Below are 70,631 nucleotides of genomic sequence, written 5' to 3' on the forward strand. Positions count from 1 at the left end.
CCGCTCTCGTCCCTGCTGCCCGAGCTCTGGGGGTTGGGGTGGGGTGGGGGAGAGACGGAAGGTTCTGATCGTGAAGCAGAGGTCAGTTCCCCCACCGTGAGCCCTGCGAAGCTGCCCCATCCCGCAGCAGCACAGCACGAATCCGGACTGACCCAACATTGGCCAAGAAGCCAAGGGAACGAACCGTCCCGTTCCTCCTTCGGCTCTCCAGGTGCTTTTTGGATTCGAGAGCAGAACTGTGGGCGAGGGGCTACGAGGGGGCTGCCTCGCCACTAACGGCGCTTTCGAAGCGGCAGGGAGCAAATCAGGAATGAAACATCTTCCCTCCGAGCAGGAGAAAGCCCTGCGAAAGCTCGTCGGACACTCACAGCGCTTCTGGCCAAAGGCACGGGCGGGTTCGCTCCAGCAAGTGCAATGCGAGAGCTCCCCGGCACGGGAGGCATCCGTCTTTTAAATTACAGGGAAAGGAAAAATGCGTTCTGTCTGGAAAAGGGGGAAATGAAGTGCTTTTTTTTTTTTCCTCCTAACGGGAAAAGATGCTTTTACGCTCGTGCTGAATCCGCTGTCATTTGTCACACGAGCAACATTCGTAGCAATCCCGATTCCGGTTTTTAGCAGCGAGGCCGTGGCAGCCCGGCTCAGCGCCGGCGGATAAAAACATAATAAAATGAATTAATATTATTAAAACAAACAAAGCAACGAACAACAAAAACCTCACTGATATTGCCTACAAGCCCCGTCTCCCACCAAAACAAGCCTTCGGTGGTTCCCCTTCACTCCCCCGAAATAGCGCACCAACCCCACTGATGTGAAGTCGGTAAATCTGTATTTGCAGCTTGGAACAGCGATGCGGGGAATCTTCTCTCTGCTGTGTGTGTTAAGAAGAAATCAGTTTCTCTCACATTAAACACACGCAGACACCCCGGAATTTCTTCCCTCGTTTTGAGGGGTGCCGCTTTGAAAGGAAGTACGAATTCAATCTAAAAGCCGCCGTACGCAGCCCGAACAATAGGAGCCATAAACGAGACGGGAATAAAAATGTTGTCGGGAGGCACTAAGAACCACAAACACTTTCCCCCCCCCCCTCAACCGTACAATGTGGAAACTCTTAAGGGGCGCTATCTGTAGACATCTTGCAATCACTGCTCTTCCTTGTCATCTGAAGGAGAAAGGGGAAAATATATTAAGTGAAGACACACTTTAAAATTACTTATACATTTTTAACATGCTGGCAAAGAGAACTGCCTGATAAACTCTTGCCCAGATTTCCTTCTTCTTTTTTTTTTTTTTTTTTTTTCTTTTTCTGGGGTAAATTATTTCAAGTTGTTACACATATATCTCCCCCCTCCTCCATTCTCTCTCCCCCAATTTCTTGTTCAAATTAAAGCGGGCTGGTGGGACAGAGCCGGTCCCGCAAACCTGACCGGCCGCATGAAGCCACCTGAGCTGCCCCCGCTTTTTAGAGAGGGGTTAAAGAGAGTGTGGAGCTTTGATTTGCTCTTTGTGTGGGGGTAAATATCCGATAACTCTCCCCGCCGCGCCTGGCTTTGCAGATGGAATCGGTACCGGCCGTATTCGGGCCGTTTCCCCGAACTCAAAACGCCCCAAACAGAATTATTTCCCTCCTAACGAATTTCCGAGCCCGGACTCCTGTGCCTGGCTGCGAAGGCTTCAGCCAACAGAGCGTTGCTGTCTGTACAGCTGCCAACTCGAAACAATTCCAGCGGCGGAGATTTGGACCGAGAATTAATAGAGCGCAGTTTTCCCACTGTGCAAACGCCTTCTGAGTCTCCAGAAATGGGATTCGCCCGGGAGAGAAGAGCGATGCTAAAGGGAAGGGAGGGTCTGGGTGTTTATTTGCTCTGTTTTTCGTTTATCCTGGATAATCTCGCTCTATTTTTTTCGTTCCTTAACAAAAATCAGGGACAGGTCCGGATTTGGGGTAGAAGGGGACTGGGGTTCGCTCCCGGAGGGGACAGTCCTTTGTGGGGTGGGAAAATCGTTTTGACTCCGGCTCTGAAAAGCCTGGGCAGGATCCGGCCCTCCTCGAGCAGCGGGCTCCCAGCATCTTCAAACGGCGTCCATAGCACAGCCTGGGGGTAGAGGGGGGACTTATCCCCCCTAAGTCTCTTTTAAGCTGAATTTATGTTTGTGTGATGAAATGCCCCTCTGTGTTTAACATTCCCAATGATCATTTGTTTCCTTAGCTCCATTACTCCTTTATGAGAGCGCCTTTTGCCCGGGCATGTTTAATCATAACCGCTTACGCAATATTTTCTTTGGGATAGATTCACTCAGCCTTATTACATATCAATTATTTCCTTACAACTTCGTTCCACACCAGCTGCTTTGTTATCTGGGCCTGCCACCCCCTCCTTCCCCCTCCCCAAGCCGGCCCCCCCACCCCCCCAACTTGTGATGGCAGGGGAGGGAGACGTTTGTTTTTCCTAGGATAAAATACTGCTAATAATAATGCAGACTGAGTGGGGGTGCGGGGTGGGGGACGAAGCCCCGCAGCCGGCCCGAGCTCCGTGAACGGTGTCCCGAGGCTGCTCCGCGCTGCTGGTGGCACTTTTGTGGCCGAGGAAGGGAGCACCGGGCCGCAACCCCCTTCGTAGCTCCCGGACACCCCACCCGAGGTGGGGCACGGGGGGGTCTCCCCCTTCCCCTGCCTTTGTGCAAAGCTCCGAGGAGCTGCGCCGTTCTTTGCGCCCCATTTTGGAGCCGCTCCGCTCTGCCTTGCGCCTCCCAGGCTTCGTGCTGGCGAGGAGGAGACTTTCAGCTTAACAGCTCCCCGGAGTACTTTTATCTATTCTCCTCCGACCGTCCTGCAGCCACGCGCCTGCAAAGGACATTTTGAGTCCATTTGAGCTTCCTTCCCACTCACTTCTTGGGTTTGAAATATTTTCAGTGTAAGTTTTATCGTGATTTTACATCGTAAACACACCGCCAGACTTGGCTTCTCTCTTGCTCCTCTTTCCGCTGCTTCGGAGCTTGTAGGCTTTCCAAGAGCTCAGTCCTGGGACATCCTCCCCCCGGCCCGGCTTCCCCCAGGGATGCACATCGGCTCTGGCCCCGGGGGGTCTTTCCTTCGGAGTGGGAGCACCAGGGAATCAGGGAATATATCCCACACGGGACACGGGCAGCGCTCAGTCCCTCGGCTTCCACCATGATACCCATCCCCGGCAGCTCCCATCCCCTGGTCCTCCTTCTCTGCCCCTAAATTCGAGGGGTAACATTTTGTTTCTCATCTACAGAATCCACAACGCAATTTGGACTTTTTTTCTCTCGTTTATTTTTTCACTACTCTTTTTTCTTTTTTCAATCCCCCTCCACTGCCGAAGAGCCCAAGACTTTTCGGTTAAGCTGTGCTTTTATAGGGGAAATATATATATTCCTTTATGTGAGCCATAAAGCCATGTTCAGGGAAGAACAAAGGTCCTGCGTGTGTCCAGCCACGAGCAAAGTAAGGGATACGGGGGGTTGGGAACACAGCAGGAGCCAGGGCCACGCAGGAAGTGTTGGGGACCTGGGGGGTCAGCACCACGTTTCCTGGCTCTGCAGGATGGTCTCTCCATCATCTTTATGTGCACACACGTATATGTGAACAGATGACTTGGCACTGGTGAAAAACAATTAAAATAATGCCTCTGCCTCTGGCCAGGCCTGTGTAAATATCTCACTCTCCCACATGCCCCCGTAGCTTTTCCTGGTGCTGCGTTACTTGATCACAAATACATAATTTGTGAGAGTGTGTGTATACACAGAGCTGCTTTGATCTCTGCGCAGAAGTGCCCCTCCCTCGCATTTGGGGGACTGCTGCCCCGAGAACAAAAGCAGAGAATAAAAATGGTCAAGTAACACATTTTCAAATGGGAAGCGTGTGTCAGTTTCCTCGAGTGGTTCTGGCACTTGGGGTTGGGGGGGAGAAGGGAAAAAAAAAAAAAAAAAAAAAGACTTTATTGAACATATAAATTTAAAAGTAGTTACTGGTAGAAGTTGCCTTATAAAAGGGGTCCATATAACCCACAGCCATTTTTTTTCCTGCAATCCCCCAGTGTGTTTTCCAGCTCACCCGATCTCTTGGCAGGGCTGGCTGCGAGGAGAGGGATCGGCTGCGGTTGTGCAGGGGGAGATGTTTATTTTTCAGTCATTGTTGGCTCCCTCCCCTGGATTATTTTACTGCTGCAGATTTAAGCCCTCTACTTATTTCTGATTCTCTGGCAACACTTTCCGCAAGCGCTCCCAGCTCTGCGCTTTCTCCCTTTGCTGTGTCTCAGGGTGGTGAAATTACAGGGTATGAGGGAAATGTGTAAATTATAGGGTTTATTAAAATGTAGACGAGCACGGCTCTCTAGGCGAAACAGATGCAGGATGGCTTGAAGTCAGCCGGACTGACAAACTGCAGAGCAGGGGAATCATTAGAGGGGCATTTCCCTCAGGGAGGGAGGAAGCAGCCCCAGGGTGGTGGGAGAGGCTCTTCATAAGGGAGCCAGGTCCCCAAAGAAGGACTGCACCCGGGTTTCTACCAACCAGTAGGATGGGGCCTTTGTGTTTGCATCCATCCTTCATTGCCCCACTGCCAACCCCAGGGGGTCCCAGCAGTGCCTTCCCCCTTCTCTCCCGACTCGGCCTCAAAGGCAATGATTTATTTAGGCTAAAGTGTAATTCTCAGTTTATAGTTTGGCTTCTCCGATATTAACCTCAGCCACTTTTATGTTAGTCTTAGTGATGATGAAGGGACTTTCGTCAGCAGCAAAAAAGCTCTCTGAAAGATCTTGGGGGTTTGGGTGCTGAGGAACCCTCTACTTCTGCAGACTGACAAAGAATAGGGCTGCAGTGAAAATAATAAAATGAAGAGAAAATCAGTCCTGAGTGAGGTGGCTCTTGTGCTGCCCCAGTTGCTCAAAGCCATTGCCATTCTGCAGGAAGGCAGAAAAGCACTGTCATGGCTTGTCCATACTGTCACCTTTGGACCATCCTTGCTCCTGCATTTCTGCAGCCCCACAGTGTAATAGGAATATATCATGGAGGTGACTTCTCAGCCACGAGCACTGCTTCATTCTATCCATGCCCGAGACTACAACGTCCCCATAGAGGTGTTTACTTTCACAGAAAGCCATCAGGGGAGCAGACTGTGCTGTGTTAGCTGCCCACATTACAGTTGGATTGCAGCAAGGATTAAAAGCAGGTAGCAAGCCAGGCTCAGGCTGCTGGGATGTTCTCTGTGGATCCCTAATGGTCCAAGGTAAATAGTTGGAGTGCTGCTAGCTGCATTACGCTGCACTCTCTCCTGGGTTTTACCTGCCCTGCCATGCTGAAGAAGCAGCACGTAGCCTCTGAGCTGCAGAAAATCATACCAAACTGTACATGGAAGAGTCTCGCTACTCTCTTACTCCCACAGTGTCAATCTCTGTTGTAAAAGAACCTGTACTGAGAATTTTGGAGGTGTTGTCTCATACTGATCCAATGTTTAATGTGATCAAATCTTTTCACACCACTCTTTTTTTCAATACATTTCAGGGCTGATGAGGTCTTTATTTGTTCATTTATTTTCTGTTTATTTTGGAGGATGTCAGGTCTTGGCAGAGCAGCAAAAGCAGACAGAAAGGTTAACAAAGGAAAGCATTGTTTCCTAATCCCCTCACACACTCCTGCAGAATCTGAGGCAAATAAAACACTGTAATAAAATGGTAATTAGTAGGAGCCCTCCGATGGCTATTCAGTTTGTGGATTTCAAGCAGCCTGATGTTTGTTTAGCGTGGTATGTCTGTCAGTGGGGTCAGCAAGGAAAGCTGCCTTTCTCTTTCTCAGCCCTTCCTGTTGTACAGCTCCTCCTGCACTGCTCTGAGCCTGTAGCCTCTTCTAAATTCCAGCTGCTCTTCCAACTCTTGCTTGGTTTCCAGGTAGTGTAGTCATATAGGATCACATAGGAAGCAGTCCTTCCCCAGCACTGGGAGTGGAAGAGGAGACAGGTCTGGGTCAGAGAGACTTGGGAGAGCAGCTGGATTTTAAATAGTGAGGGTGTGAAAGGCCTCAGACCAAATAGTGGGCAAGGAAAATGGGGGCCCATCAGTAGAGAGCAGGGCAGAGCCTCCCTACCGAGCCCTGGTCCTTCTCTGGGGAAGTCCTCTCTCCAGACAAATGTAAAAGCCACTGGGAGCTTCCTGCTCCCATTTGGTGAGCTTCCCCAGCTAACACGCCTGTGAAAGACAAGCAGATTTGCAAATGAAGGACTGTCAGAACCAGCCCCTCAGTTCAGATTTCTCTCTTTTTCAGGCTAGGAATGGGAGCCCACAGAGGCCGGTTGGTGAATGGAAATGTGCCTAATGCAATGTGGAGAGTGCTTATGCACTCAACAGTCGTATACTCAGTGCAAATAGGGGTCTTTTTGTGCTGTTTGATATTTCAGCAAAATCTTAAGAGGAAATGAAGCAAACCTGTCTACATTTCCAGGGGGAAATGCTGCAGTGCACATGCTGGAATATCTCCCTCCATATCGTGGCAATTTTTACATTACTTTAGATGGTGGTACTGGCTTTTCTGATTGCTACTTCTGGAGTGCTGTTCTCATTCCTAATAGGAATCACTTTCGATTCTTAATTGTTCTTTTTATTTATTTTAATGATTTTTTTTGAGATAATGAGGGTGCCTCTCCTGCTTCATGGGGAAGATCTTTGTGTAAAAGTCTGTTCTTTGCCTCTGTGCTCATCTCTTGACTGTATGTAATACTCTCAGTGCTCTGATTTCTGATACACAAACAACGTGACAAGCGCAATGCTTGTTGCTTGTTGTGGAGTACCAAGGCAGTGGAGTGGGTTCATGTGTTTGGAAACACGAGGACAGCCAGGCAGGCAGGAGCTATCATGTGTGAGGGTGATGAACAGAGCGGGGAGAACAGCATTACCAGGCTGGGATGATGGAGGAAGGCAGGTGTCAAGTGTTGGCTCTCAGCTGCACACCAAGCTCGTGTTATTCCATGATCTAATACCCAGGCCAGTCAACCCCTAGCACCGGGCATGGATGTTCCCTAACTAATGAACTAAACAAAGCAAAGGTGCGAGGTGAAAAGCTGCTGGTTAAAATTGTCCTGGTAGAGATGTGGCTGCTCTTGGAGGACATGTAGGCAATATTCCTGATTGATGTGACAGTCAAGAGAGGAGTGCACAGGGCTGGTTGTGTGCAGAAGGTGATGATAAGGCAGGCGAGACTTGGTGGGAGGGGATCCTGCCTTGCTACCGGGCTGGTCTGAGCTGCTGCTGTGGCACTCAAGTGGGCTTGGACAGTTGCCTGAGCTCTGCTTTGGCAGGCTGCTCTTCCTGCTGCAGACCCATCTATCAGGCTGTTCCATCCCTGTTCCAGCTTTGCCCATCCGTGTTACGTTCCAGAAGAGGAAGAAGGTCACATACCCATCTGTGTGTTCTCTCTGGTGCTGTCTGCTGTGGAATGCATTGCATTTCAGCTGCCATCCCACCAAGTCCCCTTCGCTGCAGTGCTTTGTGGGTATGAAGTGTCTCAGCAGCAGATCTGCTGCCACAACAGCTTTGTGCTTCTGTGAGATAGAGGCAGCTCTGCCCCCAGCTCACTGGGCTGAGGTGGGCTCTGGGGGTGTGAGGTGTGAGGTTTGCTGTCCCAGTGTAGAGCTGATACATGGACTAAGCATGAATTCTAGATTTACAGTGGTGCATATACAAATCGCTGTATCCTCTTTGCCTAAAAATGCCTCAGACCATTGTTATCAATCCCTTCTGAAACCAGTGAGGCTTATGCTTACTCCTGCGGCTTCAGTTCCTCTTATGGCCACTTGGGGCTTGATATCTATTTTATAGGGAAAGACAGAAAAGCCTGAAGGATTTTATTGTGTGACATTGGGTGGACGGATTGAGATGGGAATCTTGAGAATTCCCAGCCAAGGATTGGAGGAGGCGTAAATGAAGAGAGACCGAAGCAGGTTGTTTCAGTGGGGGAGGGGGGTGGGCACTGCTGCTGGTGGGATAACAGCAAAAGTGGTCCTGGCTTTTCCATTTGAAAGGAAGAGCAAGGATGTGGAAAGGGAAGAGGTATACAAGCCCACTGTGGGAGAGCAGAGGCTGAAAGGAGGCCGCAGCATGATTTCTTCCCTTCCCACTAACTTAGAGCATTTTCTCTATTCTGTACAGAATGTGATACTCTCTTAGGAGTGACCCCCCTGACCTCCCACCTCCTGATAGGATGGAGAGTAAGTGAGTGCAAAATAAATGGCACCAAATAGACCTTTTCAAAGAGAACAGGGGAAATAAATCAGGTTATTCTGGTGCTGCATTGACAGCATGTCAAAACAACTCTCCAAAGCGTGAAACTTGGCTGGGGAATGGTAATTCCACTGCCATGACACTTATATGCCAGATGTATAGTTTATCATCGTGTCTGTCTGTCTGTCTACCTGTCTGCCTACCTGCTGTTACTGCACTATCCATTTTTAGGTGCAAATAAACTGTTTATGATCTTACCTCCAGATCTGGAGCAATAAGTGGGATCTAAATGGATGAGAATTACCCAAGGAGGAAATTCTGCTGGCTTGTAGCAGTTGGTGAATCAGCAGAGCAAACTAACCTGCTGCTTGGTGCTGTGTGGGATCTGTGGCTGAATTTTACTCACAGCAGAACTTCTCTCATTGAGCCACATAGATGTAAGGGCGGGTGGAAGGTAATGCACGAATGGGTGCTGCAAGCCTGAGCTGCTCCAGGCTAATATCACCCAGAGCACCTTCCCACCTTTCTGAAGAGCAGTGACAAACAGATCTAGAGCTTGTCCTGCCAGAAAACACATTGCACTGTATTCTGCTGAGACCCAGCCTGCATAACGCACACCGAAAATCATGGCTCAGTAATTCTGCCAGGAAACGGAGAAATGAAATCCAAACACAGCGAACACCTCCAAAGCCTTCAGCATTGATCTGTGTTGATCAGTAAGAGCTGATGAACGAGGTGCGAGAAATAGAGCTGGGGAGCTCCACGCCCTCTCCTATGTGGTTCTCTGGACATACATGGCTGAACTTGCTCTGTGCAAGAGTCTGTGAGAGCAAATGCATTTGTGGATTTCATGCTTGCAAACTTCATGGTTACCCCAGTGTGTGCAGAATAAAGGAGCCTTAGAAATGCTGATGAAATTAGTTAGTATACTGGAACATTCCTGTCAATTTCTATGAGTTCAGAAAACAAAAACAAAACAAAACCCTGTAAAAAGTTCTATGTCCTAGTAATTTCCAGGGCTAACAGCTGAGCTCACTTCCAGTAGTGCAGCTGCTGTAAATTTAGACTAATTAGCAGTAGTCTGAGTAATTTGGGGAGTAGTAAATGTTTTGGCATTTGTATGCTTGTTTGTTTTTCTCTTTGGAGGATTAGAGGGAATATATCTGCACTGCACATTGGGGCTGGGAGAGGGATGGGGGTTCTGTTGCTTGTTTCAGACCAGATTTCCTGGCTATGCAGCTCATGTCTGAAGGCATGGAGCTGAGAACACGGCCAAGGGCTTGAGTGCACACATTCCCTGGATCCCAAAGGAATCTCAGCAGTTCTGTCCATTGGGTATTTGGTGTTGCTGGAGGTAATTTGAAACTGTCTGGGCACTCTCTTGGAGTGGAGGTCTGAGGAGCATGATGTGCTATCAATGAATAGCAGAAACACCCAGATCAGGCAGGTGTGAGCCTAAAGGTGAAACTTCATACATAAAAATATTCTCTTTTCATGTGAATTATGGAACAGGATTTTTTACCCAGGCTTAAATTTAGTAATTGAACACCAGTTTGCTATGTGGGATGTCTATATGTAACCTTCAGCTCTTGAAAATGAACAGTGCCACAGTAGCACCCATCTTACTACCCGCCTACAGTGTTGCTGCACGGATACCTTAATGACACTACCAAGAATGAACCATGTCCCCAAATACATGTCATGCTGAAGGAAGCATCATGCTGTGCTACTCCGCACTCTGCTTGGTTTCGTAAGTCTTGTGCTTATCGAGGCTGGATGTGCCCTTGTCACCTGTTCTGTAGGAGTCCTGAAGACCTGACCAAGCTCAGAACCATGGCATTGTGCTCATTGTGTGTATTAGCCAGGGTTAACAGAGTGAAAAAATTAGACAGTTTAGCCTGTTTGTCAAGGCTCTGTGTGATGTATGTGGGTAAGTAAGGTATGCAACCCTACTGTTGCAGGAGGTGTCTCTGAACTGAGCAGAACACCTGTTCCAGTCTCTTTGATTTGAGAGGGTTAAGCAATGGTCTAAATGTGTATCCAGCGAGGTGTGAAGGAGGAAGACCTTGCAGTCAGCCAGTAGCAAGGCAGGAGCAGAGCCCAGCTTTTGTAATTTCCCAGTCCCAGGGCGTCCACCTTGTTTATTATTCTAATGCCCCCCATCACCTTGGTTTATAAGCATCCCACTTCAAATAAAAGAAAGAAGGGATGTCACACGTGACCACTCCGTGTGTGACTGCCCTGCAGTTGAATGTCAGAGCCCTGCTACTGGAAGGTGAGGGGGGAGTGACAGCACAGGGAGGGACCACCTGCCTCAGTGAGCAAAGGCACTTGCAATTACAGGTGACCATGCAATAGCTGCTTAATCCAGAGGGGTCCCCAGAATATCCACTGCGTGCACTACAGACCATAAAACACTTCCCAACACCCTATAACAAATTTAAGACTGTTAGTACAAAAGACCAAAAGCCACAAAAACTCTTACATGCAGGAGAGATCAAGGGCACTGCCAGTGTCCCAGATCCCAGCAGTAGCAGGAAAATTGTTAGGTGAAAATGTCCAGATGATCTTAGGAAGTGGACCATGGCCCACCCTACAGAGGAAAGTAAGAAAACCTCCCCAGTCCCTGCCAAATCTGACCCGAGGGGAAATTCTTTCCTGAATGCAGGCCAAAACTCAAAGTAATTGCACATGTACTCTTAAAAAATGAATTTTATTTAGGAGAAACACATTGTCATCATCATCCTGTAAACCTCGCCAAATGTATGCTGGGGACTTCCCATCGAAGTAGAAATTGGAAGGTTATTTTGTTTTATTTTGTTTGCAGCAGTGCTGCCATGAGGAAGGTGCCTGCATCCCACCATGACCTGGCTAGAGGTCCCTCAGCAGGTAGCCCAGCTATCTGGCATCTCCAGCTGCTTTGTTTCTTTGCCAGGGTTCCTGCACAGCTACGATACATTCGATTTATGGCTTATAATCAGTCTCAGTTTTTGAAAGGAAGACAAAGCTTTTTGGAGGGTTTACTTGAGGTCCTGGCCTGAGGAACCCTACTCAGGGTTGGTACATCTGCTGCAGCTTATTTTGCATAATGTAGCTGCTCTCTGCCTATGCTGAAATGCTCTGTGATGCACAGGGTTTAAGAAAGTGCTAAGTACCACTTAAACCCAACTCATGGATACTGAAGGATTTGTTTCCCAGGGCAAATTTGCTTCTGTTTCCTGAAGGCCCAACCCAGTTGGGACCTTCTCTTTGATAAGACTTTCTGCTCTTGGTTATGGCAGTAATTGGAAGGAGAGTAAGCTGGGCTGCAGCTTAATCAGAAGCTGATGTATTTTTGAGCAATTCCTAGAACATCTTACCCAAATTAGATGTTGCCAAGTCTCCAGCACGACTAATGAAGCCAGCTATGTGGTCTGGAGAGAGTCAAGAGTGAGGCTAGGAAGGGATGGTTATATGCTCTCTCAGCCCCTTAGATCATACACCACTATTTTACAAATGGCCCCACAATTCTTCAAAAAAATGGCTTCAAATTGCATAGAACTTGTTCAGTTTTGAAGTTTCCAAGCTCCTAGCCAGCTATTTAGGTACAGTGGCCTCTAGAACATGTGGGAATCAGGGTTAATTCACCCTGTCTGTGCCCAGAGCTCACCAGCAGAGTACTCTGGGACCAAGACTGAGAGCAGGGACATGTGCTGGTCCTGTAATAAGGACACCTATGCAATAGGAAGTGCACAGACACCACCAAAACATCTCAGGAGCAACCCAATGAGGTGAGCCACATCTCAGGGCTATGGGAAGCCAGTGGGGATGTAGGAATCTCCACCCAACCAACATGGAAGTGGACATCTAACCACTGATCCCATCCCATCATGTCATCAGTGATATTCATGGGAGACAAATATCTCTAGTGCTGCAGAACACTCCCTGGTGCAGCCATGGGTCAAGAAGTTGTGGTCCTGGTTGGAGGCTTCCATAGGGTGAGGATGCAGTCCTGCAGCTGCAGTGCTTTCCATCAGTGAGTGCTTGCTCTGTCTGGTGTCCTCCTCTTTGCTTTGGCTTTGTCCTCAGAATGGTGGCTCATGGGCAGTGTTGTCTGCAGTTTGTGACACAGCAGCTGATGCTCCTCCAAAACTTGGTGGCAGAGAACCTGCTGAGAACCGGGAACCTGCAGCCCCTGCTCAGAGCTGGGACAGGGACAGGGACAAGGATGATGACACAATAACCCTCCCAGCCCACATCATCCATCCCTGCTCCCACTGGCTTCCCTCTCACCCAACCACTTGTCAAGGCAAAAGTAAAAATGACAAGATTTAATGACAGTGAACCCATTACAGATGAAGAGCCAAGTGTTGCTGAGAGAGTGTTGACATGAATTTATTTAATAGGACAATTTTATATATATATATGCATTTGGAAAGAACAGGTTAAAAGCAAAAGTCAGTGTTAAGTAAAAATGTGAGTGAAGGAAATAAAAATAGCCCAGATTGGACTAGGAGAGAAGATGAGGGTGCACTATTTCCATTAAATGTGACATTTAAATGGAGGATGAACCTGAAACATTGATAGAACTGTGCGCATCCCCTCAGTCATCTCCTGCAGAGCTATGGCTGTGTAGCTTTGCTCCCCATGATCACTTGCTAATTCACGTGCTCCTCACCAGTGTGGGGAATGTTCAATAGAAAGAGGGATTGTGGGGTATCTTCTGAGATTTTCCAATCTGACTCAGTTCATACAAAGCACTCTGCTGCTGGAGACTTGGTTAAAGGACCTTTTTTGAAGATCCATGAAGGCAGACATGAAGGCTGGACCTGAAGTGCTCTGTGTATGCCCACTTGCTGCATGGCATGGCTGGGCCTTCACCTGTTCCCTTGGGCTTTGGGCATGCCCCTAGTCATAGAGCATCCAAAGGAAACCTGATCTTCTTTGCTCATATCATTTCAGTGAAATCATGCATGCAAAGTCTGGAATGACAAAAGGCATAAGGACATAATTCTCTGCACTTTCTGGAGGGAAAATAAATTATATATATATATAACAATAATAACAAGCAAAACACACTCCGTCCTCCTTCCTGTGATTCTGAGTGGACAGTTTGAATCAATGGGACGTACTCGGACTCCAAGGAGTGGGAGAATCCTGCTGGTGCAGCTGAAGTGAAGCTGGCTGGTCAGCCTCCTTTACTTCCAGCACCCCCACACCTAGAGTGGCTGTAACCCCAATCTGCAGGCTGGGCAGGGCCCTCGGTGGCATTAATAACCCGGGGGAAGTGTTCTGCTGCTCTAGCCAGAACAGGCCTCATCGTGCATTGAGCCCCACGCCAGTCGGAGGGGTCAAGCTAATGCTGACACTGGGCCCTTTGATTGTGCTTGATTCATGTGCGTACAGCACTGGTAGGTCAGATGGGCCGTTAATCCCTCAGTTCCCTGCCCCTCTCCCCAGGAAAGAGAAGGAAAATGAGAAATAAGTTTAGTGGGTAACTTCCCAGCTTGCTTCACGGTTTGTGATGTGAGATGCCTGCGAGGTCTGGGTGGGTAGGAATGAGTGCGTTTCCTCTGTGCTTTGGGGCTTATGTTTTTTGGTGTGGGTTGGGTTTGCTTTTGGGTTTTGTTTTTGTTTCTGTTTGTTTGGTTGGTTTGAATTGGGTTTTTTTTGTTGTTTTTTTTTTTTTTTTTTCCCCCTGTAATATGAGAGGAAGTGGAGCTGCGAGCAATGAACCAAGGCTGGTGATGCTGCTCTGGGCTGGGTAGCAGCTGTTGACCCCGATGGGGGCTGAGGGGTGCCCCAGGATGTACAAAGAGAAAATGAACTTCTATTAGATAGTCCGTTTAATTTTGTATTTAAGTTTCCATTTAATTTACATCTTGAATTTCTATTTCATCACTGCACCCTATCAGTTGGGGGGATAGGGTTGTGCAAAAATGCACATCCTTACCCTCTGTCCACACACAGCAGAGCGCCTCAGCTCTGCTTGAATGCATTGGTTGTCGGGAAGGACCCAACGAGCAGCTGATGTGCTCCCCCCACCTCAGCACGAAGCGGCCTCGGATTGAGGGGGATAATCGTGCGGAGGGAGGCTTTGGGCAGAGAAAACTCCTCCGACAGGGCATGGGGCCGACACCCCTCGGCCGGCTGAAAATAGCCACTCTCCGGCCTGGGAAAGCCGCAGTGGGCAAATGACCAATTAGGGAATCTTTGTCAGATTCGGAAAAGCCGAGATAAGTCTCTTTTATCAGCCTATAAAAATACCACTTTCACTTATCTGTAGCTACCTATGCCGCGCAGCTGTGGGAGGAGGGGAGATGAGGGGTTAAGGCCAGGCTCGGCGGTGAGTGGGGGTTGGAAAACCGTTTTCTGCTCCAGAAGGAGACTTTTTCCTTCCTCCTCCTCCCCACAGAGAGGGACCCGCGCCCGTGGATCGGGGCCGTGGGTCTCTACCGAGGAGAGCAAATCCCTTCTCATCCCCTTCCCCTGTTTCCCATACCTACCCTCGGCACGGGATGAACTCTTAGGGCAGAGCCGCCTGGAGCTGTGGCACCCACGGGCACGGGTGGGGGCGGTGCGCGAGTGGGGGCGATATGAATATAGCGGTGCGTGCGTGCAGCAGTTGTCCAGGCGCACACTCTCAGTGGTATTTTTCTGTGTTTCCTACACAAATTCAGACTCTGCACCCCGAGGATACGGGATCACCTCCCCCTCTTCCCCCCGTCTGTTCAGGCTCTAGCAGGATCGGGGCACGGACGACTCGAACGAGCTCTGCATCTGTGCTAGATCTGCCCTGAACGCATCTCCGTCTGAATACCCGCACGCAAGCAGAGGATCAAGACGTGGAGAGAGTGCTAACATGCATTCCTACTGTGGGAAAACATGCTGCACTTTGATTATTTTCTCTGTGGTTTCCAGTCTATTTGGGCTGTAAGAAAAAGATCAGATACAGCGTGGAGGGGGGAAAAGAAGGTCAGGCAAGTAAAGTCAAATCGATGCCTTCTATTTTTTTTATTTTTATTATTTTATTTTATTTTTATTTTATTTATTTATTTATTTATTTTGGAGGAGAAAGTTGGTGGAGGGAAAAGATAAGGGAAAATGCGGAGAAAACAACGGGTTTCACTCAGCCATTCTAAGCATGCTCAGGTGGGGCCTCAGGGTGTGGGGGGGCCTCTGCCATCCACTGTCCTCACGAAGTCGAGACGCACAGAACAGCCCTTGCTATTTATTATTATTATTATTATTTCTTTTTTAAGGCAGAATAAGCGGATTTGGCTGACACGGGCAAGGTGGGAGCTTCTCCACAAAGAGCCCCTCCATCACGGATGCGGCTGTTTGCTTTAACTTTAGCCTCTGGGGTTTGGAGGTAGAGCGGGGTGAAGCGCTTCTCTCTGCATCTGGGTACGCAAAGCTTTGAACAAAATATATACGTACATACGTGTGTGTGTCTTCCTGTCCCCTTTAGAGGAAAAAATGACATCCCCGCGGGTGCGGACACAGGAGCTGGCAGCGAGGTGAGGGAGTGCTGGTAGTGTGGGGCACGGGGAAGGGCAGCCGTCAGCACAGCCTCCCTGGTCGGGCCGGTAACTTTCTCATAGATTTGCTGGAGCGGCTTGGAAATTCTTTTCCAAATATATCCCCGGAGCGCAAATCTCCCCCCTCAGCCTTCCCCTGTTGCAGGCTCACCGTGCAGGTGAGGAGAGATGCGGTGGCAACCGCTGCACCCCCACCCAGAGCCGTATCCTGGAGCTGGGGTGTCACCCAGCCCTGCTTCGTCGGGAGGATCTCGCTGTCCGCTCGAAACGCACGTGGGATCCGCAGCTCTGTGCCCGGTTACTGGGGGAGCAGTGTGGGGCCGGTGCCAGGGGTATAAGCAGGGAAGTGTTTGGGGTCCTGAGTGGAATAACAGGATGTTGTTGTCCCCGTGTTTGATATTTCGGGTCCTTCTATCCTGCTGTCACTCCTCGAAGGAGGGCAACGTCCCCTCCTGTCCCACTACCGAGACAGCAAGGAGGCAGCGAAGTTTCTCTTTTAAGCACTTGGTCTAGCCAAAAACTGGGGAATTCCACCCAAAATGCCTTGGAGGAGAAAACTATGGTGCTGGTGTCGGGAGGAAATGCCCAAAGGAAGAGCTCAGCTTCGGGATTTGGAGGGTCAGAGTTTTTGGGTGCGCATTCCCTGCTGTCAGCCCGCCGAACCTTGACGGGTTCTACTCATTTTGGGATCCTGAGGGGTTTGGGTGTGTGTGTGGGGAGGGAGGAGGGGTGGGGATGACAACGGAACACCTCAGGGTGTTCAGCCAGGCCGGGGCTGGAACCCCTGCAGGCATCTGGGGAGGGGTGTCGCTCTCTGGGAGCCTTCAGAAGTCATTTTAACAGCGCGTTTCTTTGGAATATGCATACGTATATATATACATATATTCATAATGAAAGGCTCCGCCTGGGCTGTTTCTCCCCCATCACGTTTTTATAGTAAGATTAAGGACACACTCGCTGCATTGTAGTGGTGGGTCCTTGTTTCTTTGGGTGTTTTGTTTTTGTTTTTGTTTTTTTTGTTTTGTTTTTTTGGTTTTTTTGTTGTTTTTTTGTTTGTTTGTTTTTTTTCCTCTTTCCCCCCCTCTGTTACCTCTGTCGAGTTATTTTCCTTTCCTTTCCTTTCCTTTCCTTTCCTTTCCTTTCCTTTCCTTTCCTTTCCTTTCCTTTCCTTTCCTTTCCTTTCCTTTCCTTTCCTTTCCTTTCCTTTCCTTTCCTTTCCTTTCCTTTCCTTTCCTTTCCTTTCCTTTCCTTTCCTTTCCTTTCCTTTCCTTTCCCTTTATTTTATTTTCCTTTACCTTTTTTTTCTTCCCTCTTTTTATTTTTTCTTTCATTAATGCTTTTCGGAATAAAGCCCAAAGAAGTTCGCGTTTCACTCGGTGCAATTAAGGGAGAAGGAGTGAGATCTTGATCGCTTCTGCTCGTTGGGATCGCTAAGGTGGGGGGGGTGGGGGGTGGGGGGGGGCAGGCGGGCGGGAATTGATTTTAGATTTCTCTTTTATGTCGGGTCTGGTTTCTGGTGATTAAATTTCTCTCTTATGTGGACTGAACCTACGGATAACTGATTAATAACATGCCACTTGGCGCCAACACGGGGTCTCGAGGCCTTTAATCGGCAAGATGCACAAGAGAACAGAGAGAAACACAGAGCAGGACAAACTCCACCAGCTCTTTCAGCCTGCTGTTCTCTGCCTTGGCGGAGGGGTTTTTTTCTTCTTTTTTTTTTTTTTTTTTTTTTTTTTTCATCTATTCAGTATTTCCTGCTAAACTCGTAAACTTTATTTGATTTACAGCTATTTCATGAACCTGCTTAAACTAACATGTGTTCCGTCTTGTCCAACTGAATCATAAAAAACAATCTTGGATCCAAACGATATATATATTTATATATATTTTTTCCCCTGAAAGAAACGAGTTATTAATGACAGAAAATAGGCACTGTCTCGAGCGATGCTGCTGCTGTCCCGGGTGCGGGTGGGGGGGTCCGGAGCCCGGACCCGCAGATAGAGCCCAGCTCTCTGCTCGAAGTCTTTGGAGCTGAGGTCGGAGCGGATTATTTTTCCCTAAATAAAAGAAAATATTATTTGGAAATTAATGGTTTCCAATCCCGTCGTGCCTAGAATGTGTTCCCGAAGGCAGGAGATCCTGTCCCTCAGCCCGCGGCAGCGCAGTCGAGCAGGTAAACGCACACATCCGCCTCCCAAAGCAAACAGACAGTCACGGAATGAGCCAGTGTTCTCTCAAAGCTCGTTTTTCTGTGCTCACAGCCACTGTTCCATCCAGACCAAACGAGAAAAGCACGCATCCATCTGGGTACACGTGGAACAGGTCTAATTTTTACTGTGATATAGAAGTGCGCGTGCACGTGTCCGTGAGAGACATCGGCTTCACCAAACCCTGTGCCAACCTGAGCGGATCTTTGCACCCGGATCCTCACCTCTGTGGGGATTAAAGGTCTCGGGAAAGCTCCGAGCAGCCCCCAGCCCCGGCAGCAGAATACGGTCCGGCCGCACAGCCTGCAGCCCCTGGTTCTGCCCGTCCCATTCCCAGCTCCCCTCTGCTCTCACAGATGCAGATTTACAAGGTTACCAGGTTGGCCTCATCCAGTCTCTGCCCAAAGAACAAGGGCACGGACCGGGGAGGAATGCTCTTTTTTGATGAGAGGAAATGTCCCCTTTTATCCTATAGATTATTTATTTATTTATTTATTTATTTATTTATTGTTGGTTTTGTTTGGTTTTTTGTTTCGCTTAACGTGAGCTGAAGAAAACAAACCAAACTTTTCAGGAGCCTTTTAGCCCTTTATGTATAATCTGTATTTTCACTGTGAGGGCAGTGCGTATTTCTGGGATGCCCGGAGCAGCCGCACGGAGACGGGTTACAGCCGTAGGGGCTGGGAATGCGAATGGAAACGGGGCTGAGTCTTGAGCCTGGGAGTGGGGTTGGCAGTGGGGCTGGGAGAAGGTCACGAAATTTGTGAGGTTCGGTTAAGGTGAAGGATGTGGTCTTGACGGCACTACGAGGCTTGTCTGAGTTTTCGCTGTGCGGGCCAGGAGCAGGGGAACGGGGAAGAAGGGGAACGAGGGGAAAGGGGAGTGGGGGGAAGGAGATGGGAGGAAAAGAAAGGAGGAAAAGCGAGAAAAGGAGAGAAGACGGAGAGAGGGATTGGAAAGGAGTAAAATGAGAAAGAAAAAAAAAAAATAGGAAGGAAGTCGGGGAGGGAGGAAGCAGGCAGGGAGCTGCGCGGCGCTGGGGGTCGACTCCCGCGGGCGGTGGCCCTGGGGCAAAGGAGGGGACAACTGAAAATCGCAGGTGTCCCTCGAGCAGAGGATGGGAACAACCACTCGGCTCGGGCCCCTCTGCCCACCCCAGCCGCAGCTCAAGGTCACTGCAAGATCACTATCAGGGAGAGGCAAGGGGCACTGAAAACTTTCCCCCTCTTGCCCCTTTAACTTTCTTCCCAGGGCGACAGCGAGGCCTTATCTTCTTTTATTTTCTCCTTTGGCCCTAGATAAAGTCCTGATTGACACCCTGTTTGGCAATGGCAGATTAGCGGCTCTATTCCGGCATCAGTAACTCTCTCCGCTTCATCGGGAGCCATCGACTGGGGCAGGGAGGGGATCGTGGGGCACTTTGTGCCTCGAAGTCCCCGAGGGTGGCACAGTAAGAAGGGGGAATGGAAGGGGAAACCCAATGGCCCCTCACCTGAGCAGCGCTGTGCCCAGAGGAAAAGCTGAGAAGAGCTTTGCAACTCTGCCTTTGCCCGTTGTGTTTCCTTCCCGTCACTGCTTTAAAGTCTGCAGTTCTCCTGGGAAATGAATGGGCTGTGCGCGCTCTCGTGCGCGCGCGCGCGCGCGTGTGTGTTGTTTTCTAATTGCAAGGTCTTTTTGTTTGTTTTCTGGTTTTGTTTGTTTATTTGTTTGTATATAGTAACGAGAAAGACGGGAAAGGATCGCCAAACCGCCAGCTTTTAAAGACAAATGTTGTTCACCTGCAGCTTGAAAACGTAAAACAAAAAAGCTCGATATCTACTCAGGAGAGGTAGAATTGTAGAGCAATAAATGCGGGATTTTAGAGATGGAAATACTGACACGGAGAGAACTGTAGTGGAGTTACTTTGAGACTAATACCTTTCTGTTAAACCCTCCGATCGATACAGGGCGCTTTAAGGGAAAAAACAAACAAACAAAAAAAAAAACAGTGAATTTATTAAAGTATTTCCAAAGAGGATGGAAAAAAAAAAAAAAAAAAAAAAAGGTAAAAGAATATTCTTGCTATGGGAGAGCTAAATCAATGGGAAGAGAAAAAGAAGTGCTCGCTTTCTATGGGCTCCGGGCTGCTAGCGGAGCGCTGCCGGCCCCGGGAGCGGTCTCTTCCGAGCAGCGGCCGAACGAGAGGGCCGATCTCTGTGCTACCGCCGACCCCAGAAGCGGTGTTTTAAAGGGTGTGTTTAGGGGTGGGGGCAGCGAGTTCGTGGCCGGTACTATTTCTTATTGCCAACACTTCGACCCCACTGCAAGCCGGCACCCCGGCCACCCCCCTCCCTCCACCTCTCCTGGGTAAAACCCGCAAGGAGAAACCTCCAGGGCAGCGAGCCGGCTGGGGGCTGTGGCAATGCGGCCCCACCGCGCGTGGGTTCCTCCGGGCAGGAAGGCGGTGGCCGACCCTGCTGTCCGCATCGCAGCGAGGAGCCGCAGCCACGCGCGCCCCCGCACACGCAGGTAAGTGGCTGCGGGGCGGGCGCCGCAGGATGTGGTGTGGGAGCCTATGGAGTATGTCCATTTGTACGCGGCAGTGCCTTTGGGTGTGCAAGGATTTCCACGCACCCGGCGGAGAGATCGGCGCTAACGCTGCGCTGAAGTTGGGGGCGGATTTATGCCTGCGCGCACCCAAAACGTGGGCGTATAGTATGGAGGAGGACGTAAATAGTCACGGGTATGTGTAACGGAGGGGGCCCGAGTACTGCTGTGCGAGTGTGCACGAGCATCTCGATATTTGCACACTCACAAAGTGCACGTTTTTGTTATGAGCGGTCTATGCAGACAGAAGGACTCTCAAATATTCACCCATCTCTGGAGCTCAGGCGCACTCCACGCGCATTGTACACCCACGCCATTTGCACAAGGCATCGCGTGCACACGTGTTTTTGCAAACGGCACGTGTTTTCACACTCATCTGCGCACACCCATCCATAAGCACATGTGTGGATTTCCCTTTGCGGGCTGCCCTAACGCAGAGCAAAGACAGCGTTGCAAAGCGTGCAGTCTTCCTTGGGCTATTGGGGGAGCCCAGCATCCCGCTGGGGTTCGGGTTTTGTTGTTGTTGTTGTTTGGGTTTTTTTTGGGTGGCTTTTTGTTTGTTTGTTTCTGGTTTTGGTTTTGCGGAGTGACATGGAACTTCTCTTCCCCGCCCCCCCGGTTGTCATCCTCACTGCTGTCTTTTGGTGAGGCCTGGAGGTCTGCAGGGCTGGGAATGGGGTAGGGAGCAGCATAAGGGGAATGGTGGAGGAGAGGCAGCAGGGACGTGTAGCCGAGGCTGTGATAGGGGGGAAAAACTGCCCGCAGCCCCTCGGCCGGAGCTGCCTAGGGCCCTGCTGGGAACACTTACCGAGTCCTGAAGCAACCTCTCGCTCTTTCTTAGGTGATGCTCGTTCTTTTTCTTCTTCTCCCTATTTCTCCTCCTCTCTCTTCCTGCTGGAGGAAACAACGGTTGAGCATCTTTGGTGAAGTCTGCCGTGAGTGCATCAAGAAACCTGCTCAGGTTAAGGGAGAGATAGGAGAGGGGAAGAAGGCTGTGGGAGCGACTGCTCTTCTGCAGCCACTGACTGTGCTCGGAGGCATTTGGGGAGTTTGGGGCTTTTCTTTCTTTCTTTTCTTTTATTGTTATTATTATTTTTAACTTGCCAATCTCGTTTGGCAAATAACCACCTCGACTTCCTAATTTATTATTACTATTATTATTATTATTTCAGATCAGAGTAAATAATTGGTTCCTGAAGCACACTTGAATCTGTGCAAATAACCAGGTTATCATTTACTATATATAGCCCAGAGTGGTTGCTTCCAGAGGCGCCTGAGCATTCATTTGACAAGTTTATCTCCAACAATGTATTATTATTATTATTATTATTATTATTATTATTATTATTATTATTATTATTATTATTAATTGATTTCCTTAAAAATTCAGATAAGTAGTGCCAGGACCGCTGGATTAAGTTAAGCTGCTCCCGGTGAGGTGGGAGCTTTGCTACTCCTTTCCCTCTTTTCCATCCCAAGAGTGGATATTCCCGGAGTTTCCAGCTACTCTGTGCTCTCTTTGGTGATGCACACTAGAATAGGACACACATTGCCTCACACCCATGTATATACTTGTGCGTGCGTTGTGTGATATATTCGTGTCTCTATATACATATGCAGGCACGCAGCCTCGGTGTATTTTGCATAAAGCCGAATGGCTTCTTAGGAGGGGAGAAAAAACAGAAAAAAAGGGGAAAAAAAAAAAAGAACGAAAAAAAGAAACACCCCACAGGAATCTCACTGATAGGGCTTTAAAAGAGGAGAATAATACAAATTAACCTTCCATTACTGCTGCAGTCAACCATGACAGAATAGGCCAGTTGCGTGGTTGGTGACGTCTCCGTGTCCTATAGGAGCAAAGCTCGTGAGATAGCAGCTATCGCCTTGAACTCTCTTTATTTTATTGGAGTATGGCTGGTAATAAACAGTAATATTTAATTTGTCTGAGACCACAAATCGGCTTCTAGCTGGAAGGCTCCCTCGCCTTGACATTACAGTCCTAGAGAGCCTGGGCTTGCGCTCCTTTTTCCCAGCAATTTTTTTTCCTTCTTCTTCACCCCCCAACCTGCAGACGGAAATAAATTCGATTTATTTGCATCGTTTTCAGCTTGTCTTCGAGGTGTTTGCGAGCCTCTTTGGCGCTACAGAGGTGAGTGCGCGACCCGCTCCAGTAGCGTTCCCCGGGCGGCAGCCGCGCTCGAGGGCGCTTCTGCAAACTTCGAGATTTCCACTTTTGCCTTCTTTTTGGTTAGGGGAGGGTCGGGTCGCGTTCTCCTTTGCTACGAGCTGCGAACAACCTTTTCCCCCCATGTAAGCGATCTTTTACCTCGTTGCTTGAACGTATTTTAATGAAGTAGTAATTAATAATATTGAGAAAGATTCTCCTCTGACTTGCATTTAGCAGGGGCTCATTCCCAACCGCCGCTTCCCCCCGGTTCGTCCCGGCTTTCCCGAGCCCGGCCGGGCTCTGCTGCTTGTATTTCCCACTCGTGGCTGTGGGAGGGAAGCCTTGGCCGTGCCCGCTCCCTCCCAGGCCGAGGCCGGAGCGGTCGCGGCACCGAGCGGAAGGACGACGCGATTTATTCGCTCGTTTATTTGTGTTTTTGGAAGGGTTCCTCGGCTCTCTCCCCTCTAAAAATAATGAAAGACAGGACAAGCTTTGTTCTGTTTGTTTAAGTACTACTCGCTGGTTAATTCTCCGCGGCTACAAGTGCAGTTATTTTATTATTCTGATTTGCAACCGTTTACAGTTCGCTGTTTCTCCTCGGTAGCTGTCGGACTGCACGCCCTTGGGGGGGAGGGGGGGCTTTGGGAGATGCCAAGCTACACCCACACACGCCCCCCCGGTCGCTCACCCCCCGGACTTTTCGCCCGCTGCTTTCTCCTGCAACTCGCAGAGGCTGCGGCGTCCCCGAGCCCCGAGGAGCTGAGCAGCGCTGTGGCTCTGCTGAAACTTCCTCGAAATGCAAAAGGAACGGTCGAGAGGCAGAAAAGGGTTGAGGTTTGGGGGGCGGGGGGGGAGCGAGGGGGAGGTTGGAAGCAAATATGATGTAAAAAAATGTAGAGCAAATGGGAGGGGGTGGAAGAAGGAAGAAGGTGGGCAGAACAGATCTAAACCATGCCATTTATTCCGGGTCTTATCAAAAATCCGACTCGCCAATCTGGTTCTCTTCAGGCTGCAGAATGCCACAGGAAGGCTGTTTACCCTGCGCTGACCTATTCAACTTTACCCTCAAAATAATACATTAAAAGGAGAGCGAGAAGGGAGAGGAGGAAGACGCAGATAAAGCCACGTCCCCTCTCCTCGCTGACGGTTTGATTATTTGAGCAGAGCGGAGCCTGTGGGGCTGCGTGCCCCGGCCGGCAGCGGCGAGGAGTGGGGGAGAGGATGGAGAGAGGGGCTCGGGGGGATGACACGAACTGCAGGGTTAGCCTTGGTGGGTTTGGTCCCTCTCCGTCGTGTTCCATCCCTTTTCCCAGGTCATACCGAGTAGCGTCAGTAGCGTCCACTTTAGATCTCTTCCTCTACATCCTCTACCCCCCCCCCCTCCACTCCCCCCCCCGCCCCGGAATTTTATTATTATTTTTTTTAGAGGCCTCTGCGAGTAAAGATTGAGATGGGTTCTCGTCTACACCTCTGGGCAGCCTCTGAGGGCTGGGGGGGGGGGGGTTGGTGACGAAGGGGGACGGGGATGGTGTGAGGTTAGCGGAGCCAGCGATTTATTTAAAGGGGTGAGGGGGAAGGGGATATTCCCAGGCGCTGAATTTTCTCTTTGGTTGGGAGAGATGGATGGAGGAGGGAGGGAAGGAGGTAAGGCAGAGGGGGAGGGCTGCTGGGGAGTTTGGCGATTGTCTTTGTGCCTTGTTCTTGTTTGCCGGCCAGAAAAATAGGCTGGAAAAGGAGGTTTGGGGGGGAGGGGGCGGGCGGGAGGGCTGGGTGAGGGAGTCTCTCCGGAGCAGGATCCCAGCTGGTTGGGCAGCGGGTCCCGGCACTTGGCGAGCGGAGCTGGACGAGCCCACGTCCCCTCCGCGCTCCGCTCCGCACCTCGCGCCCTGCTCCGCGCAGCACCGCGGTAACACCGCGCTGCGAACCTGCCCCGTGAGGCCTCTGCCAGCCCTCCCGGAACTTTTTTTCCCCCCGTTTTCTTTTCCTAGGGGGTGCCGTTGGCTTTTTTTTCCTCTCTCTCGTCCTCTCCCCCTCCTCCTTTTTTTTTTTTTCTTTTTCTTTTTTTTTTTTTTTAATTTTTATTATTATTATTATTTTTATTATTATTTTGAAGGGGAAAAGAAAGAGTAGGGTGGGGAAAAGTGCATCTTCCAGATCAGGCTGAGAAAAAGGTGGGGGTGGGGGCTTTATCTTGGTCTCAGGATCCTTTCTGGTGCGTCTGACAACCTGGAAGTGTTTGGAGAGAGCAGGAGAGAGAGAGAGAGAGAGAGCGAGGCAGGCAGGCGGCTTGCGTTGGATAGAGCTTTTTCTTCCAGGCTGGGTTTTCACATGCTGATCCGCAAATAAATAAATAAAAGGAAATATGCACACGAGAAGCCTGATCCCATTGTAATTTCCATTGCCAAGGGGGAAAATATACACATACATATATATATGGAGATGCGTTGATTGCATGGAATTCAACAAGCAAGGTAACAGCTTTTCCATTGCCATGTATGTCCGTCGGTGTCTGTAATGCGTGTGCGCGTGTGCGACAGAGAGAGAGCGAAAGTGGCTATCCGGGGTCATTGTAAGACACAAACTGTCTTTGCCGAGGAACGGCGAGGCCTCGGGAGACGCGGAATGAGGGGGGGGGGGGGAGGGTCGCTCCCCGGGGCTCCACGGCGGTGTGCAGGGCTGGGGAGAAGCCGGGGGGCGCGAGGCGCAGCGAGAGCAGTATGGAACAAAAGGAGAGGGTGGGCTGGGTTTCCTTCTTTATTTTTTCTTTATCTATATATATACATATATATACTGTGAACCAGCTCGGTGCTACTTTAGCGAAGCGGGATGCGTTTTTCATACGGCCATCGCGGCCTGGTTCTGTCAAGCTCCATTTCTTCTCAGAAGCTCTTTAAAGGGGAAAAAAAAGAGAGAGAAAAAAATCAGAAGCAGTAGCTCTCCAATTGCTCTTAGTTGCCGGGTTATACATATATACAGATATATATATGTATTTTGCCACCATCACCTCTCGCTTTATTATTATTATTATTATTTTAGTCTGCTTAATTATACCCCGACCCGCCGACACGGAGTGGGGCTCGTGCCCTGTGCTGCCATATCTGGGTCCCTCTTTGTTTTAATAAACGTGCCTTCCCACCCCCCCCTCAACCCGCCTCCTAAACTTGCCGGTTCAAGAGGAAGAATAGATCCTCGCTGGAGGGAGATGGATTCCAAATGGGCAGTGTGGGTTTCCGAGGCTGTAGTAAAAAGGAGAACGGGGAGAACATTAACAAACCAACCCCAGGCAGCTCAGGGATAAGAGAAATAAGAAAAAGAAAAGAGGAGGAGTGGAAGAAAAACCCCTTACGGTCTGTGGCTCGGCAGCTTCGGGGCTGCACTCGGTGTCTGCGGGTTCCCGGCCGCTCAGTCCCTACCGGGTGCGGTTCTCCTGCCCCGTGCTGTGGGAAGGGAGCGGTGGGGAACTTGTGTGTGTCTGTGTGTGGGGGGGGGGGGGAACGGGGCCTTTCTGTCAGTGATCTTTAGCTCTGGAGGTGTGGACCCGCAATCCCTTTGCTTTTTTGTCCTTTTAAATTATATATACGTGTATGTATATATTACCCACCACTAGCAGGGAAGAGCATTTTCTCCCCCTCCTTCCCACTCCCAATTTTCCTCTGCATTTAAAGGAGAATTGCCTTTTTTAATGTTTTCTTTTAAAGGCTTTTAAATATTGTTGCAGGGATAAGGATGGTTCATTTCAAAACGTTCTCATGCACTTAAAACCAGTATTGTCTCCATACGCTTGGCCTTTCAAAACCGAATCCTCTTTGAAACACGCGAGAGAGGTTCTTTAAAGATATTAAAACTCCGACCTCGAAACATACGAAAAAAAACCTACTATCAGATCATTCCATTTATTTTTTATTATTTATTTATTTATTTTATTTTTGATTATTTTTCCTGTTTGGAACTTTCCTGATAGAGCCCTCAAAGCTCCACCAAAAAGCACCGCCTTTAAAACTCGCTCTTGTTGCTCGCGTCAGATGTAAGCGGGGGATTTCTCAGGCGCTGCCGGTGCAGTTTTCCACCCGTTAGGGCTCAGCTCATTGCACGCGTAGTCCGTGAGCGCGTTACTTTGCACCATATCGGACTGATTCACGCTTTTTAGTTGTTTTTTAATCGTGTCGTCCGTCCATTCCCGCTTGATTTGCAAATGTTCGGAACAGCGTTTTGACTTTGGGATTTTGGAGGATGGATAAAATACTTGTTTTATTTGATTCTGGCGGAAAGGTCGCGCTTCGCAGGGGTGCACGAAGTTGAATTTTCTTTGAAATTGGGGTTATATAAACGGCATCACGTGGCGGTGGCATTTGCCTGCTGGAAAGAGGATCCCACCTCTCGGGGAGAACGGGGGGGATGTTCCAGTCTACCCGGCCGCAGAAAGACCATTATCGGCCCGAGAGATGGGGAGACCCAGCTCCCCCCCCGCTTCCTCCTCCCCTGGAGATGCCCCACCTCGTGTCCACGCGTGTGCTGAGCGGTTCTGTCCCGCGGCAAGGTGCCCCGTGTGCGCTGCCGGGCAGACTGCGGGAAGGCGGCTGTTTACCTTGTCCAAAAGATGCATTTAATAATACCGCCTCCCCTCGTCCCATCCCCCACCTCCAAATCCTATCATCCCTTGCGGGCTGGGATAATAAATAAGTCTTTATTTCTCCCTCTCCAGAAGTTAAAGGGCCTCGTTCCCTCCCCGGGCTGCTAGAAGTGAGTTGCGGGCAGCGCTGCTTCGCCTTCCCGCCCTGCCCAGCACCGGGCTCAGTGCATGTGTGTAGTTAGATGTATATATATTTGATTGAGTGTCAGACTTTACTTATGTGCCTCTTATCTCTGCTCTCTCCTCGATGTGTGCCTGCAGTGGGGGATTCAGCAAAGGAAGCTCGTAACATGGCGGACACCGAGGAAGGCTTTGGACTCCCGAGCACGCCAGCTGACTCGGAGGCCAAGGAGCTGCAGGCTGAGGCCAAGCAAGATCCCCAGCTGGGGACCACCAGCAAGGCCCCCACCTCTCCACAGGCAGCCTTCACCCAGCAGGTAAGGACCCGGCCGCAGCCCCCCTTCTCTTTTGTCCCCCTCTCTCGTTTTTTTGGCCATTTTTCTGTGTTTTCCCCCCAATCCCAGCTGTAGTTCTGCTTGTGAGCTGGGCAGGAATGAGTCATTTTAGGCCTCACGGGAAGGAAAGCTTTCGACTGATGGTTGAAAGGGTGGTGGGCTCTTTCCTGCTTTGCAGTTCTTTGCGGTGTGTTTGATTGCTGGAGGGGCATGAAGGGAAAAATCACTGTGAATGTCACAGGGAGGGACCCACTTGTGCAAAGCCAGGCACGCACAGTCCATACTTGAGTGTACATGCACACGCAGACACACACTCAGATATCTGTATTTGCTATATGCCTGTGTAGATTTAAGTTATATATGAACATATATATGCATAAAAATGTACACGTGAATGCACTGTGCCTGTGTACTCGGCTACACACAGCTCTACCTGCACCCACACATCCCATGACATGCCACGGGTGTCACACCTGGGCAGACCGCAGCCACCTGGGAGCTGGGCACACCCGGTGTCCCCCCTCACATCCCCACTAAGTCTCATCTGAGGGATCCCCACGAGTCACAGTTACACATGTGGACTCACCGGCGGGCCCCACCAAGCTGTGGTCCCCACACTGCTGAGGAGGACAGGGCCAGACTGCGGAACTGGGCTGCGGGCAGTGCTCAGAGATGGCCCCAGAGCTCAGTGCTGGGGAGTAGGGCTTCGCTGGGATCTTTAGGTGGCCAGAGGTAAATCCCCGAGAGGAGAAACCATGGCCCCACGGTTTTTGGCTCTTTTATTGTTAGGGGGTCATGTGTGATCGGTTTAGGGGTTCTGCTGGGCTATGGCGAGGCCGCGGGACTCCCCCACGCTCCACTCCGAGAAATACCTCTGGACCAGGCTAAAAAGATGAGCACCAAGGTGTGTGGGGATCGCAGCCATTGGGCCCCAGCCTGCAGAAGCGGGTGTAAATCACTCAGCAGAAGGATATGAATCTCCTCCGGTCGCCTCCCGATCGCAGCATGGGGAGATTTCTCCCAGCCGGCTCCAGCCGTCTCTCCCCGCTCCCACATCACCGGGGCCCGCGGGATCTTGCGCTGCCCGGGAAGCCTTCCCCGCTCTTCGGCCCCACCGTCCGGCTGCTTCCCTCCCTGGTTTTGCCTCCTCGGGGCTCAGTGCTCATGGCTCTGCCTTCCTCCTTTGCAGGGCATGGAGGGGATCAAAGTGTTTTTGCACGAGCGGGAGCTGTGGCTGAAATTTCATGAGGTGGGGACGGAGATGATCATAACAAAGGCTGGAAGGTAAGAAACAGCCTCAGTGCAGCGGGGGGAGGCGGCTGCACGCCCTTTGTGTCCGTGGGGCTGAATCTTCCTCCATCCTCCGCGTTTGAGGGGAGAGTTTTGAACAGATACACATCTTGAGTTTCTCCACGCGTGTTCGTGCGCTCGGGGAGTGCGCGGCCACCGTGGAACGGAGGTGCCCGGCCTCAGCCCCGCTGCTGCCCGGGGCTCCGTGACACCCCTGCGAGGATGGATTGAGAAGAAATTGTTTCTTCTGGCTCCTTTCTTAACCAGAACAGTTGGATCGTTAATCCCAATTTCAGGCCTTTGGAAACCTTCCAGGCAAGCTCCGAATTGCAGCCACTTGGCCAAAAGCTGACCTTGTTTAGAGCCGTTCGCTGGGCGATCTCGTTAATATTACCTATTACCATTATTTTTAACTAAAGGAGCTGCTGTGTCCTTCCGCGTTTTTGGAAAGCTTTTTTTCCCCTCCCCCCAGACCTTTCTAATTTCTTATGCGCTCTTTGAGGCGAATATATGCAGAACACCCACACCACCCCATTTAAAATTATATGTGGTCTTAAGCTACTGTTTATATACCGATAGTGTAGCAGTTTAGATGCATAAATAGATGTGCCCGCAAATAAATAGCACGCATGTCTAACCGCGTCCAGATACACATTTCTATATGTGTGTGTTCGCCTGCGTGGGTGTGTAGAAAAATATACAGCCTCGCAAATCCAGCTTTATTGGAACTGTGCATAATGGATTCCATGGCCGGCTTAGTAAACCCGATCCACCAGATATTTATATGTGTACGCGGATGTATTTGAGTGCGTTTGAGGTTATTTAGCGTTATCCTCAATGTTAGTGTCTTTGAGGGCTGGTCAAGGGACACCCCGCGGAACGATCTCTGCAGTCCCACCTGCGAGCTCGGGACTCTTTTTCTCTACGACCTGAAACGAAGTGCCCTACCTGGTGCTGCCCGAGGCTCGGTGTGGAAGGGGAAACGCATCCTTAAAAGAAAGAATGGCAGAGGTAGAAGGCGAAGGCACAGTAAGAAACGCCAAGTCAGACTTTCATTTTGCTCCGTCATCTGGTATTTGTTGTGGTCTTCCAAAATTTGCCTGGAGAGAGGGAGGAAAAAAAAAGCAGAGCTGGCTGCAGACAGCGCTGCGAGTGGGTCTGTCTCACAGCTCGCCTTGCTCTGCTGCTGGAAAGGGCAACCTGTGCGGGAAATGAGCGACAGCGGAGCTGCTGTCAGCACCGTCCCTCCACCTCCAGACCCTGCGGGGACACGGGCTGCGGGCTGCCTCGGGACACGGGAGCTCAGCGAAGAAAAGCAGATTTTTTTTTATTTTTTATTTTTTTATTTTTTTCCTCTCAGAAAGCAGCGCAATGAGGGAGACGGACATAAACCACCTTGCTGAGATTTCAAACAAATAGCGTAACTCATAGGAACGTCTTCTGGAGAGCTATAAAACCGACATTTATAGAGCGGGGTGTTTAGGGGAGAGTGCATGCAGCACCGGGGAAGACACAGGGTAGTTGTTGTTCTGCATGGAATTCCTTATGCTCATTGCTGGAGAAGCCCGGGGTAGCGCCGTTGCCGATCAGGTGTTCGTGGTGGACGCGCAGATCCGCGTTCGGGTGGAATTCAGTTTCTTCTCCCTCAGTCTATCCCCATAGCCCCCCTATCGGTCACCGGCCTCCCCCCTTCATCTCTTACCACGTGGATTTACACACCAGCCCAGATGCCCTATTGCATAGATAAGAACCCGAGCCCCGGAGAAGTGTGCAGTATTTTTAGAGGTGTGGGGCTTTTTGTTTATGCGCGTTTTAAGTCAAGGGCTATGTTTTTAGCTGCTTTATTTTTAAATATTTGGAAAGCTCAAACTAAAATAACACCAGTGTTTTAAGTCTCTGCCGTGCAGTAATGGAAACTATTTCGAAAAGCCGCTGTCCTCAGTGTTTATCAGCGCGCTTCCAAGTATTTGTCAGGTGTGTTTGCTGATGTCTCTGTATGCGCGTCCTCGGTGCTACACCTGAGCTCGTGTGTTCTTTCAGCGTCTGAACGCAGAGCGGTTGATACACACGTGAGCTTTGGAAAAATGTGCATATTTAAAACACGTACCTTTGCAGAAATATATTTTCTTCTCTTTTTCACCTTCCCCCCCCCCCACCCCCTCCCACCTCCTTTTTTTGGCATATTTCCTCTACTGTTCCAACAGTTTAAGCAAACAGGAAAGTAAGTTGCTTCCAAAGGATCTCGCGGCCAGATCTGTTTAAATTTATTATTATTGTTATTAAAATTATTATTATTATTAAGAATCTAAGCGTTGGCGAAAGAAACGCTAATAAATAGAAGAACTGAGGAGTAGGTGAAGAAACCAACCCGCTGGGATCGCAGCTACGATTCCGCCTCACAAAGTCCCCTGTCCCCCCACGCACCCCCCCCAGTCCGTACAGTATGTGCCCCCGCCTGGCTGCAGGGCCCCTCCACCTTCGGACAAACCACACGCAACTCACAGATCCACCCTGGGAAACTTTCTCTCCTTTGCTTTTATATTTACACACTTCTTTCTTTTATAGGCGTATGTTTCCCAGTTACAAAGTGAAGGTCACTGGACTCAATCCAAAAACGAAATACATACTGTTGATGGATATTGTACCAGCGGATGACCACAGATACAAATTTGCAGATAATAAATGGTACGCACGCAGGGGTGGGGGGGAACGGGAGGGAACGCTGATTCGTGTCGGGCTGCCCGACCCCGGACGGCATAGGGTGGGAGATGTTGCTGTTGGCTGCTGGGCTGAACCTGAGTGTCTCGGGACGCACCTCTGCGGAAGAACACGAAAAAAATATCCAAAGGAATAAAAGAGAGAGCCAATATGTTGCAATTAGCGAACAATACCTGTAATCCATCTTAACGATGAGATCGATGGCTACCCTGGTGCCGCTTCGGGCTGCAGCGTCTCCGGGAGGGGAGATGCTGAAGGAGGAATACGAGATGTTTTCTTGTTTTCTTTGCTCCTGGTTTGGGTGTCCGTAGTTAGGAAGGAGGATGGATGGGGTTAAATGGGGAAACGGCCATCTCGACGGGAAAAATGCCAAAGATCTCCATTAATTCTCCGCGCACTGTGTGTGTCCGTAAACGTCTTTTTTTTTGTTGTTGTTTTTTTGTTTTTTGTTTTTGTTTTTTTTTGTTTTTCCGAAGACCGCCGGGCACCACGGTGCTGGGGGCAGGAGGGGGGACCCCACGGGTGGGAGCTCAGCGCCTCTGTCCCACGCAGGTCCGTGACTGGGAAGGCAGAGCCGGCCATGCCCGGACGTCTCTACGTGCACCCCGACTCCCCTGCTACCGGAGCCCATTGGATGCGGCAGTTGGTTTCCTTCCAGAAGCTCAAGCTCACCAACAACCACCTCGACCCCTTCGGACATGTGAGTACCGGGCTGGGATGGGGCCGGGGGAAGAGGATCCGAGCTTCACAGGGCGATCGCGGGGTCCCGCGCAACCTTGTCCCTGAGAGTGGCACCGCATTGCCAGAGCCACCGAACGTATAGCCTAAATCCATTATCTGGGTGGGGTATTACCTTCTCCCCTGGTAAGACGGAATGAGCCCCAATTACGACCTTCCCCCCCCCAAAAAAAAGAGAATACATAGTCCATTTTTTAAAGGTTTATTTCACAGCACTGCGTGGGAACTGATTACAGACAGCAGTGATGCTTTAGCTACCTGGTTTTAACCCAAAGGGGAGTCTGAGAGCCTTAAAATCTGCTCATAGCTTCCATGAATTTAGCTAAAAGATAAAAATCAATCAGGCATAATTATTCGAGGAAATAGGACCTAAAGCCACGTGGACCCCTCGATCCGAAAAGAAAAAAAAAGAAAAGAAGAAAAAGAAAAAAAGAAAAAAGCCAAATCCCACCAACAATTGTTGGACCCAAGGGGCCCTGTTAGCTTGTGTGAATTCTGCAGCCAGCAGCAGCCCACCTTCGGAGGTCTGCAAAGGCACGGGTTTCTCTGAGCAAACCCACATATGTGTCCATGAATTATAAATATATATCTCTATAAAAAAATATATAATTACTTAAGAGAGTATATGAATCCAGATCCCAACATCCTTTTCCAAGAGCGCATTTTTCTCCAGTCTCATTTCAGCACTTCAGTTTCACTTATTATTTTTTTCCCCGAGCTTCTCCCCCCCCCCCTTCTTCTTCCTTCTATTTTCTCTGTTTTACTCCGAAAAGCTCGTGTTCCTAAATCCTGTTCGGCAGGGGGAAGGGGGCTGAACCAGCCCTCAGTGCACCTGAGAGCTGAGCATCACTGTCCAAGCCAAACTTTCGCTCTTCAATTCAGGGTTGTTGGTTTATTTATGTATTATTTATTTATCTTTTTCCCTTTGGACACAAATTAAGATGCTTGCAAATGCTGCTTGGAGGGGGGCGATTTTGGGGGGTATCCGGCCGGGTCCAGGGGCCAAGCACCCCCAGCTGCGAGCAGGCGGCTCTTGGGAGGAGTCCCTGCAAGTAGAGCCGGGCCGCTGGGACAATAGAGAGACTTCAGAGGCGGAGCTGCACCGGGAGCCTCTCAATTAGAGTCGCGGTAATGAAATTAAAAACCATTAGATCGTTCACCGTTGATGTCTACGGCTTTCCCGGATGTCAAAGCAATTTGCCTAAACCCCCGGGACGGGGGAGGCGGCAGGGCGGTCGGGGTCTGGCGTTGGGGCGCGCTGCGTCTCGCTGTCGCCAGGGTCCGGTCATTATCGGCGCGGGTCCCCTCCCCCCCCTCCCCACCGTCCCCATCCCCGCCACTGCCCCCGGAGATTAACCCAGTACGGAGCAGAGGCCGCTTTTTATCTTGAGAGCAGCACTTCCCTCCCCACCACCCTCCTGCCCCATCCTCTGCGGGTGGCATGGTGAGGGCGCGGACACTCAGATTTCTCTGCCTCTCACCCCTTGTTTTGTTGGATTGCTGGGAAGACTGAGGTACTCGTGCTGGGGGTGCTAAGAAGGGCAGAGAGCCCCCTCCAATTGTGGAAACATGTTTTAAGGTCCATGATGGATTCCTTGTCTGTGTGAGGAATGTTTTTCTGGAGAGATGTTCCCTCCCCCATCCTTTCTGGGGAGTCCTGAAGTGGCTCCCCACTTCATATTTTGGGGAAGAGACTGAGGGTCCCTCTCTGCCTCCTCTCTCCATCACAAGGTTATATGGGTTGGGAATGCACTGAGTTTTGCCCCCTCCATTCCCACGGTCTCTCCTCTCCTTCTCCCCATGTCCAGATCATCCTGAACTCCATGCACAAATACCAGCCCCGGCTCCACATTGTGAAGGCGGATGAGAACAACGGCTTCGGCTCCAAGAACACCGCCTTCTGCACCCATGTCTTCCCAGAGACTGCCTTCATCGCTGTTACCTCTTACCAAAATCACAAGGTGAGGGCTGGGCTGGGTCTTCATGCTGGGAAACTGTATCTCCTCTTCCTCACTCCCTCCTTACACAGCTCCTTTTGAGGTCCTCCTCACCCCACCATCATGTCCCTCACCTCCCCACCTGCCATAGTCTTGGCTCCTTTCTTTTCCCCATACTGCTACCCCATCCACTGAGATTTGTCCTGTCCCCATCCACTCTGTTATTCCTGGCAATGCACACAAAGCATCCAAAGAAGGGGCTCAAGGCGCTCCAAGGGGGAATGAGCTCAAACAGGATGGCTTGCTCAGAGTAGAGGCGACCAACCGAGGAAGTTGGTTTTATCTTCTTTCCCCACATCAGTCAAAGGCTGTAATCTGGTGCTGGAGAAGGGAGCTGGGCGCTCCCCTCTGTGGCCAGGGCTTTGATAACCCCAGCTGGCTGTGCTCCGTTCCTTTGTTTGGGGATGGCTCCATCCCTACTGACCGAGGACAGTGAGACCCTGGCAGGAAGGGAGGCTCTGAGCCTGAAGTCAGCTCCTGCCCGAGCAAAACAAAGCAAAATGTATGAAAATGTGTCAATTTAAGCTTCCTTGGGGTGCCTCCGAGAGGGCTCTCCTAATGACATTGAAAGCAGGGTTTTTGCTTGGATTTGTGGGCAGGTAGAATGTCTCTCTTATGCTCAAAAGAGTGAAAGCATACCATTATTTTTTTTCAAACAGAGAAAGGTCATATAAGACCATAGTTGAATTCTGGATACTTTCCTGGAGATGTAATGGGGAAGCTCATAAACATGCGTGAAATGGTTGCGTTTCCTCCATCCATCAGTTGACCAGGGAGATGCAGAGAGCAGAGACAGGCTGGAGAAGAAAGAGTGTTTCACCGTAACTAGGGAGAAAAGAAAATACATCCCTGCCCTTTAAAATAGGAGCTGCTGGCACGGCCAGGACAAGCAGACTGAGTCCAAGTTGAGCCCTTGCCAAATTATGCCTTAAATTATAACTCCGTTGTGGATGCTATAAAATCAAGTTTAATTTCTGCTTGATGGATTTGGAGAAAGAATATAATATTAATAGATCAGGGAGTTAATAAAACAGGACATACCGCTTGCTTTAAATGAATTTCCCTATGAGAAAACAGGCCTGAATTCAATTGCTTTCCTTTGAAGAAAAATAGTACTGTTATGTAGGGGGGTGGGGGGGGGTGGGGGGGGAGGGAAATTACCACACAAATAAAACAAAGCAAAGCAAAAACATGTAAGTACAGTAGTTTGGGAAAACTGCCATATTAGGAGGAGCGGGGATATTTGATTGTAAATCAACAACATCTGGTTGATAAGGAATGACATCTGCGTATCCGTCTATGTCAAAACATACACACTGATGAGTGCATGAATCTCTACAGATGCACATGCGCTCGTATCCCTGCAGACACATGCACATGCACACAGACATCACTACATATTTTACACACCCCCTACACATTTTACATGCTCTCGCATCCCTCCCCCCCCATCGCCCACATTCCTCTCCTTGCTGCCTTGAGTCATTGGGGGGAGCAACTGAAAGAATGGCTGGAGCCCCAAGATAAAGCCCCAGTTGAGAAAGATAGGGCCATAAAAATAAACCAGGGAATGATCTACCCCAAATGGCATCTCCCTCCAGGGAAGGGAATAAAATCTGCAGCTTGCCCCTGTGCTGAGAATGCACAGCACCAGGGTGCAGCTGGTGCTGGCAGTGTTGAATGGTGACGTCTGTCACACGTAGGGCTGCTCTGTGGGCACAAGCCCCAGTTCTGCTGTCACAGTGGGTTGTTTTTGGGGCTGAGTGTGTTTTTGGGTTCTGCTTTCTGTTGCCATAAATGATCACAGGCTGTGGCTGTGGAGCTCAGCAAGAAGGACTGGTCTGTCCATCCATCCTCACGTTTCTCTCTCTGTACACCACCTATTCATACCCACTTACTGCCACCCCTCTTACTTCCATTTATCACCCATAGAGCACCCTTCACACAGAGCCTCCTGTCCGTGCAATTATACACCATTTTTATACAGCGATTTGTTTTACATGGATAATTTTACATGCGGGCACACATACTAATTTACACGTGTGTGCTTTCAAAAACTACTTGCATGATGCTGTAGTATGTTGCAGTATTAATTGTGTGACTTATTCGTAACAGCATTTGAGTTGATGCTTATACAGCTTACAGGAATACCTGTCTGACTGCGGATCAGTCCATTCATTTCGAGAGCACAGCTGCAATCGCAATACAGGGCTTGTGCTTATTTCCCCTGATATTTAAGGCAGCATGCAAAGATATTTAAGCCCACTGGGCTCTCCCCCTCCCCACCTCGCTCCCCAAAAGGAGAACTCAGCCACGAAGAATGTTTTTGTAACGTTTTCAGTGGACTTGTCAGCAGCTGAGTCAGTCACCTCCCCCCTCACTGCAGCCCCGAAAAACAACCCCAGAAATATCAAGGTGTTAAAATAGGTTACATGCGCATTTTATTTCCTTGCCATTTACACAATGGGTGCTTGCAGTCGGGTTGATTCCCAAATATTAACTTCCCCTACAGTTAAGCACCGCTTTGCTGTAGCTTAAATCGTTGTGTTACTAGTAATTAGGTACTAGCTCTCTACTTAGGACTAGGAAATGAACCCTAATAGACAGAAATAATTAAGGTTCTGCCCTCTCGAGAGTTCTTTCAAAAGCAAGAGTTCACAACAATTATTCTCATTAATTTTTACAACTTACTTTCCTGTTAGCTGGACTTGGGCTTTATATTGGTTTTCCTTCCCTCAGGATATCCGGTTTTATGCTGATTTTTCCCCCCAAGTTATTCATCATTCTCGGTAGCCCAAATTCCTTTTGGGTAATATCAGCACTAGCTGGGATGCTGCAGGCATCACAGCGATGTGGACAACCTAGGGAAGGCTTTCTGTTCTTTTGAGGAGGGCAGCTCCTGGGGCTCAGGATGCTTTGTTTCAGAGCTTGGCTCTCTTGGTTGGATTGCAGGGGACTGCATCCATCACTTCAAGATGTCAGAGGCCACGGATACATGGTTCAGCTGGTATCCCATGGAGTGACTCAGCAGAGGGGCTTGGCCCAGTCCTGTCCCCCAGCCTATCTCTGCTTGGTCTGGGGTCCTTGGGCTTGTGCCTTCTCTCTGAGGTGACCCTGGGCACCACAGCTCTCCCCACTCTTACCCTCTCCCATCTTCTGACCCACCTCCTCCTCACCCAAGCACTGTCTCTTCTTGACTTCTGTCCCTGCCTTCCAGTACAGCCATCAGCTTCTCAATGGGCCCCTCTGTCTCACACCAGTTGCTCTGACCAGTCACTGGCTCACAGTCCCTCCCATTTCCTTCACTGCCCTCTGGGTTCAGTATTCTCTTCCCCACCCCGCCAGCCTTTCCCTTGGGCTTACAGTCCCCATTCCCCATCCAGCTGCTCTGCCTGCCCCAGCCAGATGCATACAGCCTCAGCAGCCACCTTGTCTTCATCCAATCCTTCCCTTCACACTGCTCTGGTTTGGCTTTCTCCTACACGCTGAGTTGGTTCCCACATGGGGTATGTGACAGCACAGAAGAAAAAGGCTCTGTGTTTTCAAGCCTGGAACTCAGCCTCCTGGTTACTCCCAGCACCTGTGGGGATTTTTCAACATGCCCAGCTTTGGAGTAGTTTTGGAATAGCCTCCAGAGGGTCAGAGCAGTGTGGTCCCCCTTGGCTGTGGTGCTCAGAAAATGTAGAAGTGGTTTGGTTGATAGGAAAGTACATAAACAGAAAGGAGACCAGAGCATCTAGTGTGGAACATCTCAGCACTAACAAAGTTTATCAGTTAGAAGCAATGAAGAGAAACCTTATCAATACAGAGTGATAATTTGACCCTGGCTGTAGCAGCGCTCATGAATCTAGAGACTCAAATTCATGTAAATACATGGCTGTGAAAGAATGAAAAATACAAAGAGTGTGCATTTCTTCCACCTAGCTTGATGCAAAGCTCAGTTTTATGCTGGAGCAAGAGATGCTGTTGGAAATGTCTCAGCAGATGTGCTTTGTGGTCAGTTAGCCTAGAGAAAGGTACGGAGGAGAGGCACTGAGATTTCAGTGGGAACTGTTGCTTCCCATTGAAGTGAAGATGAACCCATAGATCAGACAGGCACTGAGAAGTGTAGATAGGGAAGGCTGCACTGGGAAAATGCTTGTCACCAAGGCGTCTGCAGCAGCACTAGCGACTAGTGGCCATATAAACATAACTTTGCCATCAGTTTCTTTGAGTTAACAGATCAATAAACAAAACGCTACGTTTTTGTTGAATCTGTGCTATCTGATTTAGCCCCAAGTATTCCATCTTAATGACCTTGCAGGATGTGGCATTTATGATGTCACTGTCACTTGACTTTCTGACAGCTTTTTTGGTCCCCACCCCCAATGAATTACAGTCAATTAAACAGAGTTGTGCTGTGGCAAAGCAGATACAGAATAAGGCAATTTCCACCCATTTGTTTGCTTTTCCACTTCTGAATAGTTTAGAAGTCAGACAAAAAGCAGCCAAACAAAATACCTTCCAGAGGCTGTTTTCTAAAGCAGAGGCTCACCAGGTCGCTCTCTATTTTTCCTTTTTTTTCTCTTTTGTTTTTCTTTTCTTTTTTTTTTTTTTTTTTTTTTTTTTCCCTAAAACTGGTTTAGACTCTGTACTAGAGCTGATGCCCCTAAGTATTATCCGAAGAAACCACTTGGAAACCCATTTGAAGGATGCCAACCTCTGAGCTCAGACCTAACTTAGGGCTCTCTGTACTCCAGAGCTCTTAGATCCCTTCAGCGCAGCAGATCCTTTGTTTTAGGGCGTTTGCAGTTCCAGGTGATCTACATGGGGCTTTCTGTAATCAACGCATGCATTCATCCCATTATTTCTAGGCATTCCCAAAGAGCGTTAGGAGGTTTCTAGTAGTAAACAATGTTTTTGCAAGATGGAGGTCTTGTATCATATTTTGCCAACATTCTGTGGGGACTGAGGGCTTGATTAGTCAAAAAGAGCAGTTAGCTGAGATGCTTAATTAAGGGGCTCACGTTGGTGGCTTCTTCTTTAGTGAGCAGAGTGAATTTGGGCAATACTGCCCACCCCAGAGCCTGCCTGCCCTCCAGCACTCCCCATCTCCTCCCTTGATTCCAGCAGGAACACCGGGAGCTGAGGTCCTCTGTGCAGGCACCTTGGTTAAAGAGCCTTTGGTTAGGATGGGATGAATCTGCACCTTTGTACGGTTGTGCGCTAGTGCCAATACTGTAAATCCTCGCTCCGTGAAGGACTTCACTTATGCAAGCAAATATTGCCATTGGGTTCAGCGAGTGAGGACAACCCATACATTTAGCGAGTTTCAGAATGCAGATTAAATGGAACCTTCCACAAGTTGAATAATGCCTATTACATGCTACTGCCTCAGCGGTGGAAACTGATAGGCAGTTACTTTGCAACATCCACGGCAGTTTTCTAACAGTTTTCTAACAGTTCTGGGCTTTTAATTGTAAAATATATCACTGGTTTACTGCTAGACAACATCTCAAATGGTAGATTGGTCCGAATAGGTATTTCGTTCAGTCTACTCCTTGAAATTTGAAATGTGTAACAAAAAAATTAGTGCCTGTTTATGATGCGAATTAGGGCCTGACTTAGTGGGAGTGCCTATGGGGACATGTGTACGTGGGTGATGGGGGCTGTGTGAGATCTGGGTCTGAATTAGGCAAAAAAAGTCAAGTAAACAACTAGCCTTTGGAAAAAAATATGCTATACGATGAGAAAAAACAAAATGAGCTGGTAATGTAGACACCTGGCAGGGTTTGCTATTGACACTGGCCAGGCCAGATTTCTCTCTTTGAATTTTGGCAAAGAGGTGGGTCCAGTTGTGTGTGCTCGGCTTGGTGAGCATGAACCTCTCTCTGTTCTCCCTCCATCACTCCTGAGGTCTTCCCTTCCCGTTGGCTCACTGGACGGTGAGTGCGTGAAGCTGCTCCAAGCACAGGGCTCTCCCTGCTACTGGCCCTGCGCTTGGACTGACCAGCAGTGATGGAGAAAGGGAAGAAGGGAAACTGCCGCCTCTGCCATCTATGTATTTGATATAACATAAGCTGAATGTTGGTATGAGGCTTTTCACAGAGGCTGGCCATCTCCTTTCCCTGTAAGGCTGATGCTCCCTGGTTGCTGACCCTGGCTGCGTGCTGCAGACGGATTTGTTTCATACAGCAGTGAGTTTATGGATGTGTTTTTGTCAAGTGAGCCAAAACTCATGCTGCCTTCATTTTGCCATGCCAGCTTGGAGGAGCAGCTGATCCAGGCTGGTTCTCAGGACAGCGTGTGCCTGATCCAGCCTCAGCTCTTCTCTGCAGTGCCACCAAAGTGCTTGCAGCAATGTGGCACAGCAACAGGAGCTCATAGAAGATCATAAGTGTGGTGGGGAGTGTTGCTAGTCCACAGGTGATATCTGCTTTAATGTCAGCCTGAGGGTGAGAAAATCTGTGTCTTTACCTAAGACCTCAGGGGAGGTACTGGAAGGAGAAGACTGCACCTCTGCAACAGAGTTGGTTTGGATAAAGGGACATTCTCTATGGCAGATGCTTTAAATGTTCAAGTTTGATGTTGCAGGAAGACCAAAGTTAGGTGACTGAGGTCAGTTCACGCTTGCTAAGTTTAGACTCCGAATGCAGCTAACTAGTTGAGCAAAGCAGACCCCCTTAATTTGTCCTATAGTGAACTGGGAGAGAAATATTCCTAATCTGTGGCTGCAGGTATGTAGCTGGGTGGGGAAGGCATGTCAGCTGCAGTGCTCCTGGGGTGCTAGTAGCAGCTCTGAAATCAGACAGGGTGAGCCTTGGCTGAGTGGCTTCTGTGGCTGGAGAGGTTTTGATTATGGTTATGCACAGATGAAAGCATATCTGTTGGTGTTAGCAAAATTTGTTTGGGCAATGCCATCTTCATCACCAGCCCACTGCTCAATGCAGCCTTTTCTATCCCAGCAGCAAAAAGATGACATGGAACTTTCAGAAAGCAGCTTTCCTCTGGTGAGAATTCTATGTGTTAGGTAGGGGGCAAGCCAGAGGAAAGTGAGATGCTGTTGACAAGAGATATTTTTCCAGTGGAGAGAGCTGGAGGAAGCCCCATCTGGAGTGCTCCGAGCCTGAGTTGAAGGATGACTTGAGTTCCCGAAAGCGTTTTTCCCCCACCATCCCAGCTGGCCTGGGTTTAATAAACAACATCCCCTCTCTCCCTGTCCGTGCCTTGGAATTGCGATGAACTCATTGTGTTTTGTCCCTTTCAGATCACTCAGCTGAAGATTGAGAACAACCCCTTTGCAAAAGGATTCCGCGGCAGCGATGACATGGAGCTCCACAGGATGTCCAGGATGCAGAGGTAATGCATGCCTCCATCATGGAGATCCCCAGCCCTATGAGATCTCCAGGCTCTGCTTTGTGTATCACTGGTGGGTGAGCAAACAAGGACATGGTGACAGTCCCTTCTCTGGCATCTTCTTGTGCCTTTTACCCCAGGTTGGTGAAATACCATTGCAACGTGAGGCCAACACCCACTCCAGTTTTAATGCTTGGGTTGCAGAGGCAGGTTTGTGGCCACTGGGACAAAGGGCTATTGCAGAAGAGTTGAGGGTTATTTTCTCCCCAGCTGGCAATGCTGTAGAGCCAAAGGCCTCAGCTCCATTCTGAGTGCAATTTTGTTAAGGATTCTCCAGACATCCCGGAGACTTGGTGCACTGTGTTGGTTTCTGATGTTCACAGGGTCTTAGGCAGGAAGGATGGGTCTTCTGGTCAGTCTTGGATTCTCAAAGCAGGGATATAGACACGGTGGCTTCAGGGTGAAACAGGATGGTGCTGGAAAATGTTGGGATCTCCAGGGCCAGGTGGCTGAAGAGGTCTTTTTGGATCTCCGTTTTGGATGTAAATATGTAGGCTGAAACTTATGCCTAAATCCTGTTTAAAAATCCTGTTTAAAGTCTTTTTCTAAATGTCAGGCTCTGCTGGTAATTAACTTCATGCGTTTCACTTGCCTTGGAACTTCATACATGTGTCAAGTTACTTCCTGGTTCAAATGTTTTGCAGGAACTTTGCCATACCCGTGATTACACCTAAGACAGATGTAGAATCTCAATATAGCATTTTCCATCCAGGAATGCAGGAGTAATTTAGATCCCTTATTCTCTGGAGGCAGTGGAGCTGGCTTTGAGCAGAGGGCTGTAGGGGCTTCTGGAGGCATTCACCCACAGGCAGCCCAGGAACTTGGAGCTGATCCCTCCAGGCTGTAAGTGGTAGCTGCTGTCTTGGGAGCTGATGTCTATGTAGATCCACAAGTCTTACAGTTGGTGACCTATAGATCTTACAGCCATGCAACAGGCGGGCACCAAATGACATCTGTAATCCTGAAAATCCAGAACCTTATTCAAAACACCCATAACCTTTCATTAGGGCCAATAGGAAGATCTGAAGGTATACATTCATTGTGGGGTTTTTGGAGGGGGGAGGGAAGAGGTAAAACAGCGAGGACTGTTAGAAGGACTTCATGACATGTGAAGAGCATGGCAACGTGCCATGCTGAGCTTGTGCTAAAAATGGCTTGGTGTATTTCTGTGGGGCCTGCAGTCATAGTCTGATACAGTGAACAGAAACACTTGGAATATATAAACACACATGCTCAGACCTGACATTGAAAGGGTTAAAATCCATAGTGTTAATTTTCACTTGCTTCCTTAATAACTTATTCTCTGTACAGATTACATGGAGATAGCTCTGCACACTTACAAAGATGTCATTTTTTTAACAAGAGAGCAGGATCAGCTTATTATATTATGATGAAGGTCCATCCAGGGTTGTAAATACAGGCAAATAAGCACTCATGTTTGTGGACTTTTTATGTATCACAACTCCTACAAAATGTATTGATATATTAAAACATGCAAATGATGTATATGTGAGATAAATAACCATTCAGCACTGAGTATGTTAGAGAAGTTCGGCCTACCTCTGTGGTTTTATGTTTCATACATAAATATATATTTAAATACAATGTATGTGTGTATACACACATGCAGTGAGGCTGCTTTCTTAACTGGCTGGCAGAAACTGATACATAGACTTTGGGGAATGATGGCTGCGTGTGCTCTCAGAGAGCATAATTTTAGGGCAGTTTCTTCGTTACAGGGGAAAAAAAATGTAGCTGGGAAAAATAAATACTTTTACAAACCAGCACATAGCCTTTAGTCCTGGGAAGCGGTGACCTGACATTCATCAGGTCACTGATCATCTCATTAAGGGGGTGTAGCCATGGAGTAAATAAATTTTTCATGCTGAGGAAAGCCTAGGCACCTTTGTTTTCTTCACTGTGTCCTAACTTCCAGTGCAGAGGGACATTTCAGAGCTGAGAGCAGGCCTAGAGGAAGGGAATCCTTCCAGCAAGGTGTGTGAGCTCAGAGCATGGTGGGTTTGGGGAATGCCATACCAGCTATGATTAGAGCACTCCCTTTCTCACCTCCATCACCTGTATGTCTTGGGAAAGCTTTGGAGGGAGACCCAAGCCCTGTGATGAGCTCCCAGCACTGACCCTATTGTGGGCATGAACCTGATGGCAGCAACTGGCTGAAGATACCAGATACCTGGCTGGGCTGGGTTTCTAGGTCTCCTCTGTGCAAAAGGGGCTTTCAGAGAGCAGAACTGCTTTTGAGAAGGTGGTAACATGAGTGACGTGAGTGATATGGGAGTAAGCTGGGCTGAAGGACCCTCCCTGCCTTGCCTGCAGTCTGAATGATGTGCTTAGAGTGAATGCCTAACTTTCAAAAGCTGGAGTTATGAGAGAGGAGCTCCACCTGGGCCTGAAGAGCTGTGCCTGTCAGCAGATGCAAGCACAAGAGAAAGGCTGGCTTGCTGGGTCCAACATTATTTTGCTCAGCTCAATTTGCAGTGGTGTATAGAAGCTCTTGGTGATGGCGATTCTTTCCCCTTTGATGGCAGACAGCAGTGGCTGGGGGGAGGAAGACAAAGCAGGGAAGAAAGACAAATTTGAGTGCCAAGTGTGAGTTCAGTGCAAGGCCTCGGGTGCCTTGTTGAAGGCTCTCCCTCCATCTCCCTCTGCACTGCAGCCAAGAAAGAGCAGCACGTTGTCCTGAGCACCCCAGGGATGGGTGTTCCGTGGGGCAGATGAGGATGTGCATGAGCCCAGCCGTCTCTGTGGCTCTTATTTGCAAGACCTGTGTGATGATTTTTTCCCCTCTGGTTTCCCAGAAGAAAAGTCCGTGTAGGTAGAAAACTTCATTCAGGAGTGTTGTTGAGCCTCTCAGCAGCAGATGATTTCATTCAGAGTGAATAGCCTTGAGCTCCAGAGAGATCCCAATTCCAGCGAAAACAGACTTCTGACATAAGTTCACTTCCTCCCTTCTTTCCTGAGGCACGTGGGACCCGTAGCAGTTTCTCTGATGGGATAAGTGCTCTGAAACAACATGGTTTTTTTAACTCAATTTTTTTTTCAAGAGTGAGATCAGTTTTTTGTTTTTTTTTTTCCTTCCTGATTATTTTAGGAAAAAAAACCAACAAAAACCCACCAACATACTACAGGAAAATGCATGGGGAATATGTTAAACTGCATCTGCATCCTGTGGTCATGCTGCAATTGAAAGGCATAAATCAGGTGAATAGAATCATGTGGTTGTGATGCTGGGAATATCAGGCGAAGCAGTCCTTTCAGATCTGTTTCTGTGCTGCAGAAATCCCTTCCGGCTCTCCTGCCAGTGCCAAGGGGAATTTGGTGGGGACAAAGAGCAAAATGCACAGCAGAAATCCACTGAGGGTGAAGCTTGTGCAGAGACAATGAGGTCTGAATTGCATATGCCAGAGTAGGACTTGGCCCTTAACAATTCTCCATGCACGACAGTCAGAGGAGCTGTGCTTATAATAGACGGTGACTGCAGAATGAGTTGGGAGGTTGTCATGCAAGTTGTGGCTTTTATTTATCCTTTTAATCTGTAATTGCCAAGAGACAGCAGGGGAGAAGTGTCAGTGGGTCTGGGGCTAGAGTGCTGTGACAGAGCCATTCTGTTCAACCCTTCAGCCAACTTTGTTGATCATTTGCAACTCCTATTGTCTGTGTTGATTACTATGGGTGCTGAAGAGCTTCTGGAAATCTCAGCCCCTGGTTACTGCTCACTGGGGTTGCTGCAATTAGTTGTTGAAGCTCTTCATTGGGAAAGCTTTTGAGTGGAAAGATGATGACATGGAAGGGTGGCTCTCAGCTCCTGTGGTGGCTGCCCTGGGCCTTTACTAAGTGAGACCCAGAGCAGTGCACTCAGCGAAGGGCAGAGTGGCCGTGTGACTTACAGATGTGGCTCAGTGCTATAGATATGTTTTCTCCATCAAGGAGCTTGAGCCGTAGCTTGCTTCCTTTGGCATCAATCAACAGTAATCTTCTTGGCTCCAGGGGAACTATTCCAAATATTTCCTGGTGTAACAGAGAGCAGAAACTGGGCCAGACTCATAGAATATACAAACAGTGCCATGATTCAGAACTGGTACAACAGAGAAGATGGTGCATTTTTGGCTGCCTGTAGAGTAAATGGATGAGCCTATAGGCTCTAAAAATCTGATCCACCCCAGGATATTGACATCATGTTGGACTGATGGGCCCTCTTCTACCTCCTGCAAGTAGGTCTTAGTCCACCACAAACAACCTCACTCTCACGGCATGTTCTCTTTGCATCTTTACATCCACTTTCATTTCCCATCTTCCATCACTGAAATGTCCCAAGGGCCACATGCTGTATGAAGCGTTTTCAGTGCTAGACTTAGGGTTGTAACATCTGTTGGAGAGATGTTGTTTTCCTCCAGCAAATGTCCCTGAGGAAAGTTTCCTGGTCAAAACCCCAGTGGAAACCATGGGCCTGAACTACATTCTGCAGAATTTGATGAGATTCAGATGAAATCCAGAATAAGGCTCTGTGGATTTTACTGGAGGGTATCCACCATTCTTTTAAAGTAAGATATTCAGAGGTAATTTCCCCCACCACTGAATCTGTCAAGCAGGACCCGATCTGTAGATCTGCCCAACATCGATGCCTGCTGATTTTGCCTCCGGCCAACGTCCATTTTCCATATCCTCCTGTGTTCCTGTTACATGAAGAGCGGTATTTGTGGCATTCCAGGTTTTCATGTGCCTGATGATAAGAGCTCTGGGTTTCTAGCAATTTCTCTGTTAGTTCTTTGGGTTCATTGCAATGGGCTATTTGTGCCACACACTGAGTGACAGGGGAAATGGTACTTGGCATAGACATGCCCCCAGAACAGCTGTATTTGGCCCCTTCACATGCTGGAGAGGAGGTCAGGACATCTGATGTGCTGGTGGAGCCTGCTGCTTTTCATATTTCTCTGGATATCTGGACTTATTTTAGTACACATCTAGTCTGGGACACTGTTTTCTGTGGGGCTGCCCTGCAGTCCCCATGCTCATATTTGATCTGTGCTAAGACTGAAGGAAGTACTCAGTAGTCTCCCTCTCTCTAAGTCCTCTCACGCTGTAGATTATCCACCTCAGACTCTCCAGACAGTCTCCTGAGAGAGGTTTGGTTTTATTACAGTGTGTTGGAAATAAGCTGAAATGAATGCACAGTGACAACTGGCAATTGTTTGCTGGTATTATTATTATTTTTCCCTTGGAGATGTTATACTTATTGCAGTGACATATTCTCTTCCTCTCTATATCTTCTGTGGCTTACTTACATTTCTTTCCTACGCTCAAATCTCAGCAGAAAGGACAAAAACTGGTGGCCTGGGTAATGCAAAATCAAATACCTTCAAGTTGTATTTGCACATTTGGAATAAGGGTCTGATCCTGTACCACTGCATCCATCGGTGCTGAGTGGATGACTTAAATCTTATGATGCTTTAGAAAGAGAGAAGAGGAATGTGATATTGGCCACTGATACACTGTATGTCAGCCTTGAGGGTAGGAATTGTCATCACAAGGAAAATGTAGATGGTGCTGAGCCTAGAGGCTCCAAAGGATGCTATGAAAACACGGCAGCATACAACCATGGGGAAATTCTCTTCCATGTCATGTCTCATCCTGACCTCAAATTGATATTGGTATTATCTTTGGGACCTGGTACTTAATGGTTCTTCCCATGTTCTCATTACTGTTACTACAACAGCTCTGAAGAGCCTGGTACCCATTGCTTTGTTGCAGAAGTATCAGAGGAGCCATAACAGAATCATTTGCTTAGGGCCACTAGGGACTGGATGTTGTAACAGAGAAGATTCGCAGTTATAAACTGAATTTATGGAGAGACTTAATTTTTTATTTTTGTCTGCTAGCTATGTTTACTATAGAATGACTTGTAAACTGGGGAACTTCAAGTCTGCACATGAAAATATGTTGAAAATTCACTATTCTTTTGCAACACAGTGATAAGCAGGAAAGAGAACTGAATGCCGCACTGTGAAGATACATTTATCATTTTCCACAGTTTTTATTAGTGTAAAGAGGCCAAAGAGGTTTACAACTCTAAGATTAGAAGACCTCCTTGAACTTCCTCCTCTGAATCCTTTCTAGATACCAATTGGTGGCATAAGTTATGTCATTGTGTCATGGTGAGGATGTCATTTGGCTGGGGAAGGGGAAAGATGCCACGAGATGTGACAATGGGAAGGAGTTTGCTAATCTCACCTAGCAGAGCTCATTCAGTGCCCTGCACAGCACTTCTGCTTCCTCCCAGTCCTCCTCTGTTGTTGTATGACACGAGCTGTGGTAACCAAATGTTCATCTAACTAGAACTCACTTTAAGTGTACCAGTAACATCTTCTTCCCTTGTAAATTCTTTCCCAAACCAAAGTTTTCTTTTCTTTTTTCTTTTCTTTTCTTTTCTTTTCTTTTCTTTTCTTTTCTTTTCTTTTCTTTTCTTTTCTTTTCTTTTCTTTTCTTTTCTTCCCTTCCCTTCCCTTCCCTTCCCTTCCCTTCCCTTCCCTTCCCTTCCCTTCCCTTCCCTTCCCTTCCCTTCCCTTCCCTTCCCTTCCCTTCCCTTCCCTTCCCTTCCCTTCCCTTCCCTTCCCTTCCCTTCCCTTCCCTTCCCTTCCCTTCCCTTCCCTTCCCTTCCCTTCCCTTCCCTTCCCTTCCCTTCCCTTCCCTTCCCTTCCCTTCCCTTCCCTTCCTTCACTGAAATGTAGCTCATTAACGATCCCATATAAAACTGTTGCTCATGCTTACCCAAGAACAGCAATCTCTCCCTTACTATGCAGACAACCTCCTGTCTTGTCACAGTTAATCAGTCCTCCCAACTTCTCTGCCACTTTTGTGGACAGCAACGGTTCTGGACACAAGAAGTGTTGTGTGCCAGCAGTGAATGAAACCTTTAATTCCATTGAACTGTGGTCCAGGGTTGCAGCTGGTTACTCTGGGGACAGTGACTTCTAGGTATTCAATGGAGACAAATAAATAAATAAATAAAAGGCATTTTGAAAGACCAAAAGGCAATCTATAGTTGTGGCTGTGCTCAGGAAATAGTACAAATGCTTCAAGATGACTGTAGTGATACAGTGCACAGAAGCAATCCCTTTCTTAGAGCTCAGAGCTTGTAAGGAAGAGAGGAGTAGAAATACAGAGAGAACTGCCATTGATGGTAGGAGAAAAAGTGAAAGGAAGAGAATATTTTTGATATTTAGTTTCCTGCCTCTCGCTTCTCCAGCTGTTAATTCTGGGGGCAAAAATAACACCCAGTGTGCTAGACTGAAATGGAAATATTTCTCTCTGAAGATAAGTCTGTGTGATGCCTCCTGTGAACAGAAATGTGATGTTTCCAACTCCTCTCCCTCCAGCATGTGTCCTACCATGCCATGGAGCACTACACTCCTCTGACAGCCACAGAGGCTATGGTTTCCCCGGGAAAAGCAGTTGGAAAGGAATTAGTGCTCAACAGTATTTCGGGACCCTGACACCACCTCTGCTAGGCACTTTAGGGTAAAAATATTGCAGCTTAAGGCACGCAGATCCTTTAGAGAAAGGAAATACCTTTTATTAATGAAAAACAAACAGCTCTCTGTAGCAACAGAGAAATAATTGTTATAGGTGAGCAGCATCACGGTGAGGGCTGCTTCTCAGTATATATATGGTGCTTTGCACAGCAAGAGCCTGATGCAAATGGTGGTCTTACTGGAAGAAACACCTGCAGAAGGGCTGTCCATTGGAGGCATCCAATACCTCCACCCCAGAATGAAGAAACTGTGACAGTATTCAGCTTTGTTGTCCTCCAAAAGAGCCACAGTAAGCATGATGTGACATCGGGCCACAGTGTGTCCCTCCTCTGTAGCAGCTCATAGGCATTCCATTGGGGAAAAAAAAAGAGGATTGTGTCATTTTAGTCTGGAGAGGAGGAGGCTGAGGGGAGACCTTATTGCTCTCCTCAAATACCTGAAGGGTGATTGCAGAGCAAATGGGGTTGGTCTCTTCTCAACAGTGACAGGTGACAGGATGAGGGGTAACGGCCTGAAGTTGCACCAGGGGAGATTTAGGCTGGATATCAGGAAGAACTTCTGTACAGAAGGGGTTTTGTAGCACTGGAAAAGGCTCCCCAAGGAGATGGTTGAGTCACCATCCCTGAATACGTTTTAAAACCATTTTATGTGGTGCTCAGGGACACGATTTAGCAGAGGATTGTTAGAGTTAGGGTTAGGGTAGTATGGTTGGACTGTGGTTGTGGCAGAAGCAGACAGCTCAAAGCCATAATCTGGTAAGGCTGGAAGACATAGTACTTAAGGGGATTATCTGAAGGGAGGTCTGAAGGTAATGAATTGTGGCCAACTTCCAGCAGAAGCTCCTGCAATGGAATCGTGGATGCTGAATGCCCACTGGTGGAGAGGTCTCCTGCAGCACACAGCACCTCCTGGCACCCATTACTGCCTTGTGAACCTGAAGAATGAGTCCCCACTTCCTCTCATGTTCCTACCAGCCCACCTCTCTTTTTGTTCACCATGCACAGCCTGGAATTTACTTCTGGGCAAAAAGATGCCTGGTTGGTCAGCTGTGGGAAGGAGCTGAAGGGCTGGTGGGGGAAGAACACCGCCTTTGGTGTAGGCTTTGTTTGGCCAGGGTTTGGAAAGCATTTGTGGCACAATGAGAAACACATTCACTTGGTTTTAAGCTCCTGGGTGAGTTTCCCCTCTATAACAGCTCTGTTGCTAATGGTTCTGGCAGTCACCACAGCAGTGGTTTGGATGAAAGCTCCCTGCTGAGAGTAGGTTTATATAATTGGCATTGTTAAATTTTGTAAATAAGTTCTGAGTTGTTGCTGTGATAGGTCCTCTCTAAAAGGCCAAAGAGGAGATTGAAGGCTCATCTTCCACACATAGGTGGCCAGGTGAGCCTGTTCAAGGTGGGATTAGAGGATCCACCCTTGGGCAGGTGAGCAGGGCACCTGTAAATCACCACTGTGGAGATTGTAGCTGCAGAGATGAAAGTTGTATTGTAATCTGGGCTCTGGTTCAGACCGTTCTGAGCCCAGAGATCCCCATTCAGGACAACCAGGCTGGAGGAGCCTGGGGAAAAGGAATGGGGACAACCACCACACAGGGAAAAAGTAGACCTAAATATTTAATCCACTTTCACATCGGCTTGATTCCCTGTAAGCAACTTGGCAGAACTGAGGTTTTTATTTACACACATACTCATATATACAATCTAAATAGGAAGAACTTCATAAACACTATTTTGCTATGACTTTATATATATTTATCTTATGCGTTTGTCTAAAATATTAGTGGTGAAGAGGCAAGAATACAAACATACTGTAAGGAGAGTAGGAGAGGAGAGAATGCTACAGTGACAAAGCATGATGGGGCTGCAGTCTCCTGGGAGGAGCATATCTATTTCTATGAAAGTCTCATCTACACCATGACACTAATGTGCTGCCTTCATTTATTAATTCACCGATCTATTTATTAATTGATTGCTTTTCTGCTTTGTTTGTTTGTTTGCTTTTAGTAAAGAGTACCCAGTTGTTCCCAGGAGCACAGTGAGACAGAAAGTGTCCTCGAATCACAGCCCCTTCAGTGGTGAGACCAGGGTCCTTTCCACCTCCTCCAACCTGGGCTCCCAGTACCAGTGTGAGAATGGGGTGTCAAGCACCTCCCAGGACCTGCTGCCACCTGCCAACCCCTATCCAGTCTCCCAGGAGCACAGCCAGATCTACCACTGCACCAAGAGAAAAGGTCAGGCCTTCAATACTTCTGCTTGTGACTTCTGCTCTCCCTAGCGTGATTGTGACCATTTCTTTGTGGTGCTCACTTGCTGTGGGCTGGGTAGCCTCAGCTTGCTTTGTGGTGCTACTTGAAGATGGGCAAGGGCTGAGGGCTGTGCAGTGGAGGTGGGGAGCAGAATGGAGAACGGAGGAGGACTATGAAAGTCATCTCACCAGTGGGAGCCTGGATTTTTTCCTCTGCCCTGGGCTGGGAGTGGCTCTGGGAGAGGGGCTGGCACCTTTCACCCGTGGTGAATCCACATGTGACAAGCTAGCTGGTGCCAGAGATAAAGTTGACTTATCTGCCTCTGTAGCCCCCAGAAGGGTTAATCTCTGAGTGTAGATACCTTGACAGCTTGGATTTTGTGGTTTTTGTCTAAAAGTCTCACTGCTGGAAGACATTTGCCCATATGCAGAAAGCATTTCCACTTAACTGCTCGATCTAATGAGCAGGGCATGGGATTGAAAATCATGATATCTATGTTCATTCCCCTCTGGCGTGACTGACTTGCTTTGACAGAGCTGGAGGGATCACACTGTGAGTGCTTTACACTGACTGCTTAGCTCATCCTGGCGTGAAGAGCCTGGGGTACCGGCAGGATAATTGTTCTCAGGCAGGAGCAGGCACTCTGTGGGCTCTCCCTTCCTCTCCAGAGCAATGGGAGTGCCCAGATGTGGAAACGCTTCAGGACTGGGAAAGCAAAAGCCCGAGATCAGGCCCAGATCCTCAGAGGAAAATAGGGAATTTCCAGGACTGAGTGCTATGGGATAGGCAGGAAGTTGTGGCTGCCTACCCCGGTTCACTTTTCTCCAGTACTGGGACTTGGTGCACAGGGAAAGCCAAAAGGAGACATCACACACTTCAGCATTTGGCTGCACCAAGGATTGCTCCAGCCTGGTAACCTCTTCCTAGAACAGATCTCTTTCTGCTTCCCTGCAGGGTCCTATCAGCAAGCCACATGCCACTATTTTTAGCATCAGTACCCTGGGGCGCTGGGGATGTATAGTGCAGACTTAGGGTGAAGTTGGTGGATGCTGGGAAGTGCTGGCAGATGGGGCAGTGGAAATAGAGGTCTCATTCTTGATGAACTCTCCAAGTATTGTAGCATAGCATCTGCAGATGTTTGTATATACATGTACCTATGCAAAATTGTTGAGAAATCTTCATATTGTCATGTTGTGGAGCTGAGCCAAACAGTGAGGAATGGAGGCATAATTTCCTAAGTTCTTCAGCTGTTGGGGTGACCCTGGTTCTCACACAGCCCATATCCAAGCTGTGGTGGGAAGAGAGCAGCCAGGTGGAGAGTAAGGAACAGCAGTGCCCTTCCAGAGAGTTCTCTGAGGTCTGAGTGAGCTGTGTCTCCCTTGGTCCCCCCATCCTGGTGCAGAATGATGGATACAAGCTGCTGGGACAAGGTGGGACTGCCACTAAGCCTGATGTTGTCAATGGGACAAGAGGTCACAGTGGCCCTTGGTGTCTCAGCCTGAGATCCAGCGTCAGTGCCTTGGGAGCTGAGCTTTTGACGTTCCTCTTCCCCTCTACTGTAACTAAACAAAACAAGCTGGCCCAAATGGCTGTGGCCCTTCGGCAATCTGCATGTCCCTGCACCATAGAGCAATTCATCATTGGCCTCCACATTGTAAAGTGATAAGGAATCAGCAGAGGTTTCCTTCCAGTTTTGGGATTCCCACTAAGTGGTGTCTCCATGGGTGGTTTCCCTCAATCCCTCAATTATCTCACTTCCTCTTATTGTCACAAAAGAGACGACTATCTACCCCATAATAAGCTCCCTGGCCCCTTCTGGCCTGCATGGCCCTTGCAGAAGTGCAGGAGACTGGCCAAGCGTGTCCTTGTCTGTAGGGCCGAAAGCCCCTCATTATCTCTGTGATGGCTTGAGTGGCACAAGCAGTTAAGGGCCTTTTATCAAAGCTGCCAAATGCTTTAATCAAAGAGAAGCAGCGTCCTGTCCGATATCACTGCCTTCTTCCCAAAGCTGTGCGTCTCAGGAACCTGAGCCTCTCCTCTCCTCACTGTGCTTTTTCTCCTCCCATGCACGCAGCAAATCGAAAACAGTCATGGGGGCTTAAAGGAAAGAAACACAAAGTTAATGGGAAACAGAGAGCCAACATCAGCTGCCAAGCAGCGCTTTGCAAAGTGAAATTAATTAAAACAACAACAACAACAAAAACCGAGGAATGAGCAATTCTTCTCAGATAAATCAGAACGTGATCCAATGTTTCATCTCAAACTCAGGCCGAGTGTGGCACTTTCTTCTAGTGCTGAACAGGGTCTGCATTAAACTATGGGAAATCATCTTATCTATTATATTTCTCTTTATCTTCCTCTTGCAGCCTCTCCTCCTTCAGTGAAATACCAAACTCTTTGATACACCTCTCCTGCTTTCCTACTGCATTCTCTCTGCATATATTTTAACAAGCCTTCTTATCTAAGGTAAAGTGTAGGTAGAAATCTGTTCAGTCAATTCCTAAAGTACTGGTTCTTCTTCAGTAAGGTTAGGATTTGTTTCCAGCAGATGATTTCCTTCTCATGAGGCTGTGGTTATGGATAAGTGCTCCTAAGGGCAGAGGGTAATCTTTATGTGTTCAAGACCAGCTGGTATCTGTATCTTCTGCAGCAAATACCAGCCCTGCTTTACAAGATAGGCTCTTGGATACTGTTCCATCCAGCTTTGACATCTTGTGGTATTTCTTTGGAACCCTTCTAATAAGGAGGGTGATTCTTCTTTTAGACCTGGTAAAGAATGGATCTGTTTGAGCAGCTAAATGGCACCTTGTTCACCTTCTCCTTTCTTGGTGACTTGAGACCAAGATTTCACTCAGTGGTTGACAGTGTTGTTCTTAGCTGTCAAGACAAGATGGATTCACTCTGTAGATCTGATATGGAGTTGCATTAGGGGAGAGCAGCAGGGATGTTATCTCTGAAGGCTCCTCTGTCTCAGAGAGCAGATCCCCTTCTGGGTGAGGAAGGAAGGACACATCCCAGAGCCACCAATGTGGCAATTCCTGGTGCCTGGATGGGAACACGGGGTCAGGGCATTGGGAATGACCCCAGTATGATGTGACAGGTCGCTGCTCCAAGCACTTTCTGGACATGCTGAATGTTAGGGAATAGCACTCCTGAAAGCTTGAATGGTCCTGCACTGATTCCTACCTCCAGACTGATATTGCCTATGGCATTTTGCATGGACTGCTCTGGGACGGATGGATGGATGAACTCCACAACTGTGTCCTCCTAAGGAGTTGCCTCATCTCTTGACGTGGATTTTTAAGTTGCAACGAAGATCTGTTAAAGCTTTGCCTTTTCTCTAGTTGTTCTCCATTTCTTCCTGTCTCATTGCTGTTCTTGGGAAGCCCAAAAGGACTTGCCAGCAGGCAGCTGGCTTTCTGACTTTCATTTTACTCCCACATCCCAACTAGGGCATCAGTACTTGTTTTCCCTTGTGTTATCCTCTCTCTCAGACTTCCTGTGAACTAAAAAGTTGTTCCTCTAAACCTCTGCTCCCTCCCAGCCTTACACAATCCCAACCACTTGGCAGATTTCTGGGATGCTTGTGATGCTTAACAGGAGGCGACTGGAACAGCTTCTCTCAGGGGAGGTCATAAAAGTTGTCATGTTGGCACTCTGAGGGAGAAGAAGGATGAGGCAGAATCCACCGGCTCCAACCAGCAAGAACTCTGTTGTTCAGCCACTCAGCTTGGACGTGACCCTGCCCATGGGGAAGTATATATCTCTCATCTCCTACTTGTTCTGCTGAGGTTGGTGGAGATGCAGCAGTGCCTTTCTCCCTTTTCCTCAAGAACAGGCACTGTTAGGGTGGGCTGACCTTTTACCAAGCTGATTTCTTCCTTATCATGGAGAGATGGGGTTTCTTTCTCTTGAAAAAGCTGTAGGACCAGGGCTGAATAAAAGCCTGCTGTAGGATGACCATCTTCCTGCCAGCATTTTAGGAGTTGCAATGAGTTGGCCAAGCTCTGAGCTACCTCGCAGCCAGAGGTGTCTGCAGCCTGGGAGGATGCAGCAGATGTAGCTCGGAGCCTGGAGTAATAGGCTGCAAAGAAGGGACATGTTCATGAGGCCAGTGCTGCTTCATGCAGACACCTTGGTGCCTCACCAGGAGATGCTTTCTATGCCTCTGCAGGCAGTATGAGCCATTTGCTGCCTACAGCTTCTGGTGCTGTTTTTTCCTTTTTCTGCCCTGTATCTCTTTCTGTTGTGTTCCCCTGTAGTGCAATTCAGCCACTGCAAGCAGTGTGACTGCTCAAATAACTACCACAACCACAGCACATCTTAGGTTTAATGTCCCAGGACATATGACTTGTCTGCCCTTTAGGGATGTGCATTTTGTTTGAGTCCATCATTTTCTTCTTTGACAGCCCTTGTTGGCTTTGTACATTGTGATTGGCTGTTCCCACTCATGTTAGATTCATATGAGAAACCAGAATGGGAAAACAACAGCGTTAATGGTAATCATCCATTGTCTGTCCCTCATAAAGTTGGGATGAACCTTCTGTAATGTCTGAGAAGTGTGGGTGAGCTTTAAAAACTAAAACATTTGGGTCCCATTCTTCACTGTCCTCTATCCCAGGGAGCTCAGTTCCATGAATTGGAAAGGAGCTCTTCTTTGCAAAGGATTTGCACCAGGGGAAGAGGTGGGCCCTGGCTACCCCGAAGTCCGGAGATTTGACGTGTTTGCATTTCATTTTGGATAGGTCTAATCCTGGAATTGGGAAAATTCTATTTAAAAAGTCATTTGTGTGGTATTTACAACCCAGCTGGAAGTAGTAAATACCGGAAATCTTGGAACTGTTTATGCTCTCATTCAAACTCCTTCATTAGATAAATCATCTAAGAGGGAGCCAGTTTCCATGCATTCTGCAGGCTCCATTTTCCTTAGATCCACTTCTGGCTGCTTCCCCTGCTTGGCAGAACCCCCTGTTACTGGAGATTTGTGCAGTACCAAGGGGCTGCTCACAAGAGCTGATTGCCACCCCAGACTTCTAAGAACAGCAATGAGCGCAGAGGATGGTGAGCATCTCCCAAAGTTAGCCACCAGGAAAAGGACAAGGGTGACTGTTAGGAAACCAGCATCAAGAAGCAAAGCCAGAAGAAAGCAGATGTTTCTCCACTATGCTCTGCTGGTGCTGTGGGTGTGAGAGGACCTTCAGGAAGAGGACTGTGGCCTTGGGATGCACTGTCCAGGCTCCAGAGCAGATGGGGCTGGCTCTGAGCTGCCCAGGATGGGAATGCCTCTTCTTTTAGCACTGCGAGAGAGGTGGAAGTAGGGAAGTAGGGAAGTAGGGAAGTAGGGAAGTAGGGAAGTAGGGAAGTAGGGAAGTAGGAAGAGGGTCTGGGGGAAGACACTGGTAGGGTGGGCTGTGATTCTCTGTTAGTGTCCTCTTTGGAGATAGGTACAGTCCCCTTAAAGTTCTTAAGAACTGGAATATCCACGTCCTTTCCACATTTGAGATCAGTGAGCATGACTCTAGAAAAGACAGCAGAGAACTTGCTAGAGCTCATAAAGAAGAAGAAAGAGCTGTAGGGCTTCCACTCATGTGCTGGTTGTTTTCATTTTCTTCTTTCCACCTGCAATGCATTCTGGAAGCAGACCTGTGGCTCTGCAGCCCTGCCTGGATGTGCCGAAGCAGGGAGTGGAACATCTGGGCTCAATGGAAAAGTCAGAAGCCTCAGGTTGTATGTCAGGCTCACTTCAGCACAATGGAAAAACAGGGTTTGACTGTTTTGAGCTTCAGACTTAAAAAAATAAAATAAAATAAACAGTCAAACCCCAAGCCAGAGGCTTCTAATGCCAGCAGAGTAATGTGGTTTAATGCTGAAAATTTTATTAGCAGAACAATGCTTCATTTTACAAGACATTGTTTTTCCACCCCAGCGTTCTTATTACTCAGTGGTGGGTTAGGGATCCAAAGCTTTTAGGCTGTGTGTAAGAGGCCGATACTGCAAATGTGCCTCTTAGGAAGGACCACGTTCAGAACCAGGACTTTAGATTTCATTTCATATAGAACTGCATCACCTTCACCTATACAACGAACCTAATCAGAAATGAGGGCAGTGATCCACTGCTGCACGCACTAACCATTTTGGCTGTGCCAAAGATGCTTTTCCAATGTGTGGGTGTCCTGCCCTTTGGTGCCCAGATGTGTTGGCTGCACTGGGTGGGTACCTGAGGGAGGTGATGGGTTATATTACAAGCAGAGCAGGTGCAGCTTCTGAGAAGAACATAAGGCTGCTTACAGCAGTGAGGGTCATTTCTTGGTGGTATTCTTTCCAATGTTATGCCTTTAGATGGAGTGCCATGTTTTGCCCACACCAGGAATCCTGCTCTTAGAGCACCAACATCAAGCTAACATGGGTCAGAACAAGCTCCCCTTCCCTTTCTTCACTGACCTTAAAATCTCTCAGTGAAGCTCTTGTTCCTGGGAACTCTGCCATCCATTCCAGCAGAGCTGGATTTCACTTGATGACCCCGTGAATGAATAAATAAGCGCATATTCATTTATTCATTTTACTTCCCCTAGAGATTTCACCTACATTGTTTATCTCCTTCCTGCTGTTGGCACGGGGATGCTGCAGGGAAAGAAAAGGGCTCTGCTAGATGTGCCTTATTGTTTGGAGATGGAACATTCACTTCTTCATTTTGCTTGGCTCCCAACACACAACCCTGAATGGATTTATGTGCCCCTTGGCACAGCTGAAGGCTGAGGCTGTTAAATCTGATTGCTTCACCTCTGTCATAGCTGGTGCTCTCACAGTAGAGTTTTTATCATGTCACTTATCACAGAAGTGTATAATTGTATAAGCTTTTAATTAAGAGCATCAGCTCTGGGAGTGGGATGTCTGTTAGGGTGCTGTGTCTGCAGGCAGGAGTGCTGGCAGCCAACAGAGGTAAGTTTGGTATCATGGGATATCACCAGAAATAATACGTCTCCAGATTTCTTCTGCATTTCATAGCATTACTTCTCCTCCCAGAGCTCCCAACTAATCCCTCCTTCTCCAGCCCAGCAGGCAAAATGGGCTGCTTCAGCAGAATCTGTTCAGAACAGTTCCAAGGAAGGGCTGTGACAGCACTGGGAGATGTATCTGCAACAGAGGGATTGGAACGAGATGGTCATTAGGACACACCTTCCTCAGCCCTGTATGGGCTGTGCCCTTGGTAAAAGGAGGATGGTCCTGGCAGCCTGCAGAGAGGGAGGTTCAGCCAAGGTCATGGCATTGTTGTTTGCTGTCAGGAGTTTTCTCTTTCAACAGATGAGGAATGTTCCACCACTGAGCATCCCTACAAGAAGCCCTACATGGAAACTTCACCGGCAGAAGAGGATCCTTTCTACAGGTCCAGTTACCCCCAGCAGCAGGGACTGAACACTTCATACAGGACTGAATCAGCCCAGCGCCAAGCATGTATGTATGCCAGCTCTGCTCCCCCCACGGACCCTGTGCCCAGCCTGGAAGACATCAGCTGTAACACATGGCCCAGCGTGCCGTCCTACAGCAGTTGCACAGTGTCTGCCATGCAGCCCATGGACAGGTTACCCTACCAGCATTTCTCTGCCCACTTCACCTCGGGGCCTCTGATGCCCCGGCTCAGCAGCGTGGCCAACCACACGTCCCCCCAGATAGGAGACACCCATAGCATGTTCCAGCACCAGACCTCAGTTTCTCACCAACCCATTGTGCGGCAGTGCGGACCTCAGACCGGCATCCAGTCTCCCCCGAGCAGCCTGCAGCCTGCAGAGTTCCTCTATTCCCATGGCGTGCCTCGAACCCTCTCACCCCACCAGTACCACTCTGTGCATGGTGTGGGAATGGTGCCAGAGTGGAGCGAAAACAGCTAACGAGGCAGTCAGTGGAAATGGGAATAAAATAAAATAAATAAAATAAAATAAAATAAATAAAATTTAAAAAGTGGAGGGGGAAATAAGAGAAAAAAAAAGGGGGGGTGGGGGTGGGGAAACAGCACCCCATTGATAACAAAAACAAGAGCATTCTGCAAGTCTCCTTTAAGTGAATGTTCTCCGTCAGCACTAGAGGGGAATGGACACTGATTGTGCCAATGGTTGGAAGCATGGATGGAGCACTCATTGGCCACGGCAGGATGTGCCCCCTTGCCCCCCCGCCCCGTGCTTTGGTTCAGAAGGCAAACCCAGCGGAGCAGAGAGCTGCCCTCACTTCCCCACCCCTGGTCTGTGTCGCTGCCACAGCCATCCTCTGCCTGGCCCTCCCCCCCCCTCTTTTCTCCTTCCCAAAGAGCCACATGACTCCTGCTGCCTTTCTCAACACAGCCAGAGTGCTGGGATGAAAACAACTGGGATGTTACTATTTTTTTTTTCTTTCTTTCTTTCTTTTTTTTTTTTTTTGTGGTGTTGATGTTGACAATGTTATATAATAAATAATAATATATATATATCTATTTTCTTTCAATTTTCTCAAAAAAAAAAAAAAAAAAAAAAGAAAAAGAAGAAAAAGACACCGACCCCCTTTTTTTTCTTTCTTTTTTTTTAAACCAAGTTTGGAGTGCTGTTCTTTTCCTTTTTGGTATGGTCGTCATCGCTCTTCAATGGCAAAAAGATGCTCTGAATCCACAGACAAGAAAGCTGGCAGCTACATCACCCAGGTGTCGTATTGTGAGTGGGACTGCTCCTTCCAAACATCACATCCCCCACACATGGCCAACGAGCAGCACCTCCCCACCACTGCCAATCCTTCATCTCTCTCCCCTTCCCCATTATCTCCCTGTCTCACACCTTCCCATCTCCTGGTCTCTCAGCCCACCATCTGGCCTCACAAACACGAAGTATCTCCCAGTTGGAAGCACTCATTGCCTGGCTACTGCTGGAGCTCTGCAGCTCATGGAATAGGAAGAGAGGGAGGCTGGGTATGCTGAGCTGCTGAGTGCGTGTGTTTTAACAAAGCAGGAAATGGACATGGGAGGCAGGGAGTGGAAGGGAACAAGAGTAGGAAGAGCAAACTCATGTCATGTCCACACAGGGCTCTTCAGGTGTGGTATTTCCTTGTGCTGTTTATTTACAGGGGTTGGAGTAAGTCCTCCTGCATCACAAAGCCAACAAAACAGCTCACTCAGAGGGTTCAGTTTATTGAATATGGTTTGCTTTCTCTTCTTCTTTTTCCTCTTTCTCTCCAAGCTGTGCTCCCCTCTCTTTCTCTATAATATACACATATTTTTTATTAAAAGTAATTCTAACCAACAAAAGAGCTATACCTGTGTCAGCAAAGTAGAACATGAGTGTGAGCGCACAGGAATGCGTGTGTGTGTGCTGGAGGGACCCTAGACAGATACCCTCACCATGCATCCTGACTTAGCTATGGTTTCCTATTCTTGTGTGCAAGTTTATATCTAATAAACACCACATGCTATGAAATGCAAGGGACCTGCCCACTTTTTCTTTTTTCTTTTTTTACCTCTTTTCTCTATTCTTTTTTGCTTGATACCAAGCAGTTGGATTTTCATTTCTTTCTGGTGGACCAGCTACACCATCCCAATGCCTTTAGGCAGTGCTGGGCTAAGCTTGCTGGGCACAGGTTAGAGTGGTTTGCTTCTACATCGCTGTGTGAGTTGCTGAGTCCTTCCCACTCAACAATCTCCCCTTGTCAGCCCTAAGGCTCTCAGGGTTGCTTTCCAAGCAAGGAAGATTTAGGAACAGCCTCGGGAACCCAGCTGGGAGTGAGGACCTTATGGAGGTGGAGCTGAGCCTTTTCCCATTCTAGTGGGGATATCTGGCCTAGGGGAGGCATGGGGCTGCCTCCCAGCTTCAGCAAAGGAGGGGATGATGCTGTGTGCTTCAGGAATGGGAAGATGAGAAAACAGAGCCAGAGAAAAAGATTGCACTGAAATAGGCTGCACCCAAGAGGCCCAGATGTGTCCACACCAGCAGGAGTGTTGGCCAGGTACTGGGGACACCTTGATGAGATGCAGAAGGTGAGCAGGGACAGTTCATGCTTCCACCTAGCTATCCCCACTGCAGGCAGGACTTGGGGAATGGCATCCATTGGGACTGCCCTGCTGCAGGCTGAAGTGTACCTCCGTCTGCTCTCTGCTTTCACTTCCTTCTGCATGCAAGAAGTGAGTGCCGCATGTTGGTGTTGATAAGGCATGCACAGTCAAAAAGCAATGCTCTGCCCCAGGGGAGCTTGTGCTGGGCAGTGGCAGAAGGAGATGCAAGTATTGTATAGTCTGTGGGTGTGTCTGGGATCTGGAACTACACACAAAGCTGCTTGTCTCCATGGGGTCACCATGGGGTACTTTCTAGGCTTCATCATCCCACTGCTAATCATGTAATCATCTTCTCACTTTATGGCAATTTACATGTAATTAAATGGCCAGTGGTTATACAGTAAGGAGAGAGGTCTTAGCAGAAATGTGTGCCTTGCATCCCTAAGAGTACTAAGGAAACTAAACTGGTGAGTTCCAGTCTGGGTGTGAATGTGCCTTTCCATGCTGGGCCTGGAGAAGTGGTCCTCCCAGCTCACCAGCTGAAGGGATTTCCCTTGTTTCTCTTCTTAAGGACTTATTCCTCAGCAGAATCATGGTGATGATGACGCAAAAGCTAGTGGAAATTACACTCAAGTGGATGTCATTGAAAGAAGTAAATGCTAACCAGAGCTAAGCTGACAATAAGCCATCAGCAACACTGATGATCCTAAGTTCCCTTCCCATCCAAGAAATTCTATGTTTCTATGGTTCCGCAATTCCCTTTTTGCCTACAAGTCCCAGCTGTCATCAAACAGTCTTCAGAGTTGCCTTGTGACTTGTCACTGCCATAAGCACTACTGAGGGTACCTCTGCCATGGGCTTGGGGATAGAGAGGGTGGAATATGGCCATATGGTTTAATGGACATAGTAATGATGGGTTGATGGTTGGATTAGCTGATCATCGTGGTGTTTTCCAACCTTAATGATTCTATGATTCTCTGAAGAGCCCTTGAGATCTGGACTTGCTGGTACCTCTTCCTGGCAAAACACCCTGGTGTACCAAAATGAGGAGGGCCCTGGGCATTATGTGATGGCTGAAGGAGGTGATGGTGGCCCATTCCCATGTTGGGGTGATGGCCTTCAGGCTGCCTTGGCAGTACGGAAAGCAGCTATGAAACTTTCCTACACAGAAAAACAGAGCTTTCTGTATGAACCATAATAAATAAATACAGGCTGTGCAATTCCTTCAACCAGAGGAAAAGAGAGAGAGAAACCCAACCTCTGCTCAAAACATCTTTTAAGGAATGAATGCCAATGTGCAGGCTGTGGTCACAGGCACTGTTTTTGCAGCTGCCTGCCTGGGCTAAACCACTCTCCAGTCACCATCATTTGTACCTAGGGAAGCTGCAGATGCCCTGAGCAGGCAAATAGAGAGCTCTTTGTTTGTCCCTATCAGCTTATTTCAACCTTGAGCAGCCAGGACGAGGGCAGTTAGCAGAAGCTGGCTTTTCATGTGGGACCTGCAAGTCCTGGCAACCCAACACGGGCTGGGGGTGAGGCCACTTGAGTGGGGCAGAGGAACTGTGAGACCTTCCCCACCGCCCCAGACAGAAAACAGCCCTGTGCCTCTGGGCTGGGTGTAGAAAACAGCCCAAAGCCTCAGGATTCTTGCCCATAAATCCAACCCACAATACCATAGATCTGTATGGTGCTGCCAACTCCGACATTTTTACATTGAGTCTTGTGTGATTTGCAGTGTTTTTTATTTTATTTTATTTTATTTTATTTTATTTTATTTTATTTTATTTTATTTCTATTTCTAAGTTTCCAGTTTCTGGAGCCCTGTGATTATATGAAATTCTCAAGGGATACTGAGGACTTTTTTTTTCCCCTTTCTCTGTTCAGTTTTAGGCTACATAATAATAATGGAAATTTTACCAGGGAGGAAAGTGAGGCAGTAAAGAAGCAGCTTGTCTGGAAGTGGGATGAGGATTCATCACCAGACAAAAATATCTTGCTTTCTATTTTTTGGTATGTGTGCTCACCCTGAAAAAGTGCTGCCTAATGAAGGCTTCAAAGTTGGAAGTGAATGGAAAACGTTCAGAAAGTGGCCTGAATAAGTTCCTGCCCCTAGGGGAAAAAAATCATATATATATATACACATATATATATTATATACATATATATATATATATACATATACATATATATATTTAGGAGCCTTTACTCTTTCAAAGTTCCAATGAAAAGTTTTTCCACCCAAATTCCTTTCAGAATGAAACCGTGATGTGTTTCAATGAGAAGCCCCATGCTCAGCAGCTCTCATCCTTCCTTTGGCTGAAACAAATCAGAGAACCATAGAATCCTAGAATGGCCTGGGTTGAAAAGGACCATAATGATCATCTAGTTTCAATCCCTCTGCAGATCACGCTGCCCAGAGCCTGGCCTTGAATGCCTCCAGGGCATCCACAACCTCCTGTTCCAGTGTGTCACCATACTCTGTGTGAAAAACTTCCTCCTAATATCTAACCAAAACCAATCCTGTCTCAGTTTAAAACCATTCCCCCTTGTCCTGTTAATATCCACCCTTATAAACAGCCATTCCCCCACCTGTTTATATGCTCCCTTCAAGTTTTGGAAGGACACTGCTCTCATGGCTGCTGCTGCTCATGCATCACCTACCCTGCTGAGATCCATCACCTGGGTGAGCTGTCATGCCATGGTGATGGAGGGCAGAGGCACTGCTGGGAAACATGCTTTCAGGCTGAGTAAAATAATGAGGCTGCAGTACGGAGATGGAAATCAGTCCTTAAGAAGGGGTTTCTGTGCAACCAGTGTGGGGTTGTGTGATTGTACCTTGGAAGGAGCTGGCCTCTGCTTCAGCCCTAACAAATGGCTTGTAATCCACCTCGAGGCCAAACAAAAACACTGCCTGAATTATGGATGGAAAGTGCAGACCTAGAGTGGAGGGGGGAGCACATGCTCTTTAATAGCAAGGGACTGAGAGCTCCAGTAGTACAGTTGTAAATGCTGGTGTTGGAGATGCTTTTGTTGCCTAAGGCTGAACGTGTATTTTATTATTTTTATTATCGTGATAATAATAACATATTGCAGCTCTTTGTCTGCTTTGTGTGATCTGGCACACAGAGAACACGGTTGCAGTGCATGTCTGTAGCACGGAGGGGTTTCAATATCCCTATCACTATCCCACAGTACCACAGGCCTCCAGCCTTGCACTTCAGCTCCTGCACAGCATTGGGCTGCAACGAATCTGGAACTTATTTGTTGTCCTTGGGTTTTTGATTGAACATTCTTGTTGAGAGACAAACAGGTGTCATGATGGGGTATTATTTGCTCTAAGTGCTGTGCAGAGAGAAGGAGTCACTCCCCTGGATGTACAATCAGCTGATGGTGCAAATAATCCTTGCTCCAAGGGCACATAGCTGGCTCTGTTTGACTCATATGCCAGAATGCCCAGGTTGTTTTCTGCAAAGCTGCTTGCTAGGCCCTGCCTGCCCTTTTGCATGGGGTAGCTCATGCCAGAGGCCAGGTTTCAATTCTGCCCTTGTTGAGCTGCATAAGGTTCCTACCACCCCTGTTTTCTAGTGGGATCCCTCTGAGCAGCCACCCCACTGCTCCAATAGATTGCTTTCTCTCTATTTTGTACAATCTGTGAGCTCTGCCCCATTTCCCTGGTCATCAGTAATGGTGCCCATGAGCTCTAGTGCCAGCTCTGACTCTAGAAGGATGCTGCTGGTACCTAGCCACCAGCTGGACTTCTTGCACTGTTTGCGCCTGACGCTACAACCACTTTTCCACCCACATTGTTGCCCACTTATCCAGTCCATAACTTGTTAATTCAGCTGAGAGGATACTATGGGAGACTTCCGAAGCCTTAGATAAGCCAGGGTTTGTGTGAAGTTCTCCAGTGTTTCTTTGCCTACAGGAAGGCAGATTCCTCTATCCTGTCTCTTGAGATTATAAATTGCAGGTCCATTCATCAGAAGCATGGTCTGGGAGATGACCTGGGGGTTTCCATCTCAAGATCACTGTAAACCTTAAGGGGTCTGCATTCACCTTCTTCATCAGATCTTTTAATTAGAAACATGGCAGCCTACTGCAGCACAGCATGGTCTCTGTGGGGCACATACCTGGGAAAGGAAGCCTAGCTGGTTGAAAGCTGGACTAGCATGATGTATTTGCTGCTGTTCAAATTATGTTGGCTACCCTGCCTGAGTCTTTTGCTTGGCGTGCCCGGACAGGGATTGAGAGGTGATTCCAGACTTGGAGAGCTTTTAATTTAAGGCAGTGGGTCAGTGGACCACGGCTGGTCCACGATGCTGTAAGCAGTCTGGAGCTGGTCAGTGAGTTATGAGTGTGTGCATGAACCCAGACGCTTTAACAGCCTCACTGAGTGTCAGGCACCAGTATTGCTATTGGGCTGATGCCAGTCAAGGTGGTGATGAAAAAGTCAGTTTGGCAGTGACTGCAGCACTTGCCTGTGCAGGGACCAAATAATAAAACCATGTTCTGGGTCGTTTCCAAGTGTCTTCGATGGAAATTGTGTGGCTGGGAAGGAGGCAGCACCGCACAGCAAGGGGCATGGCCTGCAGATTTGGCAGCTCTGCATTGCTGGGTGACCTTCAAACACTTTGGAAAAGAAATTAAATACCACTACTGGAACAATGCAGATAACTTCTTTTTTTATTTTCTTGAAGCACCAAAACACTGCTTCAGCATGAATAACATCATTTGCTTAGCTTCCAAAGAAATAATTGTACTTTCACCTCCATTTTTAAAAGGGCCACCTCATTCCTAGTTCTAAGGCTGGGACACTAAAATGAAAATCCAAAACAAGCTTTAAATGTTTTCCCAATGCTCTTCTTCCAGCCACGTCAACATTTGAGATGTGCGCTGGTGAGGAAGTGAGCTCTTGGACTGAGCAGTCTCATCAATCAGGGCATCACTGATCCTCATATAGGGAATTATTTGTAATGTCAGGTTGCTCAGATTTTACATAATATAGTATGGGAAATCTGTCCATGGTATCTCCTCATCTGACTGGGGCAGCTTTTAGGACAGTTTTAACAACCTGATCAGTTACTGATGGATAGGATAGTCCCCCAGTTCATTCACTGGGTTCAGCCAATGGGAACACAACTGTGTCTCTTCCCAGGAGAATGGACTTCCAAGGGCAGGAGAGGTGGCCCTGTGTCTGAGAGGAGCAGGTAGCTATATATAACCTACACTAGGTCTTCAGCCAAAGCCAACTTTGTGAGCCAGGAAATGTTTAACAGGTACTACAGAAAAAGTGAACCAGCTTGAGACAGTTTTCAAGTTTAGTGCCTTCTTCCTGGGGACCCTGTTGTGAGTCCATCCTCATGGAGGACACACAGGGTAACTGGGGGATGAGTTATTTCCCTGTTAATTCATTATAATGAAGTACAGCTATGCCCCAGACATGGCTTGTGCCATCCAGTGCCCACACTGCTTGGAACTTAATCAAGGATGCAATGCTTGCCATGTGACAAAAATAGAGTCCCCTTCCCACCATCCCCCCCAACTGCCCCAAACATCTTGGACTCTATTAAAGGAAAAATAAATGTTTTCTTCACTTCAGAATGACCCCAGCACCTGGCAATACAGGTAGGGAGATGTTCCCTGGTATCTCAACTCTCCCCAAATGCCTTGTGCTGCTGTTTGGGACAAGTAAGTAGCTTCTTGGTGACATGGCCCTGAGCTGTCTCTTGCTTCAATTGCTCACGCTAGTGCCAAACTGTCTCTTTATTAGTGTCAGTGATGGCCATGACCTTTTGGTTGAGTCTGTGCTGGGGTTAAACAGTGCTCCTCCACACTGGAAATAATGTGGCTAGGAGATTTGACAGTGCTTCCTCTCCATCCTCCACCTCCCTTCTGCCTTTAGATGGGATGGAAAAATCTTCAGGCTACCTGCCTCCATTTCTTGAAGCAAGCGAGATGAGTGGGAAATGGAGGAAAGCCCCTTACATCGCTGTAACTTTTTGAGACATAAAAGCTTTTCTTTGAGAGCAAATCTTTTTTTTTTCCTTGTGGCATTAGGGCTAAAGAAATTCCTTGGAAAATAATTTGTCAAGGCCCTGACTGATCAAAGACACATATAAAAGGACCCTTTTTTTAAAGGGGAAAAAATCCCCCTCCAAGCTCAGAATGAATTGGTAATTCATTTGCTGACTGTCAGATAAAGTAGCTCAATCCCTATCACGTCTTTAGCTGGAGCTGTGGCCAGAAGGAAGCAATTCTCGGCCCACTGTGTGTACATGTTTGGGGGTATGTTAGTGATTAGAGTATTCCTGCCTGGGGGATGCAGAAAGATATGACTCAGATTTGCAAAAGAGCCATAAATCTCCCTCCTTTTATTCAAAATGTGTGTTTTATAGCCATTTCCTGGCCAATTTCTGCCTTGAATAAATACGTAACATATCTTTGTGTGTATAGATTTTAGGTCCAAGCATTGGGCTTCCTCTCAAGAGTGAGCTGACTGCTAAAATACAGTTTGAACATGGTTCTGTTCTGTTCCTCCCTTCCCAGAAAAATCATTCATTGAGTTTTAACTGGCTGAAGGTTGTCCCTGTGGCACGTGCACCTGCTTGTCTATGGTGACCTGGGATAGGACTGGGAGGCAAGACCCCAAAGGACCCCAAAAGGTGATCCAGCTTCCAAGGCTGGATCAGTGAGACTGAAAACTGGAATTTGAACCCAAAGGCTCAGGAGGATTTTAGTAATCTCAGGCACAAGCTCACCCTCACACAGCATTGTGTTTGGATGTCAGAAGCAAGTGTAGCTCCAAAGCTCTGTAGGTGTTGTGCTCACACCCCATGTCTGTGCTGATGGTCACCAGGAGCTGGGCTTGATGCTCAACAGGACCCCACTAGTCTCTACAGCTGGAATTGCATATGGCTCCTGGTCAGTAGGGGACACAGTGCTTCCAGCTAATGGTTTCTATGGGACTGCACATCCCCATCTCAAGAACAGCGTCATCTGCATGGCTCTCTGCTCCTTATTCCCCCATCCCACATCCTTTCCAACCACAATGGTGTGCCCCAGTTTACTGCTCCCACATGCTCTTTTCCACCTCTGTTTCCCAGTGTCATCTCTAGATGGTACAAAAGGACAGCACGGAGCTGGAGGAAAAGACAGGAGCACATGGACAGCGAAACAGGAGGAAGTAGGCAGGGATATTTCTTGGATCTTGGGTGTGTGGACTGCACAAGTAGAAATGTCCAATTGCTTTTCAACATGTTGTCTTTTGGCATTGATGGATCGTAATTTATTTATTTAATTGAAGTGTGCTGAAGCAGATGAGAAATGGTACAGCTGTGTCATCTGTTCTTCCCCATGTTTAGTGAGCATGAGACCCAGGAAAAAGGAAGAACAACAGGAACAGCTCTGGTTTTGGAGGGAAATATCAAAGCTTTTCATCAGTGTCCTGCTCTCTTAGGTCACGCAGAAAGCAGATTCCCCCCAGTAAAACAGCAGGAAAAGCCATCCTTTTGCAAGGAAAGCAGTAAAAGTTTAAGGTCTGGAATTATTGGTGTTTTATTTTTAGCTCTTCCTTCTAATCCCTTAAGCCCGTAGTTTCTTTCTTCTTCCTTTTCCCTGAAACCAGGAGCTGAAATGATTTGGCCCTGATTCAAAGTCTCAAAGCTAACAGCACAGCTTCCAGATTCCATGCCAGAGAAGTCTGGTAGGGGCCTGAAGTTTATCTCAGAGAAGGCAGGTTGTTGTGCTTGGTGGGAATCATGCCACTAACCCCGAGAAGCCTTTTTTTACCATGACCTTAAGCATGCCAGCAGTGTATCCTGAGCCTACACATCATGTAAAAATAACACAAGAGGTTGCAAGGAACAACCTCCAAAAGTTTCCTAAACTTTGGGCCAAGATTAGAATCGAGCTCACATACACAAAAGCAGTGTGATACCTCAAGTAAAGGACCAAGAAAGGAAAAGGTGTCAGAGGGATGTCTGGGGATCCTGGGAGTTTCTCCTGAATACAGATGGCATGGTGAAGAATCCTCCATTGGAGTGGAAAGCCATATGTGTACATTTGCTTTGGATGCTCTACAGGGGAAAGTCACTGCCCTTTGCAATTTCTTAGTGGTCTCTTCTGGGTGAACGTGGCCTTTTCATATCCTCAGATTCATTCCCAGGGTGAGACTCCCAGTGCCAGCATATATTTATTCCCTTGGATTATCTCTTTACTATTGCTGCTATCTCTGCAGCAGGCAGCAACATTACCGGTAGCATTTATTAGTGAAGGAAATACATTTGGGGATTTCCCAGGAGCAGAAGAGAGGAATTCTGTACCTAGGAGGTTTCCATTCAAGCAATGACAGCTCTGAAGCCCTCCAGACAAGTGTCTTTTACTCAGCTGGAGTGCAGCTTTGTTTCTTCCCCCTGCTGTGGTATCTCCATTTAAGGCCCAGTGTGTAAACATTTATAAGCACATGATGGGTTTAACAACGATTCATCCTATTAAAGTCAAAGTAGCCACTTAACGGATTGTTTCCAGAACTAGGCAATAGATATAAAAAGGGCAGGGACCATGACTTCTCTGTGCTATCTGAAGTGGCTAACACTCAGGCACAACAGGCTCCAGCCCAGTGGAGGTGGCCTCCTTCTGACCACATATTAAAGCTGCCTAGAAACATAATTTTGTTTTCTGCCTGGGAAATCTTTTATTTTAGAACACCAATCAGGTTCAGGGGCTCTGGGAATGGTTCAGAGCAGCAGTGCTGTGTGAATGGTCCTGCAAGGAGGAGGAGGTCATTTATCTCTGGTAGTTGGTGGGCATGGTGGTGGTAGGTTGGTGGTTGGACTAGGTAATCTTTGAGGTCTTTTCCAACCTTGATAACTCCATGATCCTATAATTTTATTATCAGC

At 48.2% G+C, this 70,631-nt stretch overlaps 1 protein-coding gene and 1 long non-coding RNA gene across 9 annotated transcripts; one reads left to right on the forward strand and one right to left on the reverse strand.

Annotated features, from left to right (window-relative positions):
- Positions 1-22,473: 22,473 nt before the first annotated feature.
- On the forward strand, positions 22,474-60,247 carry TBX5 (T-box transcription factor 5). Of its 8 annotated transcripts, none has more exons than XM_015878483.2 (9): positions 22,474-22,696; positions 27,606-27,781; positions 28,989-29,083; positions 31,655-31,774; positions 32,360-32,507; positions 34,354-34,506; positions 41,789-41,880; positions 51,490-51,716; positions 59,034-60,247. In XM_015878483.2, exons 2-9 carry the CDS (start codon positions 27,635-27,637, stop codon positions 59,615-59,617), a joined length of 1,566 nt encoding a protein of 521 aa, XP_015733969.1. In that variant the 5' UTR covers positions 22,474-22,696; positions 27,606-27,634; the 3' UTR covers positions 59,618-60,247. The 8 variants fall into 8 exon arrangements, with proteins under 8 accessions (XP_015733969.1, XP_085365708.1, XP_085365712.1 ...); XM_085509582.1 differs by lacking the exon at positions 22,474-22,696 and adding an exon at positions 24,306-24,358; XM_015878482.2 differs by lacking the exon at positions 22,474-22,696 and adding an exon at positions 24,931-25,185.
- LOC146759690 (uncharacterized) lies at positions 25,456-26,358 on the reverse strand. The gene is made up of 2 exons (XR_014931989.1): positions 26,061-26,358; positions 25,456-25,950 (listed from the first exon to the last, which is right to left on the reverse strand). It is a non-coding gene; the product is annotated as an uncharacterized LOC146759690 (long non-coding RNA).
- Positions 60,248-70,631: the final 10,384 nt, after the last annotated feature.

Source organism: Coturnix japonica, chromosome 9 (assembly GCF_054131305.1).
Source record: "Coturnix japonica strain WE chromosome 9, WE-NBRP24, whole genome shotgun sequence".
Taxonomy (NCBI): Eukaryota; Metazoa; Chordata; class Aves; order Galliformes; family Phasianidae; genus Coturnix; species Coturnix japonica.

What these genes read in the sequence shown, in the direction of transcription:
- TBX5 (XM_085509582.1), top strand. Translation starts at nt 24,334, where the DNA reads ATGGATGGAGGAGGGAGGGAAGGAG. An exon ending in TGGAGGAGGGAGGGAAGGAG is followed by an intron (nt 24,359 to 27,605) that starts GTAAGGCAGAGG and finishes GTGTGCCTGCAG; the next exon opens with TGGGGGATTCAGCAAAGGAA. An exon ending in CCACTGCACCAAGAGAAAAG is followed by an intron (nt 51,717 to 59,033) that starts GTCAGGCCTTCA and finishes CTCTTTCAACAG; the next exon opens with ATGAGGAATGTTCCACCACT.